General features: G+C 33.8%; 1 pseudogene; it reads right to left on the reverse strand.

Moving 5' to 3' along the window:
- Positions 1 to 14174: 14174 nt before the first annotated feature.
- Positions 14175 to 34671, reverse strand: LOC127093648 (uncharacterized; annotated as a pseudogene).
- Between the last annotated feature and the right edge of the window lie 37418 nt (positions 34672 to 72089).

Raw genomic sequence — 72089 nt, forward strand, 5'->3', positions numbered from 1 at the left:
ACACCGTCACAATGGGGATAGTTGTTTTCTTATGTTTTTAGGGTTTCCTTCCGGGCATGATTCCACGAACGAATTTCCTCAGCTTTTTCCAACAATTGGCACTTGCATTTCTTCGTTCTTATGAACTTTTTATTAACTGAAAAAGAAATAAAACAAAAATAAATAAATTAGTGCAAAAAAGCATGGGTTAATTTTCACAAAGCGCTTTGTTTAAGGTCGTCTAGCTCGACCACTTACACCCTTAACTCAAGAGGGTATTTCCTTCAAATTAGAATCAATAGCATGTCCCATAACCATTGTCTGGACCTACTTAACTCTATTCATCCATGATGTGTATCCATCTTCCTTTCGTTTCCTCCGATTCGGAGGCGCATACTTTTGGTCCGGTTTTTCATGAACTTTCTCTTTCAATCTCTTCTTTTCCTTAGACTTATTCTTATTTACCCCATAGACGGGCCTTTTGTTCTTGGGTTCATAACCTTTCATAACAGGCGCATTAAGGTCTTGGTTAGTGGGGATAAGGTTTTCTTCCAAGGCCTCTCCATAACTCTTGGCATTGCTATCAACCTTCTCAACCTTAGAAGTAATAAAAGATATAGAATCACAGAGAACAGTGACTTAAGTACCAAATTTTGTCTTATCTGTGTATATCTAGAGAAATAAAAAATATGGATTTTTAATAAAATAGCTTAAAGAAAAAGCACTTTATTGTAGATAGCTTATTTGAAGAATAACTTAAATCTCAGTTAAAGCCAAGCAGGACCTGGGGTCATGGTTGTTAGTATAACACAATCACACGATCCATGTCAATTCTATTACGAGAATTTCGCATAAATTATAGAAAGTATATAAATATGGGTAATACCTGCTTTCGTCAGTGCGTTTCCCTATTAACAACGAATAATTCGTTTGCTTTTGCACGGTAGGATTATTCATTGACGATTCGTTAATTTTGCTCATCTATATAGTTTTCTCAAATTCGTCCAAGGGCTTTCACTGTTTTGGACTCGATTGTTTGAAATTTTTTGCTCCGATGTCAACACATATCCTTTCAGACTACGATCGATACCTGAGAACCACTTACTTTCGTAACGAAGTTGGAATGCATGAACTCAAATTATAAAATAAGTTTAAGTTGAAATTCTCGTAATCGATAGTGACAGATCATACATTAGGTCATAATATAATCCCCATAACCCCTAGTTCCTGATGGACAACTCACTCACGGTGAGGGAAAACATAATCAAATCGGTATTCAACACTAGATTCATATCTCGAGTAGAGAGAAAAAGAAGAATAAAAACATGTATAAATATTTTGGAATCAAATCTCGATCCCAAAACTCATAATAGACTATGATTTTTATAGAAAAAAGGAAAGAATTCACAAAATCCTTGGTTCAATGACTAATTAATTAGATATACATCAAATAAAATATTACCTAGGAGCCAAAATAAAGGATAATCAATCCAAATAAGGAAACAAAAGAAATCTTCCTCGCCCAACTTCTACGACCCGTATCAGACCTCTATCTTTTGTACTAGGAAAGCTTTCAAGGGGAAACCTAGGGTGCTCTGCTGCTATAACCCATAGAAGTTGTTACGGGTACCCGTAGCATCCCCTGGTTTTACTATGGAGAAAAATTGTCCTTTGTCGTTTTGCCTTGTGTTGCTTGTTTTTTATCCTTCTTTGATTGGATGCTCATTAGGCCCTAGAAAGAGCAAGAACACACAATCCAAATCATAAAACATGGTAATTGGAAGTACATCAAATAAAATGTGATAAAATAAAAAGATAAAATGACTAGAAATAACTACGAAAACCACTTATCAAACTCCCCCAAACATTATACAGTTGCTTGTCTTCAAGCAACAAAGCTTGCATTTATAAGTTTTCGGATCAAGCAGTTTACTATATGATAAAACTTACAAAAACGAGGTCAAAGGTACTCATGCGTGAGTCTTGATTCCGATCGGCTAGGCTTAGTTCTCTTGGTAATCAATTGAATACAAAGGTATTCGCAAGAACACTAACCGATGTAGAGCCATTAACCTAAGTCTCCCATTTGAACACCTCTCCAACAATGCTTTGGGCTTAAGTCTTTTTCCCCTTCCTCTTTCATTCAGACAATCAATATTAAGGGAATTTATTTATTTGAGTCACTGCATATACAAGACCGGTCGAGAATTTTTTATTAGGCACTTGTTTATTTATTCTTTTCTTTTTTCGATGAATTTACGCACTTTTGTGCGTTTATCGGTCCACTTTGGGACGACACTTTCAGGTTCAACCACCGTTAGGCTAAATAATTGTGTAAAGGTTACCCAACTTAGAAGGTAGTTTCCTTTTTATTGTCTTTTCATCATTTTGGTGCCCAATATTATTCGTTTTCCAACCAATCATACATGTACGCGAGTCTAAATTATGTCAGACTGTCACTTTGAATAAATCAGGGGATACTTTTCAGAAGCCAAGTACTATGACACAAATCTACACGTTGGACTCGTGTCCTACTCCGGGAGACCTAGGGTGTTCGAGTAATACCTAAGTTCTCAAACTTTCCCAATATCCATAGTCTTAGCCTTTCATCCCTCAAACTCTATATACTTTCCTGTTTTCCCCATAACCAAAGGTTATCATGAGTTTTTTTTGTAAGATCCTAGTTGGGAAAAGCTATGAAAAAGTGGTCCTTTTGAAACAAATAAACTAGAAATACCTAAAAACGTGAACATAAGAATTGCAAGAAAATAAAAGTGAAATAAAATTAAGAAGTATCCTTCACTCGGGAGGTGGGAACCGCAACATGAGTTATTGCATCATTTCTTTAAAGTCATACGAGACCACTCTGGATTTTGTTCAACCTTCATCCCATGAATCCTGGGTGACCCCACCTCCACCTATCTTAATTTGTATTTGAAGTACCTGCTTCATATTGGATGGGAAGTGAGGGTGGAGGAATAAAGACCTCCTCCATTGCAGTACCTGTAGGATGGTTAAAATCATCGCGCTCACCCTCTTCCTTGGATGAGTTATCCGAAGAGGTAACACCTGCTTTGAAAATCTAATTATTAGGAACACCAATCCTCACCTTTCTATGATTAGGAAAGTCTAGAATGGACTTGTTGCGGATCATCACCGTATAGGTGCTTCCGTCCATATATATCATCCCTTGATGCACAAGGGCATTGATATCAATCTTACAATTCCCCTCAATTACATGGTCCTCGGCCAAATTGAACTCAAAACCAAGGAACTTGGCGATTTGGGTAATCATACCCCCCACCAAAATGTCTCTGGTGGCCGCTTGAGCAACCTTACCCAAATGATTTACCGCAAAGGCGATAGCATTAAGAATACCACTAGTGGTCATGCAATACAAGAAAAAGAGCTCGCTTTGGGTATCCACATTGGTGTTATCACCTCATTCGAACAAGGTGTAGGAAAACGCCTTTTGCACACACTAGAAGCATGGGTTTTGGATAGTGGAGGCCTTAGCCCTTACGGTAGTATAAAAATTGTCGCCAGAAATATAATACCAAAAACTATTAGCATTAAACTCTTTCGGGACGTCTCCCTATTGGTAGATGGGAAATTGGAGGATATTCCCCAATTCCTCTTCACTCAATTCTTGGTTTTAGTTAAAGAAACGCGACTTGAGAATATCATAGTAGTATCTCGTTCCATCAATCCACTTCTTTTACAACTTAAGTTTAAAGTGCTAGGAAAATTCAACAATGATGCGCTTAAAGGTAGGCACTTTCCTTTGCATGAAATCAAGTAAACTAATCAAGTGGAACATCCTATCTATATCGGCTTTAAAATTAAGAGTAGTAAGAGTGCTTTCACACATGTTCCTTGACGGAGTGATCTTCCGCTTGATGAGTGTGGAGTATCGTTTAGCTTATAAATCATCCTTATAAATCATGTTATGAGGGTTGGATCAACAAGTGTTTCCTCTCTTATGAGGCCTTGATGACTCCGCCACTTGTTTTACCTTATCGCCCCTCTTGGGCCCCTTTGGGGGATGAAGATTTGAGAATTTTTTAAAGTGAAGGTTTTGTGAAATGTATGCTCTGAAGTATAATCGGGATGGTGGATACTGAAGTTTTTGTAAAGGTGATTTGGTGATGGGGGTTAGTATGAGGTTAAAGGTGAAGATAAGTGTTTTAAAAGAGAATGAAAGATGCTAATGAGGTTTTAAAAAATCATATTTTGGTGTTTTAAAGAGAGCTAATGGGTGATAATTGTCTTAAAGGAAGGTGTGTGGAGCCCAAGAAAGATTTAAAAAAAATTGGCCTCCCTTTGTATGCCCTGTTACGACTCATAGAACGTGCTACATCTGCCTATAGCAGGGCGTTGCCTCCCATATGGTAATGAAGGGGTTTTTGGGGTTTGTGGGTTGGGGCTTATGCGGGTGCTCGTGACAAGCCTCTGATTTGACGATAGTTGTTTTCTTATGTTTTTAGGGTTTCCTTCCGGGCATGATTCCACAAACGAATTTCCTCACCTTTTTCCCACAATTGGCACTTGTCTTTCTTCGTTCGTCCGAACTTTTTATTAACTGAAAAAGAAATAAAACAAAAAGAAATAAATTAGTGCGAAAAAACTTGGGTAAATTTCCACAAAGCGCTTTGTTTAAGGTTTCTTAGCTCGACCACCTACACCCTTAATTCAATAGGGTATTTCCTTTAAACTTACAAATTCCATTAGATAATATTGCATTTGTTTTTTTCACAAGAATATTGCATTTGTTTTAAAATATGTAAGGATTAGCTAGATTAATTTCAATTGAAGTTAATTCATTCAACTACAAATTTACTAGAGTAAAAAGTTATTGCAAAAGTATTGTAGCTAATCAATTAGTTTCTTGTTGTGTTGGTTTTAAAATTGACATATTTATTAAAATAGAACTTAATGTTATTTACGATAATATTTTTATATAATTATAATTTTTACATAATTTTTATGTATTTAATCACAATATCTTATAAAAATATTCATCATTTTCAATCTTATACTAAGAAACCATTGTTGTGGTGCTAAACTCTAAAGATTGAGTGTGATAACTAGCTTCAAGGTACATTAGAGAAATTGATGTTTTTCTGTGAAGTCTGTTGTTTATATCAGGAGAAAGGATCGCTTCTTGTCTAAAGTATTTGTTGGTGATTATCAAGCATGAGAATACTTTCTCCATACTCAAAGGAAGACTTTGGTTGATCAGAGTAAAAGTTGTCGAATAACAAAGTTGGGAGTTGTCCAATCATTCTTGTTTAGAACAATCGCTCAGATAAGTCTTTGTCAAATCCGAATAAAGGTTGTTGCAGAATTGAATCTTGAAGCATGATTATCGTGTCTAACAAGTTTTTTGGATCAAGATCATTGAAGATCTTGAGTATTAGCAGTTGAGTAATCCACATAAAAAAGGGAAAATCATTTTAGATATGTGTTAGCTAAAACATTTTGTTGTTAATGTTTAGTTTAATGAGAATTCGCTGTATCAAAATATTTGTATCATTAACTTTAAAATAGTGGAAGATGTTGTTGAATTGTAATTCCTTATGTCAAAGCAGGTTGCTCGACAGAAGCAAGGAAGTGTCGAATCACCTAGTGTGTTGAGTTTTGTTAGTGTGTTGAAGTTCCGAAGCGTGTTGCTTCTTACATGACTTCTATAAGCAACACACATTGTGAAAGACACATCACATACTTGTTGGAACAAGATTGATAATATCCCTTGAGTTTTGATGATAATAAAGTATTTAAAAAATAAATGAGTATACTAGCATATGTTCAAGTGTGCAAGATCACAAGCATAAAGTTCATTCTAAATTAATCTTGTTGAAAGCATATATGGAGAAACTATAATGGACAAATTTTGGGTGTGACAGTTATGTCTTTGGGAAAATCTCTATAATGGTTTCTAATATTGCTTGGATAATCATGACAGAGTTTATGATGACAAATTTGTACCAAATAAGAATTCTCCTGAAGGTTATGTCCTTGGGAAGGTCTTTGCTCTATCTGGTCCATCTGCTCCACCTCTTACCATTTGTGATGTCTTGCCTCTTTATGTGAAGGCTTATCTAAATGTGCGTGTTGATCAGATTATGAGTGATGCTAAAGTCAAATAGGAGAGCATGATGGATCGACTTGACGCAAAGGTTGTTGAAGCTAGGGCAAGAGAGGATCACATCTTGGTACAAGTTTCAAGCATCAAGGAAGCTCTCGCCGCTCAAAAGATTTAGGGTTTGATTTTGATTTTGGTTTAGATGTTGCCCCTAATCCCTATCCAACAAACCTCACTTAGTTTAACATGCCTTTCATTCCATCATTTGCATTGTTTCACTACAATTTATTTATTATTTTGTTGGAAATATTTTTCTTCTATTTTGGGATATTATGACTAATTAATTATTTCGGTTAATTACATGATGGAATTGTTTTAACCATTTTAATTACTTAATGTTGATTGTTTGTTTTACATTACTTTTAGTTTTCTATATCTTCTTATCATGTGAATCATCTAAAATTGAGTTACTCGTGTGTGTGTGTGTTTATATGCGATTTTCAGATTTTAAAATAATTCATTGTTGTATGACATTTGGTATTGGTTTATATGTTGTCACGAGTTCATCTGCATGTGTGCATATAATGCGTCTTATCTGTTTTTGCCTTTCTATTTTTCATACTTGTCAACTGGGGAGAAAGTTGCAAGATAATATCTTTATATTTATGCTTAATAAGTGTTTAATGCAGGGGGACTTAAAAGCTCAATAAATAGTTCAGTTCCAAGTGTTGTATTATTTGTTGTATGGTGATCAATAAATCATGAAACGTATTGAACCAGAATACCAGTTATAAATTTCAAATCATTTTCACAAATCAAATTGAATTAATAATATCTCAAATTTTCCAAACATCAAAAAGGGGAGACTGAAATCGCATTACATTCAATATCATTTTATTTAATGTTCTATCTAAATTTGATCTGTGTGTGTAATTTGATTTATCACATATTTGTATTTCGATTGTTATTTGTTTGTAAGTTGATCATTTCCTTATTTGTTTAGACATGTACCTTGAGATACTCCTATATTTAATGTATTAGATTTGGAACCATGATAATGTGTTTTTTAGCCTTTGAAATTTGGTGTAAGTCAAAATGTTGAGTGTAGCTTGAATCAAAAGTTTGAAATACTTAAATCAAGGTTGATTATTTTGGTTAGTTAGCTAGAAAAATATTAAATTCATTGATCATGAGAGTTGGTCAATTCAATTAGATTGATTAACCCAGGATATTCACCAATAACCAAATATTATTTTTGTCAAGAATCTTGAGAGAAACCATCAGAGAGTTTCTTCATTCACAAACATGTTATCTCCTTGATTCAACCTTGTGAAAAACTTCCTAGAATATTGATATTATGGGAATTTGTAGTTGTGTTTTGTGAGATCCTTTAGATAATATTCATCATTTTCAATTTTATACTAAGAAACCATTGTTGTGGTGCTAAACTCTAAAGATTGAGTGTGATAACTAGATTCAAGGTACATTAGAGAAGCTGATGTTTTTTGTGAAGTCTGTTGTTTATATCAGGAGAAAGGATCGCTTCTTATCTAAAGTATTTGTTGGTGCTTATCAAGCATGAGAATAGTTTCTCCATACTCAAAGGAAGACTTTGGTTGATCAGAGTAAAAGTTATCGAATAACAAAGTTGGGAGTTGTCGAATAAAAAAATTGGGAGTTATCCAATCATTCTTGTTTAGAACAATCGCTCAGATAAGTCTTCGTCAAATCCGAATAAAGGTTGTTGCAGAATTGAAGCTTGAAGCATGATTATTGTGTCTAACAAGTTTTTTGGATCAAGATCATTGAAGATCTTGAGTATTAGAAATTGAGTAATCCATATAAACAAAAGGGAAAATCATTTTAGATATGTGTTGGCTAAAGCATTGAGTTATTAATGTTTAGTTTAATGATAATTCATTGTATCAAAATATTTGTATCATTACCTTTAAAATAGTGGAAGATGTTGTTGAATTGTAATTCATTGTGTCGAAGCAGGTTGCTCGACAGAAGTAAGGAAGTGTCGAATCACCTAATGTGTTGAGTTGTGTTAGTGTGTTGAAGTGTCGAACCATGTTGCTTCATACAGGATTTCGACTTAGGCCTATTTTAGTAGTGTTATCTATTTTGGGCTTTTATAATTTTGGGTTTTGGCTTGAGGTCCTAGTTAACCTAAATCTATAAATAGAGGGTGTAATCCTTATTCTTGTAATAAAGTGAATATAGTATTCCTAACGTTGTATTCATGGTATTTTGCAGTTGCAAAGTGAATATGATGTTTTCCACAGTTTGTGGGCACAAATAAACTCTACAGAATTTTAATTCTTCTTCTCCTTCATCGTTCTTTACTTTCTTTCTTTCTCCATTGTTCTTCTCTTTTCATTGTTATTGTGTGGGTGATAACAATCTTGTTCATAAAGATTGATTGAAATTCTCCATAGGTAGTGAGGGATTTCCAACATCTGGTATCAGAGCCTTTGGTTCGAGAAAGGGACCAAATTACTTGTATCAAAAGTCAATGGCGCTAGTGTGGTGAATAAGAAACGTCCCGTTGAAGAATGTCAACGGCGCCAGTGTGGTGAATAAGAAACATTATGTGCGGTACAAGAGTTGGTGAAAGTAAGAAGAGCTTTCACTTGAGGGGGAATGTCGCATTACGCGAAAAACCGGCGGGAAAACGAAAATAACAGAGCCGCCACCGTGCGTTATTTATCCCAAAAGGGGGAAAGGAAATGCTCGAAGTAAACCTGGAAAGGAAATGGTCTCGCGACCAGAGAGAGATGGGATCGGGAGTCGGTTATGCGAAGGGAAGGTATTAGCACCCCTACGCATCCGTCGTACTCGACGGGATCCACGCACAAAAGAATAGAAGAAAGGTTGCTAAAAACTGCTCACAAACTGCACAAGACTAGAATGAAATAATACAGGAAAGACGGAAGAAGCGGAACTCAGCAGGATATCGCATCCTGGGCCTACGTAGTTGGTCAGACACAAACATCAGAGTCGACGTAGTTCGGGAACAGGGGAAACGTGCTCGCTAGGATGTCGCATCCTATGCATACGTATCTTCTCTAACTGAGAAGAATCAGAGCACTCGTAGCTCGGCTAACGCACGCCAAACAAAACACAAACAGGAAACCGACTGCCAATCGCGGGACTTACGTCATACTCCACACAAACAGGCAAACATGGAAACCGAACGCCAATCGCTGGACTTACATCAGACTCCGAACCAACAAACACACACAGGAAACCAACTGCCAATCGCTGGACTTACGTCAGACTCCAACAAGCAAACAAGACACAGGAAACCAACTGCCAATTGATGGACTTACGTCAGACTCCAAACGCAAGCCAAAGGGTTGAAAAAGAAAAAGGGCGCCCGGAGAGATCATCTCATCTCCTGTCTACGTACCTCATCTGGTATGAGGATCAGGGCAACGTAGTTCCCCTAATTAGGGAAAGAACTTCTAACCTAACCAGAGACAAAGGGAGACAACAAGCTACTAGGGAGACTACAACTCGAGCCTAGAAGTTGTCATGCATACGATCCCTAAGTTGAGGTTTCTATCTAACTTGCACAGGGAGCAAGCTATCCTAAACAGCACAGGCAAACACATACAAGCACAAATAAGCAAACACACACACTATATGCAAACAGATGGGCTCATACAAGGTTAGGCTGCAAAAGCAAGCCAACTGGAATGGGGTGTGGTTAGCTCTTAACCCTAACATTGAGAGTTAGGGTGAAGCAGATGAAATAGGAAGTGAGGGTAAGACCTCACAGCTCTTATCCCTGGCCTGGGAGAGCTTCAGACAAATGAAAGTGTGGGAGTTCAGAATGTAGGAACTCTTCTCCACAGATGACTGACACAACATGATCTTGGGTTATTATCCACAATGCATCAACACAAGGTGTGTGAGCAAAGTGAATGACACAACTGAATAGCAGGGGATGGATTGCACATCCCTTTTATCTGCCAATTGCCTATTAAGAGGTCTTTAACTGCTTGGCACAAAAATAAACATTCACAATCATTGCCTCTTAAGGAGGGCTTCAGACAGGTGCCTGCCCATATAACAGGACAGGTCTTCCAGACTACATGAAGTCAGAAGAATTATACCTCAGTGGTTAAGCAACCAAGCAAAGCAAATCAAGTTCAAATGAACTCTAAGCAACTTAGGTACCTGTGGAAAATCTAAACCAATCAGTTCAACTGTACAGACAAGCAATCAACAGGCAATAACAAACAGACAGACAATATTCACAATGTGCAAGCCACAAGGCAAACTCAAATGAGTTAGCATCAACCTACAAAACACACAAGTGTTAGTAATCAAGAGCAAACATCAATGCTCAAATGAGGAAGCATCATCAACTATGGACTTGGATGTTTAAACCTGAAATCAAAGCCCACATGTAAGCCACAAACCACTAGGTCAAAGCCTAGGGTCAAAGATAGATCAAAAAGTCAAAACAGAACCTCAAATTTAACATGAATCATCCTTATTTAATCAAGAACAAATCTCAAAAAGTCCCACATCAAAATCATTAATCATATTCATTTCATGAGCAAAACATGGCAAGGCGTGCAAATGGTGATCACATTGAGACATCAGAAGAAACAAATGCACATCAAATAAAAAATGACTCAAATAATCTTGGCAAAATTCATGAGTAAACAGGACATATAACATGATCATCATACAAAAAATTAGAGGCATTGGACACCATTAGGCATGGCAATCACATAGCATAATTCAAACAATCACATGTGTGACACAAATTGTCACACTAAGTTAGCATGAGCATAAAACATAATGGGAGCATGGGAAAAATCTCAAACCAAAGCCAAAATGTCACTCAACATGTCTAGAATTCACACACAAAATTTCAGAAGCATTGGATCATTTTTGAGCATTTTATGATGAATGGAACAAAGCAATAGCATAAATGGACACATGTTCAATCACCTTAGGACAAATCATTTTTTCAGCCAGGCACAACTTGCAATTTAATGATCATAAAAAAGTAGACAGGATAAGGAACACAATGCAAAAAATTGGAGATCAATTGGATTAATTTTCAATTTTATATGATTTTTTGAAGTTGAGAGAAAAATTTGAAAATGAAAATGGAGCCAAGCATGAAAATAGGAGGGAAAGTGAGAAAATGGCATTGTATTTGAAAATGTTCACTCGCTCGGATTCGAACCAGGCGCGTTTTTGAACTTGGCGCGCTACCTAAACGACCTCGTTTTGGCCACAAACCCTAAGCGCTGGGAAATTCCAGATTTCGTAGCTAATGGATGCATTTTTCGTAGCAAAATGGTAGCAACTTCATAGCAGAATTTGGAAAATATGATGTTCATCTTCTCCAGGATGAACATGATGAACAGAATTCCAGAAATACCAAAACACGTCCAGAAATTCCAAACAATAACATCATTCAACAGGTTTTTTCATGGTGAGCACGGATCAAGCAAAGAATCAACCAAAAACACCATAACAATTCCAGATCGAAGAAAAGAAAAAATGGCATCAAAACTTCAATTGAACATATCTTTGCGTATAGTGCACCAAATCACTCAAAATTAACATCAGCATCATCACCAATCAATGAACTACAAGAACATCATAACCAATTGCAAAATAAAAGAGGTCGAATCCTGACCTCTTGAAGAACAGAAGTTGGAATCACGTGCTTCCAAGCTTAGCCAGGCCTCAGATCTTCTCCACTATGCTCATAGAGGTAATTGATGATGAATTTGAAGCTCAAGGATGCACGAATCCAGCTTAATTTTCACTTGCCATGGAACCTTCAAGCTTTGCATATGAACAAATATGGCACGGTTTGATCCAATTCCATGTCCAGTTCTACTTAAAAACACCTCATGAACACGAATCAATCAAGAGAAACTGTGCTTGTGTGAAGAAATTTGGAAAAAGTTTGAGAGAAAATTTTGGATAATTCTTGAATCTAGATCTGAAATGTTGTTCATGATGGAAAACAGTTATGATTAACCATATATACTCCATGCTAATCATGTTTAGGAACTGTTTAGGCCAAATGCAAATGAGATTAATCCATTTTGAGATGTATGTGCAAAAATAGGTTTTCACCTCCCATGCATGCCATGCACGTGAACAGTGCATATTTCTGGCCCAATTCCTCTTAAACAAAGCCCATGCACACATTAGGATTGGTTTTGCATACCTATGATCATTCAATATGATGTTATGCAATTTTCTTCCAAAAACTTCATGAATAAGCCAAAGACCATGCAAATGAAATTCATGTCATGTAATGGTATTCTTGGAAAATACATGTTATAAGGATCAAAATGCAAAAAGAACCACTCATTTTGGAGTTTTGGTTAAAAAGTTATGTCCATTTGAATTTTCAAACACACTTTGCCATGATTGGACCATATCTCCTCAACCACACATGAGAAATTCATGATCTTGGACTTTTTGGAAATGGGAGAGAAAGATCTTCAACTTTCATGTTGGACAAAATTTCATTTTAAGCTTTCTTGATGATGTAATCTTGAGTTGAAGTTGGTCCAAAATTTTTCCATTTTTGGAAAGTTCAAATTACAGGTCACCTGCTATTTTTGAAAAGTCTTTATCTGACTTCAAATTCTTCAATGTTGATGTTTGAAATGCCAAATGAGCCTTGTTTGGACATGAATGAGGCATCTCTAACCCCTTCCCACCTTCAAATCCACAGTTGACTTTGCAGTTGACTTCTATGGGCCTTAGATGAATTGATCATGCACTGATGAGTTCTGAGCTTTCAGTACTTGGCCAAACCATTTCAAAATGATCCTTGGGTCATGTAAGCTCAATGGAACCACCCTAGGGCTTTGATCTCATGGCAAATGCTCTTGTTGCTTTGCACACTTGAATCTCCTGACCAGTCTTGACTGATGACATGTAATGGACTATGCAATGACAATGCAATGTTAATGACCTAAAAATGAAATGTATTTACAAATGAGAGGTGCAAATTTGAGGTGCTACAGGGAGCATTGTGGACTCACACTTGAGGGGGAGTGTTGAGAGTGTATCAAGTGTGAGTAGTATGGATAATAGTCTCACGTTGGTTGGAAATATGGAGATTTGAGAATTTATAAGTGAGAGAACCCACCCACCTATCACCTTCAAATTTTGGGTGAATATGTGGTGTGTCTCTCACAAAGGTGTTGCTCTAAAAGAAGAAGCCTCACAATGTTCAATGCTCCCTAGCGAAAAACTCTCCCAACAAATATTACCATGTCAAATGATGAAAACCATTTAAGAGTGTAGTGGGCATAGCGAGAACGAACTGCTGAAAAACTATATATCTAATGTGCATTTTTCTATCTCTATCTCTTATAGTGTTTTATCATATAAATTTGGGTTTGTGATACATCTAATTCATTAAACATTTATACTATGATTAAGATTGTGTTAACCCTAACTTTTGAATTTCATTGTTTATGAAAGCAACTTCGTTTACCTTTATTGTTTCAAATATTAATTGAATCATTCATATCATGAAGACGATGAAACATATATTTCTTGAATCCATCAACTGTATTTTGTTTTCAATTATCTAGTTTTACTTCCGCGTTTAAAACATAATTTTCTAAAAGAAAATATTTTTGAAAATGATATATGGGAATCAGTCTATTCAATCCCCTTTTCCCCTCCTCCTCTAGATTATTTCATTTTCATATTCTCTTCCAGAGAGAGAGAGAGAGAGAGAGAGATTTTTTGATACTACGAGTGCATATGAATTCAATTCTATAAATATACCTTTATATATATATATATATATATATATATATATATATATATATATATATATATATATATATATATATATATATATATATATATATATAGGGCCGGTCCAATCAATTCAGAGGCCCTGTTCTAATTTTAAAAATGAGCCTAAATATATATATATATATATATATATATATATATATATATATATAATTTTAATGATTAAAAATGACAAATAAAAGATAAAATTATATATTAACCAAATGAAGTACCAAAAAGTTCAAAGGTATTGTTTAAACTACTAACACCTTTTCTTACAACTTAAATTATCTAACTACATAAAAAGAGCCTTCCTGCGAACACTTTTTGAAGCAAAATCGTCAACTAAGTCTTCATATTTTATTGTCTCCAAAATATCATTTTCAATAGCTATTAATGCCAATCCATTAAGCCTTTCTTGTGACATGATAGACCGCAAGTAAGTCTTTAACAACTTCAATTTTGAAAAACTTCTTTCTGCAGAAGCAACTGTCACATGAATAGTCAATAAGGTTCTATATGCAATTACTGTATTAGGAAAACAATCCAAGCCTTTTAAAAATAATAATATATCAGTAGGTCTTATGGTTTCTTCAGGCAACGTTTCTCTTAGTAACTTCAACTCTGCAAAAAAATCATTCCCATCAATATCAGGTTGCTCATTATGTTTCAATGCCTACTCAAAATTAGTACAACAAGACTTCAAAGTTGCATCATCTAATGATTGTAACTTGTGAGAAGTAAACAAGAAACCAAAAATACTTTCATACTCTTGGTATTGCTCAAACCTCTTATTAAGAGAAATAACAACTAGATCAACAAGGTAAAGAAAATAATTAATCCTGAATGATTCTTCTTCTGATAGCTCGACTGATGGGATATTCAAATTCTCATCAAATTGCCTTTTTCTTTTAATTATACGCCTTTGAGGAAATATTGGGGCAATATTCAATTCCACCGCAATTTCCTTAGCGTTAATCAATACCTTATAAAAATCTGTTTCTCTATATCCCTTAAAATACGAAATCAACCCTTTGATTTTTTGCATAGCAACATCAATAAGCATATCCTTTTCCTGTAAAAGCTTTCTAACAGAATTAATTGCAGATAATATTTCAAACCAAATAATTATAGCCATCAAAAACTCAAAATCACCAAGCTCATTTGTTGCTAAGGATTTAGCTTCATTTTGTATTTTAGGATCAAGATCATTTTCTGACACTTCAAGCAAAGCTTCTGTAAATTCTAACATTTGAGTTCTTATATCTTTGACACTTTCTACACGACTCTCCCAACGAGTGGATGACAATGATTTTGGAGTCAACCCTTTTACATTATCTTTCAAAATTTTCCATCTCTTAGTAGAATTGGCAAAAATTGTATAAATGCGTTGAACAACTCCAAAAAAAATCTTAGCTTTAATACAAGAGTTATCCATATCACACAATGTTAAATTAAGACTATGACAACCACAAGGAGTATAAAAGGCTCTCGGATTTATGTCTAAAAATCTCTTTTGCACACCTTGGTGTTTACCTTTCATATTGGACCCATTATCATAACCTTGCCCTCTCACGTCAAATAGGTCGAGACCAAGTTCTTTCAATTCATTTTGTAAAACATCAAAAAGTCACTGACCACTTGTATCATTCACATTCAAAAATCCTAAAAATGATTCCTCAATACTAACAGAAGCTGAAGAAATACCCACATATCTTATTATCAAAGACATCTGCTCTTGGTGACTAACATCAGGAGTATAATCAAGTATCACTGAAAAATACTTTGCCTGTTTGATTTTTCTAATGATTTAAATTTTAATCGCAGAACCAAGCAATGAAATCAACTCATTCTATATGTTATGCCCAAGATAATGAATATGAACTTTTTGAGTTGTAACACGTCTAACATGTTCTTGGATGATTGGGTCAAATTCAACTAACATTTCAATCAAACCCAAAAAGTTTCCATTGATATCTTCGTACAATTTCTCCTTAGAACCACGAAAGACTAAATTATGTTTAGCAAGAAATTTCACTATTGAAATAACTCTTTTTAAAACATTTTTCCAGTGATCCTTTTCTTTCTCAATTAATCTTTGAGTTGTTTTATCAATAGTTTGAAATTTTTGCAGCCTTTTGCGATACTCATACCAAGTAGTCATATTTTTAACATGTTCCATGCCTAACTCGTGCTCTTTAATTCTTTCACCAACATGTACCCAATCACTATAAACCTCATTTGCTAATTGTCCCCTAACAATCCCATTTTTAAAAACTTTACAATAAAAACAAAATACTCTATCAAGCTCTTTCGAATAAATAAGCTAATCTCTATCACACACCTCTCCATTTGCTAAAGCTCTAGTATACAAATTAGCCGTAAAACGTCTATTCAAACTATCTCTAGGACCCTTCACAATAGAATTATCTCTTTTAGGACCTTTCACAACTAATAAATCAATCAGTTTAGGTTGAAGACGATCCCAATTTCTTAGATCAAATATATCATAATCAACATTATCATCATCATCATCATCATCATCGGCATCATCATCATTATTAACTTCATCAACAATTGGCACACTATCAAGATTATCATTTTCAATACGCACACTATTAAGATTATCATTTTCAATGGGCACACTATCAAGATTATCATTTTCAATGGGCACACTATCAAGATTATCATTTTCAATAGGCACACTATCAAGATTATCATTTTCAATAGGCAAACTATCAATAGTATCAATGTTAGTACCTTAAGATTGGCATTAATTTTATAAAACAAATAATGTAATCACCTCTGTTGTTTTAATATGTTGGGTTGAAGAAGTTCAACATCTGGACCAACATGTCATGTAAGATGTAACGACATTGGGACTGTGACATCTCACATGTGTATAAAACTGAATCAGTTAACTTTGGTTTGTGTTAAATGATTAATTAGGATATCTGGTGAATATCCTAACTCCTATGTGGAGATCTTGAAGATTCAATCAGAAGATTTGGTGAATATATTTGGTGAATATACAGTTTCCAAATATGGAGATCTTTTAGGAAATAAAAGATTGAAGACCTTGATTGTAGCAGAAGAATTCTGCCAACTCTGTAACAGCAAAGGAGAAGCTTGCTGCGATTTCTGAAGGCCCAAATCCAGTTGGGTGGTTAGGTTATAAATAGAAGATTGTAACCTAGGTTTTGTAAGCCTCAAACAATGTAAAAATTAGGGGTGTGTGTGAGGTAAACCTCCCAACCTGTGGGAAGGTTACCAGGTGTTTCTCAGTGCTTGAAATCATGAGATTATTTGTAACTTAAAGCCTGTAGGCAAGAGTTGTTATGTTCTTGACAAAGCTATGAAGCATGTTCAAGTTGTCTAAGCATTACATGGTAATTGTAGTGATAGTAATGGAAACTGGAGGTTTCTATCTAGGAGTGCCTAGGTATAGATTGCATTGGGTAGGGATTAAGTGAAGAGTTGTAAATAGGGGAGTTTAACTCTGAATTAATACTGCTAATAGTGGATCTTCTTCCTGGCTTGGTATGCCCCCAAAGTAGGTAATGTTGTACCGAACTGGGTTAACAATTACTGGTGTTTTTACCTTCTGCACACTATGTTTTGTCTGTGATAACTCAGTCTGTTTCTAGTCTGTTGATGAAGGGAATAACAGACTTGACACATAGCCTGCAGTCTGAATACAAAACAGAATGTTATGACATTCATCATTGACTGCTGATACTGATGTATAGACTGGTTGGTCTGTTACAGTTCACCCATCTGTAATGTTGAGACAGGTGATGTTCAAATCAATGTTGAGACATCATGCTGATAACTGGGCAGGATCAATAAACATAAGGGCTATGTTTGATCTCTACTGTGTCTTTGCACTAGATGGAAAGAACTGGATGTTCTTCTTTCCATGGTGGTCTAGTAGTAGATGTCGTGACATCTGTGACTGGATGCATATGAGTACTGGGTTTTAATTTTTTATAATTGTCTTGCTGTATTAGTAACATTGTTGGATCAGATGTCATGACTTCGTGTAGAACATCTGAACTCTGACCATACCAGAATTTCAATTGGTATCAGAGCAGGCATCCTGTTCTATTTCTGGATGAGATCCATGGGTGATACTTTCTGGTATCTTGCAAGGAGTTATGTCAGTACTGTTGTTGGAACCTGTGGAAGGTTCTGTGATGGACTATTCTGAAGGAGAATTGCGGTCCAAAACGCAGCGGAAATTAAAATTTTCTCCTTTAGAGATCCTTACGAATGGTCATGATCAGTGATAGAATATTTACCTCTTGTGACGATTGAAACCTTTGGTGCAGATCTCTTGTGGCAATCAAAACCTTTGATGCAGATCCACGAAACGATCACGAACGTTGAACGATGACAACGTCTCTACTCAGTCCACACGAACGGATTCCTTCAATCTCAGTGCTAGCTGGTACGAATGAAGGCTTTGAGTGAGAGAGAGAGAGAGAGAGAGAGAGAGAGAGAGAGAGAGAGAGAAAACGAAAATAATGCAACCGCAATAAATGCTTCTGCACAAGGGTTCTATTTATAGGACCACTTGTGTGGGCTTCAAGCTAAAAGGCCCACTTAAGTGTATTTTGGCCCATATCTTATAATATGCCCAAAATCACTTAAGCCCATGGTACCTTACCATATTTCGTATTCTACTCAAGTACACCGTACCTTACGATGTTCTATAATTCACTTAAGGGCACCGTACCTTACGGTATTCCTTAGTTACTCTATCTCTCATCAATCCGTCCTTTGTGTGTGACCCTGTAGGTTTTCGTGACGTTGACAATTATATTAAATCACGCATTTAACATAATAAACAGTGAGCGGTATCTAGCAACACATCACTGCTACCCAAGACACGAAAATGTCATGTGATCTGACAATTCCTTCTGTGATAATACTTATGTGTATAATTACCCTTTTGCCCTTATGTCTATATTGAACACAAGACATAGACCGTGTCATCCTTGTCCAGTTCAATATTGGGCCCGTAGACATTTATCTTGTTATGCAGGATGGGCAAATTCCATCTAGGTCACTCATGTCCCTCAGCATGCTTCGTGGAGTACCCATCAACTGTCTTTATGGTTATCCAGTTACGGACAACGTTGGATCAACAATAAAGCACTCGACTCTACATCTAGGGTCCATAGTGGTTTCAGGTCGAAGAGTGGTATACACCATTATCACCATGAGAATAACTTATGACACTTTGCATAACTTTCTATATAGTATTCTCATAGCGGGTCAATCCGGTATAAATATTACTCCTAATATTCATACCTATGTTTAAGACTTGATAACTCTTTATCCATGATCCATGAGATGTGATCATCAGTCTACAAACATAATAGTCTTAATGCTTTAATGTTATCCCACTTCACACTAAAGCTCGACTACGGATACTTTAAGAATAGTGTCCTTATGTTTAATGTGTTCTCATGATTAAGTCACACTTAATACATTAAACGGACTATCTATTCCAGGGACTTTATTAATCAACCATAATAAAGAAAATGCCTTTTATTATTAATAAATCATTCGATACAAGTACCAAAAAGTATTGGCCTCTAGGGCTTACACCAACATATTCATGACAGGATCTGTGTGTACCTGCCTCTAGGGGTTGGCAATTAGCCCGTGTGTGGGACAACCGTGCCAGTATTGAAACATATTCAAACTTGGTATGTTCTTGGAGGCTGATCTGGTGAAGTGTGTGGTCATAGGTTGAGTTGTATTATGATTTCCGCTGCATAATACCTGGCAAAACTCAAACTCTGATGTAGTTTCCCCTCATGTGGATGAAAGACTGATGTATTCAAGATTTCATCATAATCTACTGAAGATGTCAAAGATACTTGAGTCTCCTCAAGTCCACTCATCATGACGTTTTCACTTCAGGATGGTAAGGATCACCTGATCACTGATTCCTTTACTCTCTTGGGTAGTGTATATGAAGACCTTGAAGACTTCCAAGGAGGTGGAACTAATATTCTATGTGATGTTAGAACATGTTGTTCAACACATATGCAGCTACGGGTTGAAGAGCAGATGTTTTTAGGTGTGAAACAAAGGGATACTTTTGTTTGGAACCTACTCCTGACCTGGAAGAGGAGACATCTGTGTGTGCTAAGTTGACAAGGGTAGGGTCAACTGTGTGTGTGCTCAAGAAGGTCATTTTTAGACGTCTGATCTCTAGAAGTGAAGCTGGTTGAGATGTGACATGGTGCAATTTCCTGCTGTCTGTCTTATTCCTATAGATTGATCAGGATTGGATAGTTGTTCTCTGAAGTACTATGCTGTGTTGGAAGACAAGTCCCCTGGATGTTAGAAGTCAATACTGGGGTAACCTGATTGATATTTCATTTGAGAGGATTGGGACCATGAATCTAGTTATTCAAACACCACACTCAGAAGTGAAAGTTCTTTCAAGGAGTGAGAATATGAAGATTCAAAGATTGGTTGAGGTAGTATGCTCTGGTAATGCATAGCTACTATTGATGGGTGTTGTTTTCTTTCACCAGTACTTATGGTCAGCTGGAGTCTGATTGGTGTGATTGGAGTATGTATTGGTATTAACTCGTAGAGTTAATTGCCACCGATAGGGGGTGATGTATGTCATGTTGAGACATTTGTGTACAATGCATGGATATTGGTGTGAAGTTTCCATGATTGTTAATTTGAGGGGGAGTCTTGGTTAACCTCCTCACGTTTGGTCAGCCTAGGGTCTGGATGGCTGTTGACCTGTGTCACATGGGTTCTGGTGTTGTGTGACACATTTGCAAGGAAGGATTCATCTCTCTCTTTCCTAAGGGTGAATCTAATCTGGAAAGATTCTCAAAACTGTTGAGGTGCTTGCAAGTAGAAGATGTGGACACAAGAAGAATATTTTCAAAATATTCTTATGGTGGAAGTATCTGAAAGGAAAACTGGGAAAGGATTTAAGATCTTTGTCTACTTGTGCCAAGTACAAGTGGTTAATTGATTATCCTTGGAGCTCAAGATAACTGATGTTTTTAAAGATGTTGGAACATCTCGTCTTCAAGACCTTGTGAAGAATCACAGGAAGGATAGTACCTTGGGTTATGATCTATCACTTTGGTGGCAGCAGAAGCATATGATCTCTGAAAAGGTTTCCTAGCAAGAAACATGTTCAGCCTTGGTGTGTACAAGAAGAAGAAAAACATCATAGTCCTGATGGTGGTTACTTGGATCAGTTTACTTCTGATCTAGGTAAGGAAGTGCATTAGCTAATGCACACTATGGAGTCAAGAACAAGTGGCAGCAGTCTTGACATCATGGAAACAGCCTTGCTGTAGGAAGTGGAATCCTTGGTATAGCTGAAGGGATAGTTTCTAACTGGTCCTTCTGAAGACTCATGCATCAGAGTGTCTGATGTCTTTGGAGAAGAAGCAGGGATTCATCAAGGTGTGAGCTTGGATGACTTAACTGCAGACATGCAGGATGGAGGATGTTTACTCAAACTTGGTTCCACAATCAAGTCTATGAGAACATTGAACTCTTGTTTTGTGAAGGGAGGAAGATCCTTCAAGTGGCAGAAGAAGGAGCTGAATTCAACAGCTAGATGTCAAAACACAATGGTATGACATTTGGTTCAACATCAGAATCTTAGTTGGTGAAGTGGCACATCAACTTGAGATAGAAGGATCTACAGGGTTGTAGATTGGATACTTCAAAAAGCTTGAAGTTCAAGTCTCACTTGGAAGGTCAGAATATCTTTGGGAGAAGTCTGATAAACGTGGAGAGGTCAAAAGAATGGCATTTGACTTTTTCATATGAGGATTCATGAAGGGGAAAAGTAGTAAGTTGAAGAAAAAATGAGGTGTTTTCTAGTCATCTCTTGGAGCGTGTGGAAGGAGTTAAAGGACAGATGCAAGCAGGATTGTTTCAGAATGCCACATACAATGACAAGGCTTCTGATATTGGTTGTACCTGCTGGAGCTTATATGGAAGACTATCTCTTGTAATGGGATGAGAATGTATATGTCCCAATTTGTGTCTGGTCTCTTATGGATCAAGCGAATGACTCAGTGATGGCTGAAGATTATCAGATGGTGTTATGTTGTGAAGGATGTCCTAACTCATGTTAGAACATTTTGTGAAGTGGTTATCTGTTCTGGTTGGAAGAGAGATTGACACAGAGTGTGGATGTGTTCAGCCAAGAGGGTTGAACAGAGGGTGTGCTCTTGAAGACATGAAGATGCGTCTTATGTTTTCCATTCATCAAGTGGTCTGGGTTCTCTTTAAATCAAGAAGTTTGTAAAGGTCCAACCTAGGGGTGTTGGATATGTTCATGTGTGATCTCCATGTTTCAAGAGGAGAGTTGGTTGTTCAAGATAGGGGGAGTCCTGCCTTTGCACTGCAAGTAATCATCAAGCTTGTGGTCTATGTGTTCTCAGATAACAAGGTATGGAACCTTGTTAGTTAATGGGATGTTTTGGTGTGTGTCAAGGCTGAGTGAGCAGAAGAATGTCTGACCGGATGTCATGACATTGCCTTGGACAATATTGTTAATTCCTTCTGAAACTTACAGTCATAAGGAAATATGGATGGGGTGTGTCTCATTATGTTATATTAGAATGAGCCTGTGTATTACAGTTGTGTGGAACAGGTGCTGGAGTTTCTGTTATTTGATGTGTGCACAAATTTAGGGGGAGAAGGAATACCCTGGTGCATTTGTGTGTCTTACTAGTTGCATCCATAACTAGTAATTCTGTTGTTTGTTGCACAGATTTAGGGGGAGGAGAAGTACCCTTGTACATGTGTGTATTACTAGTAGCCATAGCTAGTAATTGTTTTGCTTCTGCTGCTGATTAGACTACTGTTAAGTTGTTTAACTGTTGTTAGTTTTCCTTGTGAACAAAAAGGACAGAGTGTTCACAAGATGTCATATGTGATGTCTTAACATAAGATATCCTATGTACCTGCTGGAAGTCATATAAGGAAATGTGGATGTGTGGTGCTAGATGTCAAGCTACCATTGGAGGTGAGAAAGTGGTTTTAGGAAATGGTGATAGGGAGAATATATGAAGAATGCAGACAAAAGTAGTATCAAATGTTAAGACATAGCTTGCAACGTGTCTGACAACATTTATGGAATAGTATTGGAACTGTTGTTTCTGGAAAGAAACAATCAAGAGCTATAAAAGGTATTCAAAGATAGTCTGGGATATTGGTGGTGATTCTCTGACTGATTCTCAGCAAATATTTATGGATCTTAACCAAGCATTTACTCCTACCGTTAATTCCTAAGTATGGTCTGGCCTATTTAAAGGATGTATCAACACTCCTCTTCTCACAAGAGCGACATTTCATTCTCTCTAAACCATGGGGTTTGTTAAGATCTGGGCATACTGCTCCTGGATCTGGTTTTGTGAAGGTGTCATTTATAAATGTTTAGCTAAAAAGGGGGAGAGAAACATTGTCCTGAGGATGCACCAGAAGCAAGCAATATCTGGTAGCAAGGAGAAGATGGATTCAGACACAAAAGTCACTAACTGGGTATATCAGTTGTGTCTTGTGATCTGAGTTAAGAAGACAGTTGTGTCATGTGATCTGAGTTACATTATCTATGTACTCAGCATTACATATTCTTCAGGAAGCCCTACTGTTAAGGGGAAGGGCTGTGATGGAGCTGAGCCTTGTACATCTTCTTCCTCATGTACACCAACAGTGGTGGTGGTAATGGGGCTGTCAGTGACAAAGAGGAAGTGCAGACCCATATTGGGTTATTTGTTTTAGCTAAAATTTGCCAAAGGGGGAGATTGTTAGTACCTTAAGATTGGCATTAATTTTGTAAAACAAATAATGTAATCACCTCTGTTGTTTTAATATGTTGGGTTGAAGAAGTTCAACATCTGGACCAACATGTCATGTAAGATGTCACGACATCGAGACTGTGACATCTCACATGTGTATAAAACTGAATCAGTTAACTTTGGTTTGTGTTAAATGATTAATTAGGATATCTGGTGAATATCCTAACTCCTATGTGGAGATCTTGAAGATTCAATCAGAAGATTTGGTGAATATACAGTTTTCAAATATGGAGATCTTTTAGGAAATAAAAGATTGAAGACCTTGATTGTAGTAGAAGAATTCTGCCAGCTCTGTAACAGCAAAGGAGAAGCTTGCTGCGATTTCTGAAGGCCCGAATCCAGTTGGGTGGTTAGGTTATAAATAGCAGATTGTAACCTAGGTTTTGTAAGCCTCAAACAATGTAAAAATTAGGGGTGTGTGTGTGAGGTAAACCTCCCAACCTGTGGGAAGGTTACCAGGTGTTTCTCAGTGCTTGAAAGCATGAGATTATTTGTAACTTAAAGCCTGTAGGCAAGAGTTGTTATGTTCTTGAACGAAGCTGTGAAGCATGTTCAAGTTGTCTAAGCATTACATGGTAATTGTAGTGATAGGAATGGAAACTGGAGGTTTCTATCTAGGAGTGCCTAGGTATAGATTGCATTGCGTAGGGATTAAGTGAAGAGTTGTAAACGGGGGAGTTTAACTCTGAATTAATACTGCTAATAGTGGATCTTCTTCCTGGCTTGGTATGCCCCCAGAGTAGGTAATGTTGTACCGAACAGGGTTAACAATTACTGGTGTTTTTACCTTCTGCACACTATGTTTTGTCTGTGATAACTCAGTCTATTTCTAGTCTGTTGATGAAGGGAATAACAGACTTGACACATAGCCTGCAGTCTGAATACAAAACAGAATGTTATGACATTCATCATTGACTGCTGATACTGATGTATAGACTGGTTGGTCTGTTACAGTTCACCCATCTGTAATGTTGAGACAGGTGATGTTCAAATCAATGTTGAGACATCATGTTGATAACTGGGCAGGATCAATAAACATAAGGGCTATGTTTGATCTCTACTGTGTCTTTGCACTAGATGGAAAGAACTGGATGTTCTTCTTTCCATGGTGGTATAGTAGCAGATGTCGTGACATCTGTGACTGGGTGCATATGAGTACTGGGTTTTAATTTTTTATAACTGTCTTGCTGTATTAGTAACATTGTTGGATCAGATGTCATGACTTCGTGTAGAACATCTGAACTCTGACCATACCAGAATTTCAATCAACATTACGACTTTCATTCGAAACTTGTGGTTCTTTGATTAAAATTTTATCAAGAGCTCCTACTAGAGATTTAATTAACTCTTCAATTTTTTTCTTTTTCTTACGTTTATCATTTCCACATTCAAATTTTCTATTCTTAGGAGGCATAATAAGAAAAACCTGAAATTTCTCACAATGTCTTTTGTGTCCGTCGATGATCTACTAATTATCCTGTTGTGAAATTGTGTTCCTACATCAATAACAAAAAAAAATCAATTACATTAAATAAAAGAAATTATAAATTAATCATAAAAAATATTAATAATTAAATCATGGAGAAAAGACTTTAATTAATATTCAATTATATTTTATTATGTTGTGTTCTTCTCTAATATAGTATCATAAAAAATTAATAATTAAAAATTAAAAACAAATTATAAATTAATAGTAAGAAAATAAATTACATTTAATTAAATAAATTATAAATTAATCATAAAAAATATCAATACTAATACATACTAATTTTGCTTTGAAAGATTCCAAATTGCAATTTGGTCTTGTGAGAAAAAGTAGGTATAAAAATCGGCACCAACACCAAAGTATTCTTGTTTGGAATTTTGATACTAGTGAGTAGTATATACAATATATTAGTATCTCATTTCACCCTAAAATTTTATTTATTTATGTATTATAATTTTATAAAGAACACAAGTTACCCTCATTTCCACCATAAAATTTTATTTATTTATGTATTATAATTTTATAAAGAACACAAGTTACCCTCATTTCCACCATAAAATCTAAAATCTAAAATCTAAAATCAATATTGACACAGGAACTAAAATAGGATTTCACCCTAAAATTTCAAATAAATCTAAAATTACTATTTTTTCTACCTTCAAAATCAAATAATCACAATAAAAATAAATGGAAAGTAACTAATTGAATAAACTAACCTGATAAAAGAGAGGATTGAAAAGGAAAAATAAGAACGAAAAAATAAAATTAATTTGTGCGGGTTTTATTCTAATTTTTAATTAATTTCCATCACATTTTTTATTTGCATCGTTTAATGAGAACGGAAAAAAAAAAACTATTCAAGAGCCAATTGATTAACAGAATGTTATTTAAACAACATGAACAAAAAGTTCAATTGCAGCGAGAGAAAATCCAATTCCGTCAAACACATTCAACTCTTCTCTCAACAATTTACACCAAGATAATCTAAAAACTCTCTTTCATAATTCTTTCTTCCTTCATAACTTCTTCTTCCATAATTGTTTCTTCCTCCATATTTTCTTCTTCCATAATTCTTTCCTCCTTGGTAACTAGTTCTTTATAGTGTAGAATAAAACTAATAATGCAAAGAAGTTCTTTATAGCTCTTGAAAGAATAATCTTGAAAAGAAATATGGAGAGTGAAGATTTCAATCAATCTTGAAAAGAACAAAGGGGTTAAAAAATAGCAAGAAAAAGGAAAACTGTGTAAAAATCTAATTTGTTTGGATGTTTTTGTTGTTGATGCTGTGTTTTTGTTGTTGAAATTTGCAGGTGTTATGCACTGGCGCCATTATTTGCTCGGATGTGTATAGTAGTAGCCATTATCGTTGGGTATATGTTGTATTTGATGTATCAAAAAGTACCTAGGTGGTACATGAGGACTATAATTGTTCCAGGGATAACAAATCAGTCCTCATGTACCACCTAGGTACTTTTTGATACATCAAATACAGCATATACCCAACGATAATGACTACTACTATACACATCCGAGCAAATAATGGCGCCAATGCATAACACCTACAAATTTCAACAACAAAAACATCCAAACAAATTAGAGTTTTACACAGTTTTCCTTTTTCTTGCTATTTTTTAACCTCTCTGTTCTTTTCAAGATTGATTGAAATCTTCACTCTCTATATTTCTTTTCAAGATTATTCTTTCAAGAGCTATAAAGAACCTCTTTGCATTATTAGTTTTGTTCTACACTATAAAGAACTAGTTACCAAAGAGGAAAGAATTATGGAAGAAGAAAATATGGAGGAAGAAACAATTATGGAAGAAGAAGTTATGAAGGAAGAAAGAATTATGAAAGAGAGTTTTTAGATTACCTTGGTGTAAATTGTTGAGAGAAGAGTTGAATGTGCTTAACGGAATTGGATTTTCTCTCGCTGCAATTGAACTTTATTTTCATGTTGTTTAAATAACATTCTGTTAATCAATTGGCTTTTGAATAGTTTTTTTTTTCCGTTTTCATTAAACGATGCAAATGAAAAATGTGATGGAAATTAATTAAAAATTAGAATAAAACCTGCGCAAATTAATTTTATTTCTTTTGAAATAAATTTTGACTATCTTAAATTTTTATAAAAATGTCAATAAATTTTTAGAGAAAAAAGAATATGCACTGACAGTATAAAATATTTTTACACTGTCAACCAATGAGACCCGTGTATTCCGTCACATCACACTTTTATTTTTAAAATACTGTTATGATTTGACAAATTGGATGTCAGTGTAATATTTCTTTACCATCAGTGCACTACCTTTAATCTCAAATTTTTATTATACTAATTTGTTATGGATTGTAATTTAGAAAACAATATGAGTTAATCATATATATAAAAATGCTTCATCATATTGAACCCCGAATTGATGTCCCAACAAAATTGTCTCATTTAAAAATAAAAGAAGATCTATTTAAAAACTATTTTTTAGAATGTAAAAATGAATTAAAAAACAATTGACCAATCATAAAATTATTTTGAATTATTTTTATAAGATATTGTGTTTTATTGTGATTAAATCCATAAAAATTGTGTAAAAGTTATAATTATATAAAAATATTATCGCAAAATACATTAAGTTCTATTTCAATAAATATGTCAATTTTGAAACAAACACAACAAGAAACTAATTGATTAGCTACAATACTTTTGCAATAATTTTTTACTCTAGTTAATTTGTAGTTGAATGAATTTGCTTTTACCTCAACTGAAATTTCTCTAGCTAATTCTTACATATTTTAAAACAAATGCAATATTCTTGTAAAAAAAACGCAATATTATCTGCCTTCAGAGATAGTGATTCCTCTGTCTCTTTATTTGCCTTTGTTCTCTGTGTTGTAGTAACCCTAGGTTGCTTAGCTTCCCTCGCGGATCCAAAAAAGGTTTCTTAGATTATTCTCTTGGAAACCCTCTGTTGTATCTGTGCAACCATCCCACACTCACCCTCGGGTAATTCCTTTTCTTCTTCTTCTCAACAATGGCCTAATTTGTAGCACGCACTATGTTCCTTTTTTGAGTACATATTTGTTATGCTCAATTTTGTTTGTGATATTCAATCTTTTAAGGGTTAACGGTATGAATTTGTTTCACACTTTCTTATTTGCTACAAATTAGTTGTTATTTAGCTTCGAATTATAAAATATTAGTTTGAATGTTAAGTTTAGTCTAGATAATTAGCAATCAATTCAAGCTACAGTAAATCCACAACTAATTTCCAACTAAATATGTTTAATAAAGATTCACTTCAAATTAACTGCGGTTTTTGTCGTAGCTAATAACATATTTTCTTGCAGTGAAAATTTATAAAGTTACTTAAAAAGAAAATTTGAACAGACTCATTTATTGAATCATAGAAGCCTTTTATGGTCGTAGATCAAAATTGAATTAGAGATAATAATGGATTAACAACAATTTATGGGTTGACGATTTTTTTCATCTTTGCAATAAAATTAGTGACAAATTCTATTATGAATCTCCATCTTTTTCTTATCATCTCTATATATTTAATTAATATTAATAATATTAAACGGTCAAAATTGTTGTGACATATCATGTCAGCATCCCAATCACATTGGCGTTCCAACATTTATGTGACATGCCATATCATCCTCCATCAACGGAATTTAATTATAGGGATCAATAGTGTGGACGAAAAAACATTAAAAGATTAAACTTAAAGGAATTTTTTTAGACTAAAAGTAAAAATTTATATATTTAGGAGGAGCACAAACTTATTTATTCCTAAAAATAAATTTATTTATAAGTCATTTTACAATTTCAATGCAAAATAATAACTTTTTTCTAATATATCCTCTATCATTTATTACTATTTCTTCTTATAATTCTTTAGATTTTTCTTTTATCTATAATAAATGAAGAACAATATTTTAAAGTCATACATAATTTAACAATCTCATACAATAATCATTATATTTCTTAATATATATGTAAAAGGTGCAAAACGTCTTAGAATTTGGAACAGAGAGTGAAAATTCTATCATTAGTCCATTACTAGAGATATGTATGGGTATGAGACAATCCACCAAATTCAATTATTCTTTATAAATTATTTCATATAATCCTTATTGAATTATAGTTTTTATTATTAGTAAAAACTTAAGATTTGATCAAATTTGAGAAACTAGATTTCTTTTTTCAAATCGAGATATACCATACCCTTTAAATTATTTTTTACACAATTTATATATATTTTTTCTTAATTTGAATCGTGATAGAATTTTTAAATATTAATTGATAAATTTTATTCAATTTTTTTTATTGTCATACAACAAATGTGTTAATTAAAATACTTCTTAATTTATAGTAAAAAATATATATTAAAAACATGACCCTCAAACTCAACTCATTGATGAATGATGAACGAGTTTGTTCAGTATGAATTTAGTTTTAGAAGTACGTGTTGAATACTAAACACAAATCAAAGATTATTGATTGATTTTGAAGTTGGATGCAACCTAAGAAAAAAATCATCCTAACCAATTCACAAACATCTTAACGATTACCATGATCAATACTCAACGAGTTACATGTCTTATATAAATTAAATAACATTTTATATGAGTCAAACCTAAGAAAACTTGATTACTCGTAATGTTAACTGTCATAATAACAATAGACAAGAAAAAAAAAGTAAATAACATTACAATAAGCTGTCGTCACTTTGATTATCTTTTTACATCTTTCTCAAGTGTCTTACCTCCAAAAAATAGTATTTATGTTCTCTAAAGTGTAACTTTTATTTCGAACCAATATGTAGAAAAAAATTAAATAGTATTTATGGTCTCTAAAGTGTAACTTTTATTTCGAACCAATATGTAGAAAAAAATTAAAGCATTAAACTCTTTTCTTTCCTCTCATTAAATAAGCGTTGATAGTAAACTTTTATGGTTGGAAGAATATTATAAAATATTCCAATTTTACAATTCAACATGTAACAATGCATAATTTTACGAAATATTTTCCATTTGTTTATGGTTCGAATTAGATTTTGATTTATTCATGAAAATTATAACCTTAAATGTTAACTTTTATTTTCCGTTAGTTTCACCTTAATTGTACGGATGAAACCCTAGATATAAACAAAATAATGCACATTGATAAAACTCTGAATTACACATGCATTATGTATCAAGTGCATCCATCCCTTCCCTAGTTTTTGCTTAGGTTGACTGTAAAATTCCTATAACGGGTTGCACTCATATACATGGTGCAGCGTGTTTGTCGCTGCTAAAGTTATTTTTTTCATGAAAAAATATGGTAACTCTTTTTCATAAGCTATATTGCTTAGTACATTTGATTATACAATGGAACACAATCAATAGACGAAGATACCAATTAAATCAAACAAGCAAACTCTGAAAGACAGAAGAAAAATGAGATGAAGGTGACAATTGACACTTGTCTTTCTTTGTTCTTATGAATTTTTTCTTAACCGAAAAAAAAATAAAACAAAAAGAAATAAATTAATGCGAAAAAGCGTGGGTTAATTTCCACAAAGCGTTTTGTTTAAGGTCGTTTAGTTCGACCACTTACACCCTTAACTCAATAGGATATTTCCTTCAAATTAGAATCCATAGCATGTCCCATAGCCATTGTCGGGACCTAATTAACTCTATTCATCCATGACATGTATCCTTCTTCCTTTCGTTTCCTCCGATGTGGAGGCTCATACTTTTGGTTCATATTTTCACAAACTTTCTCTTTCAATCTCTTCTTTTCCTTAGGCTTATTATTATTTACCCCTAGACGAGCCTTATTGTTCTTGGGCTTATTACCTTTCATAGCAGGCACATTAAGGCCTTGGTTAGTAGGGATAAGATTTTCTTCCAAGGCCTCTCCATAAGTCTTGGCTTTGCTATCAACCTTCTCAACCTTAGCATCGCCAAATAAACTCTCTTCCAACTTAGTGGTTAGAGGAGGTCTCGATGCACTCCCTTGAACACAACCAGTTAGCAAGTCAACCAAACAACAAGAATCCCTTAAAGAGTGGTTTTTTTAATAGTTTTGCTAGATAAAAAATTCAATCTTCTCCTCTCCTAATTCGAAAGTCAATTTCCATCTCTTGACATCTATGATGGTCTCTGCTGTAGCTAAGAAAGGCCTACCTTAAATTATTGGGATGCGATAATCTTCATTGATGTCCATTATAACAAAGTCAATCGGCACATAATACTCTCCAACTCTCACCGGGACATCCCCTAACACACCTACAGGATTCTTAATTGATCTATTGGGAAGCTACAAATACACACTGGTGGGTTTCATGGTCCTTTAGCCTTCTTTTATTGGAGAGATTCCCTTTTAAGAACTTAACATATGACATCATTTGAGTTAGTGCCTCGGTGAAAGGCACGTTGAGGTGGAGGTGTTTAAGAAGTTCCACAAACTTTTTGAGTTGGGCCTCCAAGTTGGCTTTCACAGGCCTTTGTGGGAAAGGAATAATATATTTGTAGGGAGGAGGAGCAACATAAGGTATTTCATTCTCAACCTCTTCAACAACCTCCTTTTTGGATGGTGTTGTCACATTCATTTCAACCTCTATCTTTCTATCTCTCACTAGAACTATCCGCTTGCTTACGACTATGGGTTGGCACGACATTCAAATGTCCTTAGGATTTTGTTCGGGTTGCTTCGAAAATGATCTGGGAGAGACGGTAGAAGAAGCTTGTTGTTGTGCTACTTGGGAGATTTGAGTTTCCAACATTTTGGTATGAGTGACAACATTGGTAACCTTGGTGTTTAACTGCCTAAACGCTTCATTGGTGAGGAGGTTTTTATTTCTAAACCCATTGTTTTGACGGGTATGCATCAACACAAAATTTTCCATCATAAGTTCAAAGTTAGATTTCTTAGACTCGATCGGTGTAAGTTTTGGAAAATAGAAAATAAAAACCAAAACCAACACCATCCTAAAGACAGAAACTGGCCTACACGAGAGAAAAAACCAGCATTCTAACCAACCACACGCAAAACCAATCTAAACATCCTCTAAAAATACAAATTAAAAGACAATCAGAAAAGAAAAACCAATATAACTCGAACAAATGAATCAGAAACCAGCTAGCTATAACAACCAATATATCTTGAAACCTCGGGTTGAATAGGCCACTAGAGAGAGCAAACTGGATAGAGGTAGACACAAACTCCTGCAAAACAAAAGAAGGGCACTTGGATAGCCAACACACCTTAAATGTCAAGTCAAGTGAGCAGGTCCCGCTCCCAATCAACTAGAGGAACTGCAAAACCTAGAACATGGGCACAAATCTACTTCCACGTCAAACTAATAATTGTAGAATCTAGTGATTTACCGTCAAAATAACAACAACAATAATAATAAAAATAATAATAATAATAATAATAATAATTATTATTATTATTATTATTATTATTATTATTATTATTATAACAATAATTTAAAATACTTTTTGACATTAAAATTTATTTATTTATATTTATTTTTATAAACATTTATAAATCATTACTATAATTTTACTTTGACTACCATTAAATTAAATGAAAATGCCAATTAATCTCTTTTATTTTTTTCAATGTCATGATTTACAATAATAGTAAATTTGAATTGGTAAAAAAGTGTTGTTGTCAATTAATGGACTGATTTCAATGTCATTATTATAATAAAAAAAATGTTGTTGTCAATTAATGGATTGATTTTATATTTGTCAAATCTTTTAAAAAATTATATTCATAGCTCTATGTAACATAATATTATTCTGCATGAGCCATGATTTTTTTTTGCATAAAATCCAATTTCTCTGGTGCTAGGAAGTAAAACGTGTCAAAAGTAAATAATATAAAAGCATGTTGATTATTTGAACACGTTTTGTCATGTTTGACCACTTTACTTGAAGCGAATTTGAGAGATATCTATCACATAATTAAACCGATAGTCCTCAGTCCCACAAGTGGGAAAAACCCAATTGAGTCTACATATGCATGTTTTCCTCCAATCCAATTGTATACTATTATATCTGACAGTCTAAGTGACTACCTTTCGTTCTAATGATAGATCAAGAAATTCAAAAACACCACTCTTTTCACAAATACTTAAGCATGTCAAAACATATCAAACAAGACACCCCTAACAAGGTCATGCCAATATTTGAATCCTAGAAATTCCCTAGAATGAATTGAGTATTCTACAAATCTCTCCAAGCACACCATGACCAACATGGTAAACCTCATCAACAGAAAATAAGGGAATCATGAGTCAATATCTAAGGATAGTACAATACTGGACCAATGACATATGTGTGGATCTATGTGCTTGCAGCTACAAAGTTGAAAATATCGTTGAAGATCTATTTGAAGTTTTGATAACAACAACGATGTTTATAGTCGGTGGCTATAGCTTTCAGTCTTGATGATGGTGATCTATCCAAAAAATTATTTCATGCCCCATCAAAAAGAGACTCAAGATCAAAAGTACTTATATAATCAAATTAAAGTAGTTGAGAAGTAATAAGAAAATTTGCACACGCGCACATACACACGCACGCACGCACACACGCATGTACACAAAAAAAAAACAGTTTTGAAAATGCTTTTATCTTGGAAATTATTTTCTAAGCTAGAGCCAAATGATTATAAAGCGGTCCAAAACATTTTCAAACTATTTTGGAACTAACTAATCGATTGGTAAGTTGTATCAATCGATTGAAAAAACTTTTCTAAGCCAACAAATCTATTGGAGTATTAAGTCAATCAATTGTAAGAGTATTAATTGGTTACCTAAATAATAAGGACAACACATTAATCACTTGCAACGACTCTATATCCAAACTTTCCTATTTGGGATTGCTCATGATTGTAAATGCGTTGGTCAACCGATTGGGGTTTTGTGCCAATCGATTGACTTATTAATTCGACCCATAAATCATTTCCATTTTTGGTTTTTTCAACTACTATAAAAGGGAGGCACGCCTCCACTTAAAATCACACCACTTTACGATATTTTACTATTTCTTTAGACGTCTCCTCCTTGCCACAAATTAACAAATAGATTGTTTAACAACTAACATGAAGCATATTCTTTTTCTTCTCGTCAAATAACACTTTCATCTTATCATCATCATTCCATGAGCCTTTGAATTGACTTGTTCTACATTGTTATTGACTGTTGTATGAATGAAATGACCATTTTCAACACCATCTCATATAGCTTCTCCTTGTGCTTTGAAGTATGCTTACATACAAATCTTTCAAAAATCATAATGTTCACCAACAAAATAAGGAGATTGTTGTTACTACCACCATCTCTAGAAACCGTGATAGTAGAAGTCATCTTTTGGATATTATGAGCAAGTTTGTTACTACTACCATCTCTAAAAACCGTGTTAGCAAAGGTCATCTTTTAGATATTACGAACAAGTTATCTATAATCTGCTTTAATGTCAATTATTAGTATTGATTGCAACCTAGGAGGGATTGAATTTGATTTAATGATCTTTTTAGAGATTTTATGTACTTTACTATTTTCTTATATTTTTTCGAAAAAGGTTTAAATTACTCACCAACGATTATCCACGACCTTTTTCCGTTATTAAAATTTTATTTAGAGACGGCTAAGTCATCGATATTTCGTGAATAAAATTTTTGTAAGCGCATATTTTAGTTATAGACTTTATCTAAGGACGAACCCGCAACAATGTTCATAATATTTAAATTTTGAATTTGTTTGTGTTTTACTTTTTGTAATCCAATATAAAAAAGAATTGACCTTTTAATTCAAAATATGATTTTTTTTAGAAGTTAATTTAAAAATGATTGCAATCGTTGTTTAATTTAAAAGCACCCATTAATATCGTAATAAAATAATATGTAGTTTTTAATAATTAGCTTATAATAAATTTTTAACTTTAATATATAGTTTTTAATAAGAAAAGCAATATCATTAATAAAATAAGAACCAAATACAAGATGCGCCAAGAATTCAAAACACAGTACTAATACAAAATACAACAGCAACAATGGCCCTTACACTTTCAAACTACAAGACTTTGTCCTCTGATATGCTTTTAGCAATCAGCAACTCTGCTACAACTCCCCTCAACAAATGATGAACCATTACTAGATCGGCTGCTCAAGAATTTAGCCCTTCACACTCTTCAAAACCAAAACAGCAGATGCAAGGATGAGTCAGGACTCCATCTTACGATTACCCTGAGCGCTTACAGACTACAGATTATATTTTTGTCTATGATAATTTATGCTTCTCATACCACCAATTATTTATTGTAGTGGTTCTTCTTGATTTCCAGTTACAACATCTTGGTAATTGTCCAAGTTTGAAATTCCTTCACATTGATAAGTTGAAGATGTATTACGTACGACTCTTAGTAAACATCCTATCACTCTTTTGTTCAACTAATACTGTAGTAAAAGGAGTCCTATATACATCCTATTATGTAATTGTTCTGCAAAATTAATGGTGCATGGACTACTTTTATCAGCAACAAAATGATGCAAATTTAAAGGAATAAAGCTTTTGATGCAAAATTGATGTGGTTAGTAGCCACGGGTTATTTTACTCGAGGTATTAAGGACATATGTTTATTCAATAAAGAGTTGATATGTATTTATATTGTTACATAGTTTTTGGAAGTTAAATATTTGTTTTAATAGGAAGGTGAAGTACACTAGCTAGCTAGCGGCGCTGTCTATCTAGGTAAACGACTGCAAACTCCGGGCTATTTTTTTTCCAATTTCAATTATTTAGGTTAGTTTTAATTATTTAATTATTTATTGACAAGATTATTAAATAAATATAATTAATTATTGAATTTTGCTTGACAATTATTTCTCTTATATGATGTATTTAAAACATAACATCATGTCAAATTTTAAAATGTTAGATCAAGAAATGGGGTGAGGATCATTGTGGACAAAGAGTAGAAAAATGATATTATGGATGTGAAAATAGTAAGAACTTGAATCACAACCTTGATATTTATAGTGAAACAAGACACCTTTAATGATATTAGTGCTTACGCATTTCAGATTGGGTTAGTAGAACACCTTAAGATAAAATTTTAGAAGGACTTAGATGATTTACTTTAGGATATACCCAAGGATAGAAGCTATTCCTAGAAGGGGATCTCAATGGACATGTAGGCCTAAGGGAGTTGAATGCGGAAGGTAAATTCATCTTAGATTTTTTGTTGGCTTTAGATCTTACTAAAGAAAATACATGGTTTAGAAAAAGAGATGAACATCTTATCACATATAAAAGTGGGGTGACATATTCTCAGATAGACTTCTTTCTTATCAGAAAGTCAGATACGAACATTTGCTTGAATTGTAAAGTTATTCCAAGAGAGAGGTTGACTACCCAACATAGAGTTTTGGTTATGGCTGTAAGATTCAAAGGTAGGGCAAAGAAAAGAAGCCATATGGTAGCACCACATATAAGATAGTGGCATTTGAAGGGAGAAAAACAAGGAATTTTAAAACACAAGATCTTTGAGGGAGGATTTGGCCAATCACAAGAAAGTGCACTAATATGTGGAATAAGATGGCCCAAGAAATTACAAAAATGACTAAAGAGGCGTAGGGTGAATCAAGAGGTTTTGGACCAAGGAGCAAAGAATCATGGTGGTGTAATGAAAGTGTCCAGAGTAGAGTTAAAGTAAAAAAGGGATGTTTTAAAGAGTGGTTTAGGTGTAAGAATGTTGAAACTTGGGAAACGTACAAGAAAGTTAAGAATGAGACCAAGAAGGCGGTGAGTGAAGTAAGAACCCAAGGTTTTGACGGATTATACCAATCTCTAGGAACTAAGGAAGGAGAAAAATCTCTCTATATATATACCTGCTAAGGAAAGAGAAAGAAATACTAGAGATTTGGATTAAGTGAAGTGTGTTAAAGATGGAGAAGGCAAAGTCTTGGTTCAGGAAAAAGATATAAAGGATGGGTGGAAGTTGTATTTCTACAATTTATTTAATGAAGGTTTTGAAATCTTACAAGACTCTACATACTCGACATTAGAGAAGAGGATCGAAACTATAATTACTATCGTCGGATTTATAAACATAAGGTAAACTAAAGAAAGCGCTGAAAAGAATGAGTAACAGTAAGGCTGTTGGACCATCCAACATATTTATTGAAGTGTGGAAAACTCTTGGAGATATAGGTTTTGAGTGACTCATCAAACTCTTTAATGAAATTATGAGGTCAAAACTCATGTCGGATGAATGGAAAAGAAACACTATCAATCTATAAGAATAAGGGGGATATACACAAATATACAAATTATAGAGGGTTAAACTTATGAGTCATACCATGAAGTTATAGGAAAGAGTGATTGAGCAGAGATTAATAAAAAAGACTCAAGTCACTGAGAATCAATTTGGTTTTATGTCGGGAAGGTCGACCATTGAAACTATTTTTCTATTAAGGCGTGTGATAGACCAATATCGGATGGACCAACAAAACTTACACTTAATTTTTATTAACTTGGAAAAACTGTATGATAGAGTGTCTAGAGAGATTATGTGGAAATCCCTAGATAAAAAAGGTGTTATGATTGCATATATTCGAGATATCTAAGATATGTATGAAGGGGTATCGACTAGTGTTCGAACACAGGGTGGAAAGGTAACTATTTTTCCTATTACAATTGATTTGCATCAAGGTTCACACTTAAGCCCTTATCTTTTTACCTTAATTTTAGATGTACTCACGGAACACATCCAAGAGCTACCATCAAAATGTATGATTTTTGTAGATGATATAGTCCTTCTTGGAGAGTCGATGGAGGATTTAAATAAGATGTTAGAAACTTAGAGACGAGCTTTAGAAACATATGGTTTTCTCCTAAGCAGAAGTAAGACGGAGTATATGGAATGTAACTTCAACAAAAGAAGAAATATTTCTAATCTAGAGGTGAAAGTTGGAGATCATATTATCTCTCAAATCACACGATTTAAATATCTTGTGTCCGTAATATAAAATAATGGAGAAATAAAAGGGGATGTAAACCATTGAATTCAAGTTGCGTGGTTGAAATGGATAAAGGCATCAAGTGTTTTATGTGATGCAAATGTACCACTCAAGTTGAAGGGAATTTTTTATCGTATTGTGGTAAAACCTGTGAATTTGTCCATGAAAAAATGTTGGCCGGTTAAGAATCATACCGAGACTAAAGTAAGTGTAGTATAGATGAGGATGTTGTGGTGGATGTGTGCTAAGGTTCGAAAAGATGAAATTAAAAAAACAAAAATATTATAGAGTGTCGGGGTAACGCATATATTATTGAAGGTGGTGGAAAATAGACTTAGATGGTTTGGACATGTAGAGAGAAGATTGTAGATTATGTAGTGAGGAGAGAGTAAATCTGATGGTGAGAAGGCAAACAATTTGAAAAAGAAGAAGACCTAGAAAGACTGTAAGAGAAGTTATTAAGAAAGACCTAAAAATTAATGATTTGAATAAAAGTATGATCCTTGATAGAACATTATGACGAGAGGAGATCTATGTAGCCGATCCTCCTTAATAGGGTAATACTTTGTTTTTATTATTGGCCCTACTATAAGGCTTTGTTATTATTATTATTGTATCAGTGTTATCAAACATAAAGCACCAATGGTTATGCATGTGATATTCTCAACAGTTATGCAGAAGATTATGTGTTATGTTTTGACAAGGTTTAGTAGATTTTGTTTTCCCGGCTGTTTTGTACGGGGCCTTAACTAAGTGGTTTTTTTTAATATAGATTCTGCTTATGTTCCTATGCTTGTTGCATTGATGTACTGTTTTAGCTCAGAGCTGAGTAATTCTTATACTTGGTTTGAGTATATAAGCATTTGAGAATTTTCCTACTTCAGAAAAAAAATTATACTCATCAGACACTTATCAAATTTTCCTTTACTATTTGTTTGTTCAAGACAGAATTGACTTCCACACTTCCAGATGCCCTTGGACCCATCCATGAGCATGAGTTTGTTGAAAGTCTTAAATGTTTTAAAGAAGTCAATATATTTAGTCTCTATTTTATAATTAATTGTTAAGGCCACAGAATTACCATGGAGCGGTTGAACCAATGTAAATTCTAATAATAAATCATTCAAGGTTATTGTTTATATAAAGTTTGTGACTAATTTACATCAAACTTGTTAAGTTGATATTTATTTTTAGACTAGTGGATTAATATTTGTTAAGGCTTAAGTTTTGAATTTATTTTAGACTTTGTTGATTACAGCAAGATCACTGGATATAAAAATAGTTCTGAAAAAATATAGTGTTGATGATAATGATGATATATTAATAGTTCAATTTTTTTTACTGAAGGCTTATCCCTGGATAGAATTACCGAAGGTTTAATCGTGGGTAAAATAAGACTAATATTTGGTTGTCAAAATTATGAATAACTACGATTTATTTACGGCAAGCCGTGGGTGATACCATGGGGTTTAACAGCCATCGTTAAACGTTGGTGAGGAGGCTTTTACCGATGGTTTCGTTGTTATCTGTAAGCCTTGGGTAATTTAGCATTACTCGCGGCTTTTTCGATTATTGAAGGCCTTTGGTCCTTGGTAATTTAGCATTCTTAGATAAAGAATTTGGGGAATATTTCAGTTTTCAGTTTTCATTATTATCCAAGTCCCTTGTCTAATAATGATATCTAGCAATGTGTTCGACAGTGAATTCGTCAGTATTTCCTGCAAACTTAGTGAACTTAAGGATTTTTCAACCCCTTAGAAATTCAGTCTGTAACATATATTCAAACAAAGCAGAGATGAAATTTGATCTATGAAGACCAACATTGTTACCATTTTGGTCTAATATTTGTTCGACCATATTGGCTATATTATTGTGCTCCCCAAAATTATTCCGTTGGACATTCCTAACTAGTTGGTATGCATCTTGGTTTATATGCACAAATACTACATGGCTTGTGTTGCCTTCGGCTACCTTGGGTACGGGTTGTTCGACATGTATAACCTGTTATGACATTTGGTTAATAGGCATTGGTTTGGTAGGCACTTAAGGAGCACCAAAGACATCAACAATTTGACCGATTTGGTGTGCCAATTGTTGGTAACTATGGTTAATGTTTTGGATCAAAGGGTTAAAAACAATACCAATGTGTTGTGTAAGCATATTCACCATATTATAATTACTCTTATCCATCTATTGCCTCCCAGACTAGAGAGAACTGGTGGTCAAATGTCTTGAGGGATATATCCTAACCCTCCTTGTGGTTGTGTCATTCGACTATGATTGCTTATAGTTGATCCCGATACTAAGTATGGATTGAGAGAGGATGCAACGATTATTGCATTATCTGCATATGCAGACGCATTGTAGGCATTGCCCTCATTGCAGTTAGCATGTCATATGGATATTCCCTACCACAAGAGGATAGGGTGAAATTTGGAAGAAAGAAAGACTTATGATCCCCGAAGATTGATTGTGTGACCCTATGGGTAGTTGGGATAAACGTTACTTGTGGTGGGAAAATTGTCACTTCAGGTAACGTCGTCGAAACTGGCATTTGACTTATAATAGGAGTGGTTACTTCAATAGATGTTGAAGTTCCCACACCACCAACTATTGTTTCAATTGGTTGTTCTTTCATATTTGGGGCATCATTCTGGGAAAGGGAAGTATTCTTTGACTTTTTACTGCCATTTTAACTTTACCACTTCTCAAATGCATACACACTTAAACATTTGTATGAAGAACAAAATAAATAAACAAAAATACACACAGTTTGTTATAAAAAATCTTGAATTTAAATGCACAAAAAGTGTCCCACTAAACGTGTCAATTTGTTTACTGATATTTTTAATAAACAATCACGAATTTGATTCACTTAGGAAATCTCGAGGACATATTTTTGCGTGAATGTTTTGAGAAAAGTTTGTATAGTTGAAGTACTACTTATGCAAACCTTTTCGAGATTCTAGACATGTTTTGAAGAGAAAGTGATCTTAATCTTATGGATACAGTTCAGTGTCGAAAATCATAGGTTAATACTTACTATTTAGGTGTGAAAAATATGTCTAGGGGTTTGTCCGAATTTTAAAATTCGAACTCATTATATTGTAAGAAAATACAAATACATATACAAGCAACGCGTAGGGATTATTCAGAGATTAAAATCCGGATTTTTTACACAATTAAGGATACTAATGAAGTAATTTGGTGTATAATAAGCACATCTAAATTTACATCTTGATGAAACGAAGGGTAATTTAGGTATTATTTCATAAAATATATTTTGATGTTTTTATAAGATGCGAGATCATGAGATGTAGTGAACACCACCCAAAGATAACAAATATCCAACCAAGGAGGTCTAATGCTTAAAGGATTGAGAAATGTCTCGAGCTCATAATAAACTTTGTAAATAATTATTCGATCTAATTTATTTATTTATAAATAAATAACTCAAATCCAAAACCCATCTCTTACTACTAGACCGATTATTTTGAGTTGATCATTATACATATTATTTGATCTCTTTATTTATACATGCATGAAACGCCATAATAACATAACATAAACTACACAATACAGATTTAATGGTTAATTTGATTTGAGTAAACACACTAGGATACCAAATATGGAGATATAAGATAATATAGCCACACACACACAAACATAAATATAGTAATTTAGATCTGAAACTGATCGAAGGCATGCATAGTTATTCCTTTGACTTCTTTCCAAAACCTTGTTCAAGAAGATAATCAACTAAATTATCAATTTCCTCACCACTAATTTGGCCATCATTGTCAGCATCAAGTTTTTTGAGACAACGTTGTGCTCTCCATCCAGGTATGTAGGAACCTAAATCTTTTAGAGCTTTCTTGATCTCACCCTTTGTATAACAACCATCTTTATTCACATCTGCATCTATCAATATTTGCATTATTTTATTTCCAGCATCGATTTGATCTCGAGTCATCTTCTTCGGTTTGTCTGGAAGACGGGCGTGGTGCATCAGAGGCATATTGAAATGATAATTATTGATCTTCTCACTCTCAACTGTATAAGTATGTATGAAATTGATGACTATGGTTTTCAAAGTGTCATGAAGAGGAGGTTAAATAGAAGGCACAATGGGTTCTTTAAGTTTTTCTATAATAAATTGTTCCTTTCGGGGATATTATTCTTTTTTATTTAAATCCGTCAAAATGTGTTTATACAGTCTAAATTGACATATATGCTATCTTGACGCCAAAATTTTACAGTATTAGTTACATCATGCACTGTTTCTGTATTTCTATGATCATTTAATACTAAAGTGACAGCCTAAATTTTATCTCTCTCAAAATTAGTATTCATAGAATATTTTTCATTTTTGACATCAAAGTTTGACATCATTATTTATTTTATGCATTGTTTCTCGTATTTATACGGTAAATAATATTTTTTATTATAAATATTTTTTAAAATAAAAATATTATTATTTATGAAAAACTAGTTTTTTAAAATTAATTATGTAACGTAAAAATATAATTATAGATATTAAATTATTAAATAAAAAAAATCTTAATGGGATTCCAAACAAGACGTTGTCATAATTGGATAATGGATGCAGTCAATGTTAAGCCAATTTTAGCCATTCAAAAATAAGAATAAAACCAATTATAGAGATGCTATCATTTTTCATTGAATAGATCATGTTTACCCGCTAGTAGGGAATATAAAAACTAATAACGTCTGCAACTTGCTTTAATATAGGTTATTGTAAAGCATATAGTATGTTTTCTTTTAGAAAGAGACGTGTTTATGCTTGAGAGATAAGCATATTAGATTGTATTTTTTATAGGTTCTCAAATAGAGATATGATTTGTGTGTAGGTGTAATACGGATCACGTGTCATATTGATATTGGTGTTAATATCAAGCCTATTAGGTATAAATTTTATTTTATTTTTCTTTTTAGAAATCAACTTTTTACAATTATGTATTTTTAAAGGTTAGAAAATAATTTTTATATAGTGGATCATTTCACACAAATTAAAAAAATATAATAAATAAAAAAAGATAGTAGTATTTTTACCAAACTATCATGATTTATTATTGATGTATTTGAATTATCATAAATGCAGAGTGAGAGAATAATAAATTGAGAGTATTAATTAGATGATATAATTGGAAAATAAAAATTAAAGTTATATTGAAAACTAAAATGCAAACACTTATTTTAAGACTAATAATTTTATAAGATGCAACAATTATTTTAGGATAAATGGAGGATTATTTTTTAAAAGATAGCCTGAGTTTTGTAGTTTAATGACTGCCAAAATTCAACAAAGAAGGAAACAATAATGTGGGTAGGGAGATCTCTCCACAGACTTAATCCTCTAGTCTATTTGGTGTAGTTGGCCCCTCTAATGTTATAGTTTCTCTTGGCAGCTTCTTCAAGATCACTTTCCAATCATATAAAACTTATTTAAGAGGGATGTTCAGTTGATCTCTTGGACTATTTCATGTCTCTTCTTTTCATTGCTTGTTGAGTCATCCTCTTATCTCTTTGTGACCTACGAGGTTGCATCCATTTTTTATAGGATTTTTAGGTGGTTGGATGGTGTGTTGTCTTTTCTAGAGATATCGTGACTCTTTTTCAGATGTTTATTCCTTTGGGTGGTAGCTCTAGGACTATAAGGGGGTTGAGGATGATATGACATGTCGTGGTTTGGTTGATTTGGAAATCAATGAATGATATAGTTTTTTCTAGTTCTTTGGTGACACCAAAAGACGTGGAAGACATGAGAATTATTTTGGTTTGGAAGTGACAACTTAATAGGTCTGTTGAAAACTCTTGCGCCTTGTCGGCCTGACTTGAGAACTACTCCCTCCATTCCACAATGAGTGACTCATTTGAAATAAAAGAGTATTCCAAAATGAATGACTCTTTTCAATTTTCAATGCATTTTTTCCAATTTTACCCTCTAATTAATATTATTTTCATCATTCTCAATATATGATAAGGGTAATTTAGTAAAAATATCATTATGTCTCTTTCATTTATTCTTTTTTCTTAATCTATGTGAAATGATCAACTGAATCACTCATTGTGGAATGAAGGGAGTATATCGCATTTTTGATCTAATAGAGGGGTGAGTGGCTTTGGCCTCCCTTAGATGTGTTATGGTTGTGTCTTTCGTAAGTTGTTTATGCATGTGTCCTTGGATTTGAGAGATCTAACTTTCTCTAAATTCTAGTTTTTGTGACTTTCTGCTTTTTTTTCCGTTTAGTCAGTGGTCCCTCACATGATGGTTAGGGTGTTATAGTTGTTTGTAGTTCCTTTTATTTTTCCGTTGTTGTTTTTATTTTCAAAATTGATACTCCTTGTGCTTGACGCCCATTGTATTTTAACCGTGTATATATATATATATATATATATATATATATATATATATATATATATATATATATATATATATATATATATATATATATATATATATATAATTTGTCTTTAAAAAGATAGTAAAAAATAGAAAGATATTTTAATATTCTAATTGTTAGTCCTTTTGATGACGATTTGAATCTTCAATTTTTTTCCTATATTTGAAAACATATCGACTAAAATTGACTTTTTCATCTTTATTTGAAGATACAACTAATCCGTTTATTACCTTTCTTCTTTGCATCACCTAAAATTGTTGAGAATTTGAATGTCATAAAGAATTTAAGGGTGAAATTCATGTAAATCAATTGAATTAAGAATAAGAGTGACAACTTTTAAGCTTTTTTTCATACAAGGCTCAAAAGTAATTTAGGAATCACTAAACTCTTTATGCTATGCTAGATGGGATCACCCATCTCTTTTTAGAAATTTTAGACTCCTAAGTTTTTCTCCTTTTTAATTTGTTGATCCCTTCCAAGATACATCAATCTTGAATGAAACAGTTGAAAATCCATAGAAGAATAAAATTACTAAAAAATTACAAGTTCAAAAAAGACATGTTAAGTCGCTTAAATGAATTTTTAGGTCGGCTTCATGTCCGACTTAATATATATATATATATATATATATATATATATATATATATATATATATATATATATATATATATATACCCAATCAATCTATTCAATATCCTAGTTAAAACATGAGAAGTAAAGACAGACCCAAAGTTTTGGATTAAATTCCCAACACCAAAGCCTCACAAAGAACACTCTTCACATCCCTACACATGAAGATCAATAGCTTAGACAAAACAGCAAGCACTTCAAGAAAAAGAAGAAGCCATTAGAACATCAAAATCAAAATACATATAAAATCTAGTCAAAGTCCCTGCAGTCTATGTTTTTTCCTGTTATGAATGGGTTTCATTTTGTACATCTTGAGACACCGAACTGTGGCTTAAAGTATTGCTATTAATGAAATGGTTTACTTAAGAATACAAGGTTTTTCAGTAAAAACAAATCACATGTATTTTATGGTTCAAAGATCCTGCTCTATAACTTCAGCTACCTGCATAAAAAGCAATGTAATTAATAATTGAGCTCAAAAAATAAATTCTAAAAACATAAAATATAATTCAAGAAGTTCTATATCTCTACATATATTATAAGAATGCATGTGTTCTACCATCGCAATTAGTTCATCGTATTTTATTTCTCAAGCTACATCATAAACTAAACCGAAACGTATAGTTTAGTATCAGTTCAATTATAGATAGTTCAATATGCTATGGAATGAGAAATTATAGCACTTGGAAGATATGCATATTTATACTACATCATATAATTTTCCCATCGGTTACAACTTACAAGATTTAATTCAACAAAAGAATAGTTACTTCTAGTTTAAAACTACCTTAAACAAATTTGTTTTATCTAACTTTTAACAATATCTTTTGGACGCACTAAAAAAAAGATAAAAGAATTAAATAGTATAAGTTTTTGAAATAATTAAATAATATGTAGTTTTATGTATTTATGTCTATACGATTTTTATTTGAGGATGTAAACATATAAGTATCTCTCTTTTATCATTGAATAGCATAATGCTTGTTGTCCCTTGTCAAAGAAAAAGAATAATGCTTTCTCTCCAAAAATGTGGCACTAGAGAACACAACAAACGAGTATATAATGTCATTTACACATTTTAATTTTTCTTAGGTTCTTGAAAAAACAATATTCGATATAGATATACATGAATCACAAATGGAGATATTTGGTAGGTTAAATATGGATCTAGGGTCGAATATGACAAAAATTTATCATGTTTTCCAAAGTGTATCATACACCACCTGTATAAGTAATCCATAACCGACCCCTTCTGCTTTTTTGGTGGGGTGGACACCTAATCCATTTCTCTACAAACATACAATCATGTTGTTGTTGTTAATCTCTTTGTATGTTCGTTTTACTTTTCATGTGTTTATATTGCTTTAGTATTTTAGAAATTTGTAATAATGGATGTTATGCACATGCAAATTGACAATATGCCTATAATGGAAGTAGATGTGACACCAAAACATTGTAGGGAGTTAAAATGAGTAGAAATTCTTAAAGATAGAGATGATAAACCGGAAAAAATAAATAAAAAGATTAGAGTTTTAATAAATAAATAACATTGTTTAAAAATTAAAAGTTACAAAAAGAATAAATATATATTATAAAAAGAAATATACTAAATTATCATTAGCTCTATTATTAAAAAAACATATTACATATTATCTTACGTCTTCTATTAAATTCACGATGTATTAATAGGAAGTATCGAGATTTATTCAATTATGAAATGAAAAATATTTGATGGAATGTATTTTCATAAACAAATCAGTTATTTGCAAGGAAGAAAAGACAATCAGATGAGTAATTATTTTATGACGAAGACGGTGACAAGTGAAGCGATAAGCAATCTTAATGGGTACAACTGAAGCGATAAGTCTTTCATCTCAAATTATTTGACTAATTAATTTCAAATCATCAATCTCGTCAGCATCATCACATGTGTAAAAATCATATCATTGATATATAAGTAAAAAACATTAATGAGACGTGATCTTGAAAACTAAAGTTGAATCATGATCACTAAAGTGGAAACTAAGATATGTAATAAAATTAGTAAAGTTCTCAAACAAATCTCGTAGAACTTATTTCAAACCATATAAAGTCTTTTTCAACTTACACACTTATGAGAAACACCCAGTGGAATTACCATATGAACTTCCTTGTCCCTATCTCCAATTAGAAACACATTTTTAACATTCATCTGAGAAATATGCCATTGAAGAACTGATGAAACAACAAAAATACTATGGACAGTAGTCATGTTGGCAACTGGAGCAAAGGGTTTATTCATAACACATGTCATATTGTTTAGAGAATCCCTTAGCAATAAGATGTGTTTTGCAGCACTCAACTTCCCTCATCAAACATAGTTTTGATTTAGGATATCCAATGAGACCCAATAGCATTTTTTTAAGGAGGAAAACATATTAACTCACAGGTATTTGTCTTGTGTTAAGCATAAAATTCTTTTATCTTAGCATGATGCCAAAGAGAGTAAAGAATAACATCTTTATAGGAAGATGGCTTACAAAAGGTGTGAGTAGACGTTAAAAATATATGGAAAAAGAAATAGAGTAAATTGAATGGACAATATCAGACAATCGAGTACACTTACAACTGAGAGAGAGAGAGAGACACACAGAGAGAGAGAGAGAGAGAGAGAGAGAGAGAGAGAGAGAGTTGTGGAGACAGGAAGAATTTTAGTATCCGGAGTAGAAACAATATCAATCCTACAGTTCTCAAAATTATAATCATTAGATATATCATCATTAGTACGAAAATGATCATTATGAGTGAATTCTGAACTACGAGTAATATGATGTAATATGATAATCTGAGGAAAGAGAGTAAAATGAAATGTGTTCGAAAAATAGAACATGATGAAAAACATAAAATTTTCTTACTTAAGGATCATGCCAATGATATTCCTTTTAACCATCCCAACAATCAAGAAAAACATATATGATAAAACAAGAAGATAACTTACTTATCTTCTACATATGGAAAAATGAAATCATACAATTTTTTGAAAGAAGAAAAACTGGATTTGACAAACGATGAAATTAAATTAATAGCATGAGCAATAGCAAGAATTGTTTCACCATAAAACTCTTTAGGAGCCGAAGAAGGCAACGGAAGGGAACAAGAAGTCTCAACAATATGACGATGTTTTATTTTAGCAATTCAATTCTATTGAAGAGTATCAATACGAGATAATGGTGAATGGTACTATCATATGCAAGTAATTCATAGAATATAATTTATTAAGGTATATTCACCATCTAAATTACCACTGAAGCACCTTATAACAATATTATGTTAACCATTGCACAAAACATAAGATAAATGTTGAAAAAAATTCAAAACAATTTTCAAAAGGTAAATCCAACGATAACAAGTATAATTATCAATAAATTAAATATAATATCTACATCCAATTTTTTTTTGAAGGAACCACTGATGAACTCCATACTTCATAGTGAATTAAATTAAAGATTGCATGAAATAGAAACACTTTATTAAAAGGTAAAGCTAAAAATTTAGCAAATATAAAACCACAACAATTTCAGATAATACTAGTTTGTAACTTTCTTAAAGCTCAAGTAAAAGTCAAATAATTAAATCTAAAATAATATACACGTCCTAGACATAAATTCAATATTTAAGACTCTTAGCTCATCCAAAACATAAAGTCTTCTTGTCTATAGATTGTCCCAATCAACCTCCCAAAATATAGATCATGCACACAAGACGAAAGTGGAAAAAATATAACAAAACAATTAAAATTACATAATTGCCTAAAAAAAAGCAAAACTCAAAGTAATGTTAGGAATATAATAAACATAAGAGAATGATATATTATTTGTGGAGACATAAAAATGCTTCCTAATGACATATGAGTGTCATGAGCAGGCATAAACCACATATATGAAGTATTATTTAAAGACACAAATGATTTATTATCATTATACGTATGATACGATGTTCTAGAGTCAATAGTTCATATCGAAGAAGACATGTCGGTGAAAGTAGAAAAGTTCAAACCTTTAACAAATGATGAGGCAGTCTGACACGCGGCTGGGTGGCAAAAATCTTTTGGAGCTTCTCTAAAATATCAAATAAATGAATAGTTGTCTCTAGTGTGGATACATGGCTAGAACCAAAATCAATGGTTGTAAAAGTCGAAACAAAAACATTGAATGATGGACTATTAAAATTCTTCTTATTTTCTCTTATATATTTAAGACACAATGACTTCCAATGATTTTTTTCCTTGCAAAAAACACATTCGTCAATATCAATTAAAATTCTCCCTTAATATTTTCTTTTGTGAATAGGAGTAGAAAAAATAAATGGAGGTGGAAGAGCGTAGAAAGTTCATTTATTTGAAATCATATTAGATTGAGACTTAAGTTTGATTTCTTCTATCAACTAATCATTAACAATTAAATCAACATTGAAAAAAGGAGTACGATTTAAAACAATTAGACTAAAACTCTCCAAATCATTTCAAAGAATCCTTAGAAATAGAATGAGATGCTACTATTCTCTTTGGTCTGTGTATACTTTACCAAATTTCATTAATTTGATTCCATAACACTACTAAAAAAATCTTGAACAACGACAGAATGTAGAGACGGAATTGTTCCTTCTTTGTTAGAGATGGAATCAGACACGGAATTTTGAAGATAGAGACCGAAGTTAAACTGGACTAAATAGTGACGATATTTTGAGACGGAAAATTCTGTCTCCAAATATTTCCGTCTCAGAGTCCGTCTCCAAATGATAAATTTGTAAATTAAACCAATAAATACTAGTTGAAGACGGAGTCTCGAGAAGGATTACTTCCATATTTAAATAATTCCGTCTCAATATCTGTCTCTATTAGGTAAATTAAATAGAAAAAAGTCAAAAAAAATTTAGAGACATAAATATTCCGTCTTTGAGTTATTCTGTCTCTATTTTCCGTCTCCAAATAAATAATTAAAAAATAAATAAAAATTCATATCTCCCCCTTCAATTTTTCACCGTTTGAAATTCAAATTGTCCGCTATTTCCTTTGTTTTTAGAAATTATTATTATTATTATATTATTTTATTTGTTCTAATTAATTTAGTATAACAATTAAACTGTGGTATTATTTTATTGTTTATTAAACTTTGTTTTAACATATATTTATATTTATATAAATTTATTTAGATGAATGTTACTAATATTTGTTGTTATTATTACAATCGCACAGCACTGTTAACAATAGTAACGTATTCACCTTTCAACTTTTCTATAAGGTTATATTATATTTAGATATTTATACTCTTTATTAACATTACAATTTAATATAATTATATTATATTATATTACACTTACTAATATTAATCAAAATTAATACAGTGCAACCTAAACTTTAAAATGTGTATTTTATTTGTCGTGTCTTTACCTTGCTGAAAACAAAAGAATAAAATTAGGGTTGTCGTTCCATTAACGAATCTTCTCCCGGCCGCCGCCCGTTCAAATAGTATCCCACCGCGCCTGTTTGGTACTTCTCTCTTCACTATATATTCATTCCAGCCACATTCCTCATCTTTCTCATTTAAGAAATTTCATAGGTATGTTTTGTACAGCTCTGTTATGTTAAATTGATTGATTGATTATACATTTGAGTTTTTGAATAATATATTTGTGAAATCATAGTTAGAGTTTTTTTAGTAATGAATGATTTTGCAGTCACTGTGGTTATACATTTTAATTTGTATTTGTGCAACCAACTACTGATGTGGCTGTAACTTCTACACTAGTATCACAAAAACAACACCAAAAAGGAACTTTTATGTAAAGCCAAACATATAGAAAGTCAAAATGAAATGATTGTGAAGAAAAGATGAAATTTGTAAGATAATAATAAATTATAGTAAAGAGGAGATAAATACCGAGAGATAGAGAGATAGTTTTTGTTTATATGAAGTCTCTCTTAAGGAATATGATAGGGGTCAAAGTTTTAAATAAAAAATTACTACGAAATTATTCTTTAATAGAATCTGAGTTTGATTTTATATTGCATTTGTTCTATTTAGTGCTCTTTTATGATTATTGGAGACTTATCCCTATCAAAATTATGGCGACTTATCCCTATCAGTGCTCATGGGTACTATTTTATTTATTTTCTAACAATGTTCTCTATGTCAATTTGTATGTTTATGTTGAGTTTCATGTTGCATATATAACCGAAGTTGTAGTTATGTTTTTAGAAAAGATAGAATGTTATGGTTTTATTTCTTGTTAGTGATGAAGAGCTCTACTATATAAATAGTAGGCTTTTCATGTGAACCTAATCTTGGTAGGGTGTTTATTAAAACTCTTTGTCTATTATAATTGATGTGTCAACTCATTTTTTCTTAGAATAAAATGGAAATTCCTGAGCATCGCAAATGGATGGTTGAAAGAATGGGTATTGATAATAGAAGAGTTAGAGATGAATTTTTGGCTGGGATTATTGAGTTTATTGAGTTTTCTTGTGCACAAGAAGATTACAAGAAAGAGAAAAAATTGAGATGTCCGTGTAAAAAATGCAAGTGTAAGAAGTATCATATTGTTGGGGATGTCATGGGCCACCTTTGTATGAAAGGATTTATGGATGATTACTTTTATTGGACTAACCATGGTGAACAAATGCCTCCTTTTCCACCAATAGTTTTTGGCAACTCCTACTACGAAAGTAGTGAGGCTCGACATGACTTTAATGATTATGAGCAGATGGTAATGGATGCTGCTGGACCGTCTATTGGCACACATCTAGAGCAACAAAGATTTCTCTATGACGAACAAATGATAGAAGATCCAAACCCAACAACCAAATTTTTTTTGAGATGTTGTCAACTGCAAAAGCTCCTTTGTATAATGGTTGCGAAAATTATACTGAATTGTCAGCTGCAATAGAAGCTTTAGGTATCAAGTCAGACTACAACATCTCTGAGTCTTGCTTTAATCGATGGGTGGATTTTATCAGGAAGGCGTTGCCAAATGATAACAGAATGCCAAAAAATTTCTATCATGCAAAGAAATCCGTTGAAAAACTTGGATTAGGTTGTATAAAGATTCATTGTTGTCCAAACGGGTGCATGATTTATTATCATCCCGATGATAAAAATCTTCGCAATTGTAAAATTTGTGGCGAAGATCGCTATAAACATGTTATAAGAAATGGTAAGTCTAAAGAAATTCCTTTGAAAAAGATGTGGTATTTTCCATTTATCCCAAGACTTCAAAGATTATATTTCTCAATCCATAAATTTGTAATGACCAAATAAAATTATTGACTTAAATCAATGAGAATCAACACGATAACAAGTAAAAAAAAACATAAAAAGATAAAGCACCGTAAGAACTTAGAGATAAGTATTTGAAAAAAACCATACAAAGGTTTCATGAAGATAAACTCAAACATGAATCTCTATTCGGAGGGTTATTGGGGTAATAACATGGTGATTCGTGAGGATGCCGATGGTAGTTGCAACACGAATCTTTAGAGATTCTTGTGTAGCAGAGACTTGTGTGATGTATTATAGTTTGAAGGCTGCTAAGATTACTTATCATTATACATATTATTTGATATCTTTATTTATACATTCATGAAACTTCATAATAACATAATATAAACTACACAATATATTTCCCTTAAATCAGTTAAGTGGATAGCTATGCGCGTAGATCCAACTACAAAAACACAAATTTAAATCCGAGACATCACAGTTATTCATCTTAGTAAAATTCTAGTCCCTAAAACTATAGTCTTGATAAAAACTACAAGGTACAAATTTAGTGGTTAATTGTGGTTTTAGCAAACTCACTAGGATACCAAATATAATGTAGCCACACACACGTACATAAATATGGTAATTTAGATTTGAAACTCGAAGGGATGCACAGTTACTTCTTTCCAAAACCTTGGTCAAGAAGAGAATCAACTAAATCGTCAATTTCCTCACCATTAATTTGGCCATCTTTATCGGCATCAAGTTTCTTGAGACAATTATTTGCTCTCCATCCAGGGATGTATGAACCTAAATCTTTTAGAGCTTTCTTGATCTCACCCTTTGTATAACAACCATCTTTATTCACATCTGCATCTATCAATATTTGCATTATTTTATTTCCAGCATCGATTTGATCTTGAGACATAACCTTCCGTTTGTCAGCACGATAAAACACAGGCATACTGAAATGATAATTATAATCTTCTCACTCTCAAGTGTATAAGTATGTATGAAATTGATGACTATGGTTTTCAAAGTGTCATGAGGAGGGGGTTAAATAGAAGGCACAAATGGGTTGTTGTGGTGGAGTCTGGACTTCAAATTTGATATTTTTAACAAGTTAATTCTTTAAGTCACACACTCTAAATTTATCTCTCTCAAAATTTAGATTCATAAAATGTTTATATATATATATATATATATATATATATATATATATATATATATATATATATATATATATATATATATATATATATATATATATATATATATATATATATATATATTATCTTGACCCGAAATTTGACATCAATATTTAAATCATACATTCTTATGAATAATTTATATTTTTTAAATTAAATAAAGTATACAACATATATTTTAAAAAATAATAATTTTCTAACACAATTATAATGTTGTGGCACTAATCACTTTTATTGTTTCATTAACAATAAAAATCATATTAACATTTTATTTTACTTAAATTTATTAACCACTTCTACTATTCATTAACCAATACAATATTAAATTATGAAATTTATTAATCATCATTATATTTTATTATTTAAGATATTTTTATGTTTGAGAACTGTTAACCATTTTACTATTTAAGATATTCATTAACCAAATTAGAAGTTAATTTACCGTGTAAACTATTTTTTTTATGTAATAGAATTCAATAACAAAACTCTGAATTATATTTATGAATTTATTATACTTAATTAATTAATTTAATTTTGTACTTAAATATTATTTTTTTAATGTCTAGACAGTTATTATTCAAATTATAAATTATATGAATCCAAATTTTATATACATTAATCAAAATTGTTTTGGAACTAAAAAAAAAAGAAAAATGTAAAATAATCAAATTTATGAATATGACTATTCGCCATAAACGTAAGTGTAAATTTTTTATATCAAATAACATTTTTCTTTGATTTACTAGACAATTTTATTTTTAAAAGTAGGTTTTTTCAAAAGAATGAATTTAATATCATAAGTATTTTTAAACCTTTTACTTCAACAATAATAATTACTTAAAAAATTATATTATTGTGCCTTTGATTTGAACTCGAGATATTTTATTTATTTATTTTAAATTCTAAAATTATAAATATAAAATTATGGATAAAATAATTTATTGGTCCCTATAAATTAGTGAATTTTTGATTCTGATTTCTATAATTTTTATTTTTTTTTATGTGTCCTTATATCTCATTTTTTGTTTAATTTCTAAAGTCAAAATTCGTAGAAAAATCTACAAATTTTCTACAAATTTTTCTGAGAATTTTATTTTTAAAAACTAAAACCAACACAAAATGAGATATAAGAACACATAAAAAAAATTGCATGGATCAAATTTAAAAACTCACTAACTTCACATGAAAAAAAACTATTTAAACCTAAAATTATTGAAAAAAAACTATTTAAACCTAAAATTATTAATTAAAAAAATAGTCTCCAAAGTAGACATTGGAATAATTGGATAATGAATTGTTAAGCCAATTTTAGCCATTAAAAAATGAGAACAAAACTAACTCTAGAGATGCTATATTTTTCATTGAAAAGCATATAGTATGTTTTTAAAAGTGGCTTTTTAATGTAGGTTCTCGAAAAGCATATAGTATGTTTTCTTTATAGAGAAAAGCATATATATATATATATATATATATATATATATATATATATATATATATATATATATATATATATATATATATATATATATATATATATATATATATATATATATATATATATATATATATATATATATATATATATATATATATATATATATATATATATATATATATATATATATATATATATATATATATACACACGCTTGAGAGATATCAAGCATATTAATTAAGAATAATTTTTTTATATACTTTCAAATGGAGATATGATTTGTGTGTATATGAGTAATAAGGATCACATGTCATATTGGTATTAAAGATGTCAAGCCTATTAGATAATAATTTTAATATGTCTTTGGCCTAAAGCCACTTTTTACAATTATGCATTTTTAAAAGTTATAGTATATTTGTAATAAATGCCCTACGCTCTAGTTTTATTGTTTTAGAACTTTTCCAAACTTCTATAAAAAAAAGAGAAAACAATAATTAAAGATATTAAAAAGAGAAGCATACTTAAAATTTGAAACGGGTATTGTAACCATTATTCATTTTAAAGGCGACTGAATCTTCAATTTTCTTCTCTAAATTCTGAAAAATATTGATTAAAACCGACTTCTTTGTCTTCATTTGAAGTTACTACAACCCGTTTTTTTTATGTTTCTTCTTTGCATTATCTAAAATTGTTGAAAATTGGAATAGCATTTCATACTTTAAGGTGAAAGCCATGTAAATCACTCGAGTTATGAACAAATATGATAACTTCAGAATTTTGTTCATATGATGTTCAAATCAATTCAGAAATCACCAAAATCTGGATGTTCCGTCTCATGAAAATTTTCTTCTTGAGCATCTTTTTCCATTTCTTTTTAATTATCATTTTTAGCAATTTTTTTCATCTAAGTTTTTTTCTTTTTTAATTTGTTAGTCATTCTCAAGATACGTCACTCGTTGATGAAATAAATGAGCAAGCCGAAAAAAATAAAATAACTAAAAAATTAGTTCAATTGTATGAAAATGACTATCTCTAAAAAAAAAAATCTTACTCTTAATAGATTGCTGAAGATTTGTGTAATTATTTCAGTGCTTACAAGTTTGTCAAAGAAATCTAGAATGCTTTGAAAAAGAAGCATGACATTGATGAAGACTTTGGAAAAAATATGTTGACACTCGCTTCCTTAAATAACAAATTAGTTTTCACAAATTTATGGAAATCCAATTTTATAAAATCTAGAAGATAGTTAATAAAATCAATACTAAAGTAGATGAAAAATTTCAAGTAAAACCACCCTGTCTATGAGACACAAGACGAAAGATTTTTCTTTTGAATGTCTCATAACCCGCATCTGTACGGAGAAGGATTATCCAAAACAAGATTAAAAATAAGATTTATTGTTTCCTTTGAACAATAAAATAAATAGTAGGTGTTTCATTTGACAAACCATTGAAGCATCATCATTGCAATATAGGTGCTCAACAGTTGTCTCAATACATCGGGGCCTTTCTGGTGAAGGGTGCTGTTATGACCCGGGAATTGTTTAAAGTTGGTGATGCTTATGAGCGAAATGAAATTTGTCTTACTAAAGATGTGACCCAATTGAAGGATAGGCTTAAGGTTCAGACCGACAAGGTGGAGGAACTGAACATATAACTGCCGGAAGTGAAGAAGTAGAAGGAGACCATGAAATCGAAGTGTTTGGAACTTGAAACAACCACAGTCAACTTGGTCCGAGATTTTGAGCAAGCTCGGGATCTCAATGAGACACTGAAGAAATCCTTGTAAGACGTTCAGGTAGACCTGTTCTCAGTTGGCGATGAAGCTTTTGAGATGGCTAAAGCCCAAGCGTTATGCATTATGCCTGACCTCAATGTGTTTAGGATGGATTTATTTAAGACAGTGGTGGATGATCGGCTTGTGGATATGGAGGAAGTTTCTCCTGAAGTTGGGGTTTTGAAGGATGCAACGACCAACAATCTAACCCATGGGGCTCAAGAAGACGAACATCTCGATGTTTAGGTTTGTTTATTTTTATCGTTAGCCATCTATGTGTTGGTGTAAGCCCTAGAGGCCAATATTTTTGGTACTTGTATCGAATTATTTATTAATAATAAAAGACATTTTCTTTATTATGGTTGATTAATAAAGTCCCTAGAATAGATAGTCCGTTTAATGTATTAAGTGTGACTTAATCATGAGAACACATTAAACATAAGGGCACTGTTCTTAAAGTATCCGTAGTCGAGCTTTAATGTGAAGTGGGATAACATTAAAGCATTAAGACTATTATGTTTGTATACTGATGATCACATCTCATGGATCATGGATAAAGAGTTATCAAGTCTTAAACATAGGTATGAATATTAGGAGTAATATTTATACTGGATTGACCCGCTATGAGAATACTATATAGAAAGTTATGCAAAGTGTCATAAGTTATTCTCATGGTGATAATAGTGTATACCACTCTTCGACCTGAAACCACTATGGATTCTAGATGTAGAGTCGAATGCTTTATTGCTGATCCAACGTTGTCCGTAACTGGATAACCATGAAGACAGTTGATGGGTACTCCACAAAGCATGCTGAGGGACATGAGTGTCCTAGATGGAATTTGCCAATCCTGCGTAACAGGATAAATGTCTATGGGCCCAATATTGAACTGGACAAGGGTGACACGGTCTATACCTTGTGTTCAATATAGACATATGGGCAAAGGGGTAATTATACACATAATTATTATCACAGGAGGTTTTGTCAGATCATATGACATTTTCGTGACTTGGGTAGCAGTGATGTGTTGCTAGATACCGCTCACTGTTTATTATGTTAAATGCGTGATTTAATATAATTGCCAACGCCGCGAAAACCTATAGGGTCACACACAAAGGACGGATTGATGAGAGAGAGAATAATTAAGGAACATCGTAAGGTACGGTGTACTTCAGTAGAATACGAAATATGGTAAGGTACCAAATACTTAAGTGATTTTGGCATATTATGAGATATGGGCCAAAATGCACTTAAGTGGGCTTTTTGGCTTGAAGCCCACACAAGTGGTTCTATAAATAGAACCCCTTGGGTAGAAGCATTGTCACTCCACAGTAACTCACTGAGACAGACAACACAACTGAAGAGTTGGAATTTCGTATCTCTCTCTCACTCAAAGCCTTCACTCATAACAGCTAGCACTGCGATTGAAGGAATCCGTTCGTGTGGACTGAGTAGAGACGTTGTCATCGTTCAACGTTCGTGATCGCCCTGTGGATCTATATCAAAGGTTTTGATCATTATCAGAGATCTGCACCAAAGGTTTGAATCGCCACAAGAGGTAACGATTCTATCACTGATCATGCCCATTCGTAAGGATCACTAAATGGAGAAATTTTTAAATTCCGATGCGCCTTGGATGGCCATTCTCCTACAGTGGTATCAGAGCCACTTACGAAACCATGAATCTGATATTTGTTTTTGTTCTGTAATAATATGATTAAAGACAGAATGAATCAAAGGTTAAATTTAGATCGATCAAGTTACATATATGTGATATATGTAATCCTGATGCAAAATGCATTATATATGATATAGTGTTCTCGTTTCGTTCATTCAAACCCTCAATGATTGTTTTCCTTTGAGCGATCAATGGTCGTTTGCTTCTTGATCCGACATTAGTATGGTGAAGCAATGACGTGTTGATCAATCATACTGAATTAACAATCGAGATGTGTTTGACGGTCTGAAATTGGTGCATCAGGGTTAGTGACGGCACAAGGGTTGTGTTGTCAGAGAGTTATGCGATTGGGGTTTGACTGCACAAGAGTTGTGCGTTCTAAACACTTTTCTGAACAGTGTTAACCGGTTAATGCGTATGGTTAACCGGTTAACGCAATACGAAATAAATTTTTTTAATTTTCAAACAGTGTTAACCGGTTAACGCATATGGTTAACCGGTTAACGCAAGGCGGAAAACAGTTTTCCAAGAAATTTTTCAACAGTGTTAACTGGTTAACGCATATGGTTAACCGGTTAACGCAAGGCAGAAAAGAATTTTCTAAAAGTTTTCAAACAGTGTTAACCGGTTAACGCATATGGTTAACCGGTTAACGCAAGAAAAATTTCACCCGTTCGGCTAGAAAAAGTGCTTTGAAGTATCAAGTGTTGATACGAAAAATGACGTCAATTTTAAATGATCGGTCGTGTGATCGGTCGTCGAAATTTAATTTGATTTTATTAATTAAAGGAATTAATAATAATAATAATAATAATAAAGTGTTTATTATTGTCTTGTGGTGATCGGTTATGGCCTTAGTTTTCCTTTGTTTTGTTTTGGGTTTTTAAAATACGACCTGCGTGTTGTGCCTCTCTCTTAATCTCCCAAATGTAACTTCTTTTCTCATCTCACTCCCTCGTATGTAAAACGAGTTTCTTTCATGTAATGTAATGATATGAAGAAAGCAAAGAAGTCAGTGCCAAAGGAGGACAACCTTGAAGATCTTGCTTGGAGAAGCTTAGATCGTTGTAGGTTAGCTTAGGTTCTCTCATTGGCTTGGGAGAACAATTGCGCTAGGGGCCATAACTGTTTCATTATGTATGTATGTATGTTGATGCATGTAAATGTATGTTGATGCATGTGAATGTATGTTGATGCATGTGAGAGACGGTTTATATGATAAACATGCTGGTGAGATCAGAAAAATTGCAATTCCCTCAAATCAAATATTAAGTTTATGCTTTCCAAGTTTTAACACTCATCAAGACTAGTAATGGATAATGTAGGTTTCGCCTACGCGAGGTGCATGATCTATATATTAGTAAGGTGCGATGGGATAATTGTAATATCCAACTGTTAAAATAATGGGTCAAACTTAACTAAACAAATTATGAGAATATTATATATGTTTGCTTTCCAAGTTTTAGCACTCATCAAGACTGGTATCGAATAATGTAGGTTTCGCCTACGCGAGGTGCATGTTTTGTATTAGTTAAGGTGGGATGGGATAATTGTAATATCCAACTGCTAAAACGATGAGTCAAACTTGATTATAATTTTCTTATATATGTTTAGAAGCAAGAGTTGGGAATAATCCATATGATGGATTGGAATAAGGAGTTATTCACCCAACTGAAATTTTCGAGAGTTGTATGAGATACAATTGGAAGGAGTTCCTACCTAAATAACCTAGTTTTGTGTAATCCGCCTACGCGGACTTAGAACGAAGTGAAATATGGATCTCGACCCACTAGAAAATCTTCCAACGGGATTTTCCGAATCAAATGATGAGGGTCATTTGTTTTGAATAAAATAGTGGGAGCATGTTTAATTAAAGGCCTAATTAAATATGTCAATGATACTTATATTTTCATTAATCCTTGTGTAGATTACCATGACAGCAAACACCTCTAACAACATCTTGCGATCAATCCTTGATAAGGAAAAATTTTCTGGGACAAATTTTCTGGATTGGTACCGAGACATGAGGATTGTCCTCAAACATGATAAAGGGAAAGGCAAGGAAGTTGCCAAACCCAAACCCACTAGTGCTGCTTTGAAGCCTAGTGGAAGCATAGAAAAGGAAGGCACCTGCTTCCATTGCGGTAAGACCGCACACTGGAAGAGGAACTGCCCAAAGTACCTGGAAGATAGGAAGAATGGAGTAGAGACTCCAACTTCAGGTATTTTTGTTATTGAAATTAATTTATCTACTTCTGCATCATGGGTATTAGATACTGGATGTGGTTCTCACATTTGTACAAATGTGCAAGAACTAAAAAGGAGTAGAAAATTGGCAAAAGGTGAAGTCGACCTACGAGTTAGTAATGGAGCAAAGGTTGCTGCCTTAGCCATAGGAACTTATGAATTGACTTTACCTAGTGGTTTAATAATTCAGTTAGAGAACTGTTATTATGTACCAGCAATTAGCAGGAATATTATTTCCGTTTCTTGTTTGGACAAGTTCGGTTTTTCATTCATAATAAAGAACAATTGTTGTTCAATTTATTTGAATGATATATTATATGCAACTGCACAAATGAACAATGGACTATATGTCATTGACCTTTAAATGCTTATTTATAACATTAATACTAAAAGGATGAAACCTAATGAGTTAAATCCAACTTACCTTTGGCATTGTCGATTAGGCCACATAAATGAGAAACGCAATTCCAAACTCCATAAAGATGGACTGTTGGACTCTTTTGATTATGAATCATATGAGACATGCAGATCTTGTTTAATTGGAAAGATGACAAAGTCTCCATTCACAGGAAAAGGTGAAAGAGCTAATGATCTTTTGGCCCTCATACATACTGATGTATGTGGTCCACTGAACATATCAGCCAGAGGAGGTTTTCAGTACTTCATCACATTCACTGATGATTTCAGTGGATATGGTTATGAAACACAAATCAGAGTCCTTTGAAAAGTTCAAAGAATTCAAGAATGAAGTACAAAACCAACTAGGTAAGAATATTAAAGCTCTTCGATCAGATCGAGGTGGTGAATATTTAAGCCTAGAGTTTGATGACCATCTGAAAGAGTGTGGGATCCTATCCCAACTCACTCCTCCTGGAACACCCCAATGGAATGGTGTGTCTGAGAGAAGAAATCGAACCCTGTTGGACATGGTCCGATCCATGATGAGTCAAGCCGATCTTCCAAACTCCTTTTGGGGACATGCACTGTTGACCGCAGCTTACACACTTAACCGTGTTCCATCCAAAAAGGTTGATAAGACACCATATGAGATATGGAGTGGTAAGAGACCACATATGTCTTACATGAAGATTTGGGGTTGCGAAGTTTATGTGAAACGACAAATTTCAACTAAGCTTGAGCCCAAATTTGACCAATGCTTATTTGTGGGGTATCCTAAAGAAACAAGAGGATATTACTTCTACAATCCTTCTGAGGGCAAAGTGTTTGTCGCTCAAACTTGAGTTTTCCTAGAAAGGGATTTTATTTCCAAAGGAATCAGTGGGAGGAAAGTAGAACTTGAAGAAATTCAAGAATCACAAGGCATTGATACACCTATGGAGGAATCAGAGCAGGAAACACAAATAGTTGTGTAAGAGCAACATGCTCAAGTAGAACAAGACCAGCGTAGGTCAGGCAGGATACGTCACCTACCTGAGATATATGGATATCTGATCTAGGTGATGTATTACTCATGGATCAAGATGAGCCTGTGACCTACTCATGGAATCTTCGTTTTGATGAAACAGTTAAACTGTATGGATTCATCAAGAACGAAGATGAGCCTTGTGTCTACAAGAAGGTTGGTTGGAGCATGATCGTATTCCTGGTATTATATGTAGGTGACATATTACTCATTGGAATCGACATCCCTACCCTGCAACAAGTAAAGTCTTGGTTGGGGAAATGCTTTTCTATGAAGGACCTAGGTGAAGCAGCCTATATATTAGGAATCAGAATCTATAGACATAGATCACAAAACTGCTTGACCTAAGTTAGAGTACATACATAGACAAAGTGCTGAGACGCTTTAATATGAATGATTCCAATCTGGTTATATGTTTTGCTTAAATGGTGGCACTGTGAGCTTGAAAAGTTCAACGCAAGATGCAGTTGCTGATTCTACAACTGAGGCTGAGTATATTGCTGCCTTAAGTGCAGCAAAGGAAGTTGTTTGGATCAATAAACTTGGCATAGTCCCTAGCATTGTGGATCCCATTGGTCTCTATTATGATAACAATGGTGTTATCGCACAAGCTAAGGAGCCTAGATCTCACCAACGATCCAAACACATACTTAGGCGTTGTGCGGTAATATGTAAAGTACCTACACTTGACAATATAGTTGACCCACTGACAAAGCCTCTTGCGCAGCAAAAGCATGATGGCCATACTGGATCAATGGGCATACGGGGTATGCCTGATTGGCTCTAGTGCTAGTGGGAGATTGTTGGTGTAAGCCCTAGAGGCCAATACTTTTGGTACTTGTATCGAATTATTTATTAATAATAAAAGGCATTTTCTTTATTATGGTTTATTAATAAAGTCCCTAGAATAGATAGTCCGTTTAATGTATTAAGTGTGACTTAATCATGAGAACACATTAAACATAAGGGCACTGTTCTTAAAGTATCCGTAGTCGAGCTTTAATGTGAAGTGGGATAACATTAAAGCATTAAGACTATTATGTTTGTAGACTGATGATCACATCTCATGGATCATGGATAAAGAGTTATCAAGTCTTAAACATAGGTATGAATATTAGGAGTAATATTTATACTGGATTGACCCGCTATGAGAATACTATATAGAAATTTATGCAAAGTGTCATAAGTTATTCTCATGGTGATAATAGTGTATACCACTCTTCGACCTGAAACCACTATGGATCCTAGATGTAGAGTCGAGTGCTTTATTGCTGACCCAACGTTGTCCGTAACTGGATAACCATGAAGACAGTTGATGGGTACTCCACAAAGCATGCTGAGGGACATGAGTGTCCTAGATGGAATTTGCCAATCCTTCGTAACAGGATAAATGTCTATGGGCCCAATATTGAACTGGACAAGGGTGACACGGTTTATACCTTGTGTTCAATATAGACATATGGGCAAAGGGGTAATTATACACATAATTATTATCACAGGAGGTTTTGTCAGATCACATGACATTTTCGTGACTTGGGTAGCAGTGATGTGTTGCTAGATACCGCTCACTGTTTATTATGTTAAATGCGTGATTTAATATAATTGCCAACGCCGCGAAAACCTATAGGGTCACACACAAAGGACAGATTGATGAGAGAGAGAATAATTAAGGAACATCGTAAGGTACGGTGTACTTAAGTAGAATACGAAATATGGTAAGGTACCAAATACTTAAGTGATTTTGGCATATTATGAGATATGGGCCAAAATGCACTTAAGTGGGCTTTTTGGCTTGAAGCCCACACAAGTGGTTCTATAAATAGAACCCCTTGGGTAGAAGCATTGTCACTTCACAGTAACTCACTGAGACAGACAACACAACTGAAGAGTTGGAATTTCGTATCTCTCTCTCACTCAAAGCCTTCATTCATAACAGCTAGCAATGCGATTGAAGGAATCCGTTCGTGTGGACTGAGTAGAGACTTTGTCATCGTTCATTGTTCGTGATCGCCCTGTGGATCTGTATCAAAGGTTTTGATCATTATCAGAGATCTGCACCAAAGGTTTGAATCGCCACAAGAGGTAACGATTCTATCACTGATCATGCCCATTCGTAAGGATCACTAAATGGAGAAATTTTTAAATTCCGCTGCGCCTTGGATGGCCATTCTCCTACACTATGATGATGTGCTTTTTGTAATATTTTGATAATGTCCTTTCATTTTTTGTATCACGCTTAAGCCCCTTTGAGGCCTTTTTAGGTACACTAATATCACTTTTTTCATCATGCTCCACCCTGATTGTGCGTATAGCCCTGAACATATCTTTAAATTATCCCAGCTTGTGTTTTAACGGTATGCATCAGAACTTGGTCTTGCCGCATACCAACTCACTCTTTTTTAATTAAATCAAAGATTTTGAACTAATTGATTTATTGGTAATTTAGACCTTGTGATAAGGTGATCAACCATTTTAGTCGGTTTATTAGAGGTTCTTTAGACCTTCAATTTGGTCATAGGTTTGATAACCTAACCATAGATTCTTATTTTCATGGCCGGTTCATTAGGTCAGAGGTTTTATTAACATAACCCAACCATAAGTTCTTATTTACGTGACCGATTTAATTAGGTCAGAGGTTTTGTTAACATGACCCAACCATATGTTCTTATTATGTGTCCAATTTAATTAGGTAATAGGTTTTGTTAAAATAACTCGACCAGAGGTTCTTATTTATGTGGCCGATTAATTAGGTCGGAGGTTTTGTCAATATAACCCGACCATAGGTTCTTATTTACATGACCGATTAATTCGGTCATATGTTTTGTTAAAATAACCCGGCCAGAGATTCTTATCTACGTGATTGAATACTTAGGTCATCGATGATGTCTATCGTACTTACAACTCTTGGGATGAGCTTGGCTTTACTGTAATAAACTAAAAATAACATAAACATATGAATTGAGGGTATCTCATTAAAAACCCTATCCCTTGCAAGGGAAAATAATGTTACCCATAATTTTTATATAATAATAGCATTACATAATGTTAAGTGTAATAAACCTTAGGTTAGAAAAATTTCAAACCCTTGGCATTTCTACTCCTTTCAAATTTTCAAATTTATACGCTCCATTATTCATCTTCTGTCTGATCTGGTAAGGTCCCTCCTAGTTCGGAAATAGTTTTTCCTTCTTTTGTGTGTATGTAATTTTTTTCAAAACCAAGTCACCCTCTTGAAAACTTCTCGGTCAGACTCTAGTGTTAAACCTTCTGGCCATCCTTTGTTTTGCTACACATTCTCTCACATGAGCCATTCTTCTGATTTCTTCTATGAGGTCGATCGGGTTGTCCATTTCTTCCTTGTTAAGATCGTCTTCAAAATTCATTCGAAACCAGGTTGGAGAGTTGACTTCTACTGGTATCATTGCATCAACCTCATACACCATTCGAAAGGGTGTCTCCTTAGTGGTTGAATGAGGAGTAGTTTGATAGGGCCATAAGATCTCATGCAAGTACTCGGCCAAAATCCCCTTCGCTTCATCCAATTTTTTCTTCATTCCTGATAGAATGATCTTATTTGTCGCTTCTACTTGGCCATTAGCCTGGGGATGCTCGACCAAAATATATCGGTTTTGTATACTGAGGTGCCTGTAAAATTATATAACCGACGAGTTCGCGAATTACGTGCCTTTATCGGATACAATGATCCCTGGTAGGCCAAAACATCATATGATATTTTTTCAATAAAAATGTCTTACCCTCTCAGATGTGATTCGGGATACGGCTTCGGCTTCCACCCACTTGGTGAAATAATCCACTATTACTATAAAATATTTTAGTTGTCCGACAACTAAAGGAAAGGGGCAGAGAATATTCGATCCCCACTGGTAAAAAGGCCAAGGTAATATTACTGAATGTAACTCAGCAGGAGAATGTATGAAGGGAGCATATATTTGACATTTCTCAAAACAATTTACGAACCATGCATAGTCTTGTAGCATACTCGACCAATAATACATGGCTCTGAGTATTTTCCAAGATAAAGCTCTCCTGCCAATATGACTTCCGCACACTCCTTCATACACTTCCTTCATTATAAGTCATACTTCTTCTTCAGCGACACATCTCAACATCAGAGAAGATATATTAATTTTGTATAGTAGTTCGACAACCATGAGGTACCAGGAAGATGTCCTTTAGATGTGTCTGGATTCAATCTCCTCATTTGGAAAAAAATTCTTGAGTCAGATATTGAATGATGGGTGTCATCCAGCTCTGTGCATTTTCTAACACCATGACTTCCCATTTATGTGCTTGGTGCTTCCAAAGGTTCTTGCATTACCGTTCTATTTAATCTGGGGCCTTTGGTGTTGGCTAGACGGGCTAATAGATCGGCTATGGTATTTTCTTACCAGGGAATATGTGAGACTTCAAATTTTGTGAACCACTTGTGTAACTATAGTGCTCGTTGTAGGTACTTGAGTAATAATGCATCCTTTGTCTGATAATCGCCTCTGATTTGACTGGCGATTAACTGTAAGTCAGTACGAACTAGAAAATGAGAAACTCTGACTTTTTGGCTAACTTCAGAGAGGAAATCACTTCTTCACATTATGCTTGATTATTGCTAACCTAAAAATTGAAGCAGAGAGACTATTCTAGTACCAAAACCCATGGTCCCTCTAATATTGTCCCTGATCCGCTACCTTTGAGAATGGATGGGCTGTCCACTAATAGAATCCACTGCTCGAGCACTTCCTCCAAGGTGAGGGAACTTAACTCTATTAGAAAATATGCCAACACTTGTGACTTGATGTTGTTCCTGAGCGAGTATGTGATGACATACTCAGATAGTTCTACAACTCAGGCCATCATCCTGCTTGCCAGATCTTGTTTCTTCAGGATTCGTTTTATGGGATTATTCGTCTTCACTATCGTAGGATGGCTTTGAAAATACTATATGATTTTTCTTGCGGTAATTACTAATGTTAAAGCTAATTGTTCGGTCTTTTGGAAACTGATTTATACTCCTTTGTTGACAAAGTAAACTAGACTTTCATCTTCATCACTGTCTTGAACCAATACCGAGCTAATAGCCTTCTCGGAAACTTCTAAATACAAGGTAATGGGTGAATTTTCCTTCGGACGAACAAAGATCGACGGGGTGGACATAAATTGTTTCATTCCATAATTGCCCTCTCACATTCTTCCGTCCACTAGAACTCTGCTGACTTTTTTATAGTCGTGAAGAAATGTATGGATCTATCACCTGCGTAAGATAGAAATCAGGAGAAAACGGATAATCTCCTAGTTAGTTATTGGACTTATTTTACTGATGTCCAATTTCTCATATTAATGATTTCATTGCAGTTGTTTGGGTTTGCCTCTATCCCCCTGTGTGTCAGCATGAAGCCTAGAAATTTGGCGTCATAACCTTCGATGATGGATCAAGTGAAAGTTGATGGCACACAACATTTTGGTCGATCTCGGGCATATTCAATGAATTCCATGCGATGAGGTGAATGTTATCTCTCAGTACCTTGATGGTTTCTTCTTCCTCTTCATGAGATATCTCTGAACCTATTTGTGTGACCTAAAAGTCTTCAACATCGATTTGCACCTTTTTTAATTCTCTAATAGGGGTCAAGTTATCATCTGTTGGATCCCTCCGAGGATCAAGGTCGACCAAGTTCATCTTTAAAGTATTTTCCGTTGTAGGACAGTCATGTTGGGTCTTCCTTTTTAATTTCAGACTATCATTGTAGCATATCCTAGCTAGTCCCTGATCACCTTCAATTCGTTCGACTTGCCCACCTTCTAGGGAATACTTCATGGTTAGATAAATAGTGGATATAGTAGCCTCCCGAGCTTTGAGCTCCAGCCTCCCAATGATGATATTGGAGGGTGATGATACATTCACTATCAGGTATCTTACTTTGATTCCTTTGGTGTTGCTTCTGCTTCCCATGACGGTCGTGATAGACAAGTGCCCTAAAACCTAGACTTGCTCTCTAGAGAAACCGACTAGGTTACCTTTAAACGATAACAACTCATATATATCCATGTTCATGCCTTTGAAAGAATCCCAATACAGTATGGCGTTTGAGCTTCCCAAATCAATTAACACTCGCTTGACACTCCAGTCGTGAATCTATAATTTTATGACCATTGGATCATTCTTGTAACACCCCGATAATAATATGGTAATTATTTAAATTAAGTTAATAATATATTTATTAATTTAATTAGATAATTGAATTATTATTATTATTATTTTGGAATTATTGAATTATTATTTTATTGGAATAATAAAATAAAGTGGAAAATATATAAGTGTGAAATAAAGAAAAAGAGCCCATTTTTGGTAAAGAAAAGGTTTTCACGTGAAACAGAGAAGCGATTGAGAAAGAGGAGAAAGGGCAAAGAGGCAGAGCAAGAGGAAGAAGATTGGAGAAGAGAAGAGCTTGGAGCTTAGAGATTGCCGGATTAACTCAGGTAAGGGGGGTTTATCGTCGTTTAATGGGTATTATGGGTTAGCATGTAATGGGTAGTGATAAACCGTGAATTGACCCTAATTAGGATTGTCGAATGCTGAAAATTGTGATGGATATGTTGTGTAAAAAACTGAAATTGAACCTGTATTTGAGTGTGTTGTAATTTCCCTAACGCATAGCTTTTTACGGAATTGGAATCGGGGGTCCGGAAGTCCTCTAACGGCGGAAAATGCGGAGAATTCTGCATTCTGCTTTGTGTTAGCGCAGGAACTACTGTTTTGTCTGCGTTAACCGGTTAACCCAGGGTGTTAACCGGTTAACACTGTTACGAATTGAGAATTAGTGCTCTTTTGCCTGCGTTAACCGGTTAACCCAGGGCGTTAACCGGTTAACACTGTTAAGTTTTGGGCAGTAAGCGTGTTTTGCCTGCGTTAACCGGTTAACCCAGGGCGTTAACCGGTTAACGCTGTTGCAGAGTGGAAAACTTGTTAGTTTAAATGTTGTGTGCCTAATTGGTGGTTGCCTATATCAGTGTGTGATATAGTATGGATTATTCCCGCTGTTTTGAGCAGTATAGGTATTAGTAGAGTGTGCTAATACTGTGTTTAATTATTTGACATGATATGATGTGTTGATACATGTGTTGATGATGTATGAGGATATGCATAATGCTGTGAATATATATATTATGCATGTATTTGTGAATGGACTGTTGTATGGCTTAGGGTGTGAGCATATGTCCTTGTGAATTGTTGTTGATGTTGCATTGCTAGATGATTAGCATGCATATTGTGGCCTTTAGGGTGGTAGCTAATTCCCATGGTGAGGAATTAGTGAGTTAGTCATTTTGGACTGTTGTTGATGTTTGCATGCTAGGTGATTAGCGTGCATAGCATGGCCCATTTGGGGTGGTAGCTAATTCCCATGGTGAGGAATTAGTGAGTGAGTCACTAGGTCTCAAATGAGTGGGACTAGTGGGCTTGGTAGCCGTGCCTGGATTTGGACGGTGAGGTGAACTATATGTTCACAAAGAGTCGGTACCGCATGCATGGAGTCTCATTGCATAATTGATATATGGCGTATAATATGAATGGATGTATTCCAGTATTATATGTGTGTTGTGTGTTGTGTTGATGTTGAGTATGATTGAGTTGACATTGCTGTTACTGAATGTGTAATCTGATTTGGGTGATGAAATGTGTTATTTACTTAGCATTACATGATGTTTTATAATGCTTATTATATCGATTGAGGAACTCACCCTTACAACTATTTTTCAGGTAACGGGCAATGAGTTGAGTAGAAGCTAATGCTTGGAGTCTAGTGTAGTCTCCTTAGTGGGTCGTGCTCTGATAGATGTAACATCGGGATGGGATGTTTCTTTCTTGTTTCCATTGATGATGGTTGAATAAGCTTACATGTATTGTGTTACATGTTTTGTATTGATGTTGGATTTTATCCCGCTGCGAATTATGCAAATGTTTTATTTGATTAAATAAATGAGCATGACGGTTATTTTGTTTCATGGTGTGAATGATTGTGTGACACCCTTAACTGCATAATTACTCTGATATATGTTTAGTATTTTAATTGAATAATTGGGGTATTTTAGAAGGGTGTTAAATTAGTGGTATCAGAGCATAGTCGGTCGAGTCGAGTCGTAATTATTCTGTTTCCCCTGTACGGGATAGGTGTTGTGTAACCCTATCAGTACTTATTGTTTTAGCTTGTTGGGTTTTCAGAATAGAGATGGCTGGAAGAGGTAGAGATGATGCTGCGATTGCTGAGGCTCTGGGTATGCTAGCTGGAGTACTTGGAGGGAATCCGAATGTTGTGGGAATGGGAGCTGCTCGTCAATTGAGTGAGTTCCAGAAGAACAATCCTCCAATGTTCAAGGGAGCATACGATCCAGATGGCGCTCAGAAGTGGTTGAAGGAGATCGAGAGGATCTTCCGAGTAACTGAGTGTGCCGATAACCAGAAGGTCAGGTTCGGTACGCATATGCTATCAGAAGAAGCTGATGATTGGTGGGTTGCTACCCGCACTGAGTTGGAATCTGCTGGAAATGCTGAGATCACTTGGGCTGTGTTCAGAGAGAGATTCCTGAGGAAGTATTTTCCAGAGGATGTTAGAGGAAAGAAAGAGATAGAGTTCTTGGAATTGAAGCAGGGCAATCGGTCGGTTACTGAGTATGCTGCTAAGTTCACAGAGCTGTCGAAGTATTACACTCCCTATAATGAGGTTGCTGGAGAATTTTTGAAATGTGTGAAGTTTGAGAACGGGTTGCGTCCCGAGATCAAACAGGCTATTGGATATCAGCGGATCAGAGTGTTTTCTGACTTGGTTGACTGTTGCAGGATTTTTGAACAGGATTCCAAAGCCAGAGCGGAGAGCTATCAGTAGAGGGTTGATAGAAGAGGCAAGAATCAGAGTGATCGTGGGAAACCGTATGCAGCTGGCAGAGGTTTCCAGAGTCAGAGTGGGATGAAGAGGCCTAGTGGGGGAGACTCTAGTGCTCCTGCTAAGTGTTACAGATGTGGTCAGGCTGGACATCGTGTCCATGAGTGTACCAGTAATGAGAAGAAGTGTTTTAAGTGTGGGAAAGGTGGTCACTTGGCTGCAGAGTGCCGGTTGAAGACTGTAACTTGTTTCAACTGTGGAGAAGTGGGTCATATCAGTCCACAGTGTCCTAAGCCAAAGAGAGAGAACCAGTCGGGAGGCAAGGTCTTTGCTTTATCGGGTTCTGAGACTTCTGCAGATGATCGTTTGATCCGAGGTACGTGTTATATTAATGGCTTTCCTCTTGTAGCTATTATCGACACCGGTGCTACTCATTCCTTTATATCTTTGGATTGTGCTGTGAAACTTAAGTTAGAGATATCTAAGATGTTTGGTAGTATGGTGATTGATACTCCTGCGAAGGGTTCAGTGACTACTACTTCAGTTTGTTTGAGTTGTCCTTTGAGTATTTTTGGTAGAGACTTTGGGATAGACCTTGTGTGTCTTCCGTTAGTGCAAATTGATGTTATTCTGGGTATGAACTGGCTGGTGTTTAACCGAGTTTATATCAACTGTTTTGATAAGACTGTGATATTTCCTGAGGTTGAGGAAGGAAAGGATTTGTTTCTATCAGCAAGACAAGTGGATGAGGCAGTAGCAGATGGGGCAGAGTTGTTTATGCTGTTAGCGACTTTGGAGGCTAAAGATAAACTGGTGATTTGTGATCTAGCCGTGGTGTGTGATTTTCCTGATGTGTTTCCAGAAGAAGTGAATGAATTAC

The sequence above is a fragment of the Lathyrus oleraceus genome, chromosome 6 (assembly GCF_024323335.1).
Source record: "Lathyrus oleraceus cultivar Zhongwan6 chromosome 6, CAAS_Psat_ZW6_1.0, whole genome shotgun sequence".
NCBI classification, from domain to species: domain Eukaryota; kingdom Viridiplantae; phylum Streptophyta; class Magnoliopsida; order Fabales; family Fabaceae; genus Lathyrus; species Lathyrus oleraceus.